We start from the raw sequence: 53125 nt of genomic DNA on the forward strand, positions 1-53125 counted from the left end.
CGGGTGGTGCTACAGAAATTGAAACCCAGCCATGACTGCTTGATACACAGTCCCAACATCTGAGACTGGTGAATTTTGCAGGACTGGTAAAAAATTTGACCAGCCAGTGGAGAGGCGAGATTTTCTACATCTTTCCTACACTGCAGTAATCTATACACAGCCAAGGATTCTTAGATATAATCCAGGTATTTCAAATTTCAGGTGATAGCTAAGTTTCATTCTATTTTGACTGTGCTTCACTCCCTTTATTTCGGCCACCTGAAGTGAGGGTATGAAACAAGTATTAGGCTAACAACCAAGCTTGTATCCCACAACTAACTGCAATATGCTGATGCAGCTGAAACAAACTCACTCACTCACTCACTCACTCACTCACTCAGGATTATTACCAGCTGTGTGATAAACAATGTAAAACTGAGGCTCTTAAAAGTCTTGGAGTATTCTGTTTAAAGAAAATGATTACTCTCACATGATTTTAACCTTGAGTTCTTTGTTTACGTTGAGAGTGTTTGAGATGTGACCATCTCGTGTGTGAAGTGGATGAGTAACTTTGAGAACTTCCCGAATCTGGTCAATATTTGAATTAATGAGGTTCTTTTGTTTGTCTCTTGGTGACTTTCGCTAAACAATAGTGAAAATATTCAACCAGTTTTGAGTTCTGATTAAATAATAGAATTTATGGCTGAAAACCTGTACATCCATGAATTTCATGTACGTCTGGTACTTACACTTTGTACATCGTCCAGTACTGATTTCTTATAATTCCCTTGCTTATAGCCTGTTCATCTGGTACTAAAACTTGCACGTGTGGTCTGGTACCAGCCTGTACATCATTGGGTACAGCCAGTCTGTACATCGTGTAGGTACAAAATGTACATCTGCTACTTAGAGCTTGTAAATCTGCTACTTACTTCAGTACACAGGATTCTTACAGACTGTATGTCCGGTACCTACAGTCTGTAAATTTGGCACTTAGTTTCTGTACATCTGTTAGTGACTATCTGAACATCCGATACTGAAGTACTGTACATCCAGTAGTGACAGCCTCTACATCTGGTACTGACAGCCTAGCTGTACTTCCAGTACTTATATTCAGTGCACAGCATACCTATATGTTATATATATGACAGCATGTCCATCCGGTACTTACCGTCTGTTCATCCCATTCTGACAGACTGTATATCTGGCACTGAAAGCTATTGTGTCTTGTACTAACTGCCATTATATCCAATACTGACAGCCTGTACATCTGGTAGTATCAATCTGTACATCCTGTACTGGGCAAATACTACTTCTGGCACTGAGAAGGTCTGCTTATAGTCCCATCAATTCTACGTCTGGTTCTGACCAATTCAGCTTCCGGTATTCAATAATTCTACGTCCAGTTCTGAGGAATTGTACTTCCGGTTCTGACGAATTCTACTTCCGGTATTGAAGAATTCTACTTCCGGTAGTGGATTCTACTTCTGGTTCTGACGAATTGTACTTTCCGGTATTGAAGAATTCTACTTCCAGTTCTGACGAATTCTACTTCCTGTTCTCACGAATTCTACTTCCGGTATTGAAGAATTCTACTTCCGGTTCTGACGAATTCTACTTCCGGTTCTCACGAATTCTACTTCCGGTTCTGACGAATTCTACTTCCGGTATTCTACTTCCGGTTCTGACGAATTCTACTTCCGGTATTGAAGAATTCTACTTCCGGTTCTGAAGAATTCTACTTCCGGTTCTGAAGAATTCTACTTCCGGTTCCCACGAATTCTACTTCCGGTTCTGACGAATTCTACTTCCGGTATTCTACTTCCTGTTCTGACGAATTCTACTTCCTGTTCTGACGAATTCTACTTCCGGTTCCCACGAATTCTACTTCCTGTTCTGACGAATTCTACTTCCTGTTCTGACGAATTCTACTTCCGGTTCTCACGAATTCTACTTCCGGTTCTCACGAATTCTACTTTCCAGCGCTCACGAATTCTACTTTCCAGCGCTGTTTCCAGGTGTTGCATGCAGTGTTGTACTTAAAGCCTGTACATTCTGACAGGCTCAGTGTATGCTGTGGATGTATGCTGTGGATATATGCTGTGGATGTATGCTGTGGATGTCCAAACAGCAATGAAATGTGCCATGAAGGTAAAGAATAGTTTGATATAAGTTGGTGATATCAGCACATTAGTTGTTACAAGAAGACCACCTGAAAACAAGCTGCTTGTGTGTACCCGAGTATGTAGGTCTGTCAGACACTCAGCTGTCCAAGTAACTAGTATAACTAATACCGTTTTAAATGGCTACTCTGAAATGGCCTGGCCTGGCCAGGCCTGGCTTGGCCTGGCCTGGCCTAGCCGTTAAAGCTTACGATCATCATGCAGAATACCTGAGTTTCCCGACATGGGTGCAATGTGCGAGGCCCATTTCTGGTTCCCCGTTATAATTTTGCTAAGTCGAATAAAACCATACTCACTCACTCACTCACTCACTCACTCACTCACTCACTCACTCATCCACTCATCTGATATACAGAGACCAAGATGTAAGACATGCCCCACTCCACTATTATTTCTCTCTCAGAAGTGAAAACAGTCTCTCAGCTGAAGGCCTGCCGCAGAATTAAAGTGTTCGCGGCGTGACGTCATCTCTGGCGACACTGACGTCATGACTGTGTCCTTACAATGGACTGTCCACCAAGTTGTTGTTGACTTGTTTGCACCATCAGCTGTGAACGAATTTTGACGTAATCAGTGGCCGTTTTCCATACCCTAATAAATCCTCAAAGTATTGCTGTAATTATTATTTTCAAATGTCCATATTCTCCCCCCTCCCAGAAAAAATACCTTGAATGTATCGACAACACATATACATCAGGTTAATTACTAGGTCACCTGACCGTCGCCCTGTCGGTCCAAGGTAAATTGATTGGCGTTTAAATTATAAAAATTACAATCTGTCGACAACAAATCAATGGATTGGTTGTATCAGTGTTTCAAAGTGATTGTTTATTTGTGTAATTGTTTTAACAAAAGAAGTCAGCAGAAATTATATATTCAGTATTTGCAGGTAATACAAACACCATACACTTGACGCAATGCTAGTTTTCAAGAAGCTCAATAACACTTTAACCATCTTCCAATCCGTCCATCTTCCATATTTCAGGTTAAATGTATTAATTATTACTTTCATCGTCACAAATATGCCCACATCAGACGATGGTTCGTAGGTGGGAATGTACAATCGACAAGTCGACAGTAGTCAATATACTTACATACGTATGTCTCCATAACGTTATGCAACGTTGTTACATAGTTGTTTTCGCAAACATGAAACGTTATTTTAAGTTAAAACCAGTTCTGGATATGAGAGTATATCTTTAGCAAACCTATGACATATCTTTGCAAGAAATAAATAAACAGTTCAGATGCTCGAAACAAATAAAGGTTTGCTGTAGTTTAGAGTTTTAACAATATGTAACCGACGGATTACATCAATTTGTATTTTGTTTTTCAGAGAGGGGTGCTGACCAAAGAGAAAATATTGCAAGAGCTCGGGTAATGCCTCTTCATTCTTGATTCTTCATCTGTGTGTGTAGTTAAAGATGAAAATATTAAAACAGTGTCTTAACTGTACAAGATTTTGTTCTTTGTGGTGAACTGTGTGTGATTCTGTGTTTGGTTTGTAAGACCACATACAGCAATGTTCCAGCAATATGACTGCGGTCTGTGGCAGTCCAGGTTATTACTCACATGTTGAACGATTGGGACAGGATGAATGACATGACTGAACCAAACCAGCGAGTCTGACCACACGATCCGGTTAGTCGCCTGTTGCCCGGATCTTCACAGATACCTATCTAGACCAGCAATGGTTTTGGTTTCGTCTGGGAACAGCAAGCTGTTAATTCTGCTGCCTTGTTTTTAACTGAATTTCTCAGTCGGCTTAAATGTATTTATGAACAGAATTGGTACAATAAACTTCAAAATGACAGCAAATCTATGTTCTATTCTTATTTCAAAATGTCACTGTCCAGGGAATTGTATTTAAATGTGATTTACAATAAAAAGTCTAGAGTAGCACTCGCGCAGTTTAGACGTTTTTCACTGTTACGTATTGAAACGAAGGTATTATAGATAGAAATGAAAGGTTACGTTTACAGTGCAATGAAGATTATGTTGAGGATGAGTACCACTTTCTCTTCATGTGTTTCAAATTCAGACAGCTTCGCTTGAACCATGTACGAAAAGCCTTTTATGTCAACCCAAGTAAAGCCAAATACAAACTCCTTATGTCGCCATCAGATTGTAACCTTATAAATAACTTAAAATAGTAAATAGCACGCAATACATCAAATATGTTAAATTATCAATCTATACTGTACACACCATGTGTTGCCATACACAAAGCAAAATTTGTAGTTATGGGCCGATGGATTACACTTCTGTAATAAAAGACCAGAGCAGAGCAGAGCAGAGCAGAGCAGAGCAGAGCAATAGGCCGATGGCAACAAATTCTATCCGCTTAGTGTGTAGTGCTTGTCACCCGTGTGCTATCGAAGATTAGCGGGACACACTATGCTATACTCTCTGGATGGTCCAAGAGGTGAACATAGAATATGTTTTTCTGTGTTCGAATCGGAACTGTTGCACGCTATTCAAAAACGTTCCAAGTGTATTACGTACAGTACTCTATGCCGCGATGCTCAGGGTGCATGTGCACCCGTAATCAGGCGAATCGGAACTACAATAGTTACACATTTTGGACTCTTATTGCTGGTTTGGGTACCGTACCCGGTAATGCTCTGTCTTCTGATTTCGGATAGGATGATATCTGGGGTATATGGTATATGTCTGCATATGTGGTATTTGTGCCCACAAGGACTCCTCCTTTCAGTAGTATTTCAGTGGGGTGTGGACACGACTGCGTTGGTCAAGGGCACGGTTTGTAGTGTAGATTCAATTTGTATTAAGCGTTTAAATATTATCATATTTTAGCCACATTGCCGTTTTCACTTTTGCACGACTTCTACGACATGTCAGCCTCTTGCCATGGGTTCAAATAACGTATGACGTCACACCCGTCGACCGCCTCGCAGCGTGTCAGCTGTAGAAAGAAAGACGTTTATCGTTTGAGTCCTATACGGCGGGGCGGGGCGGGGCATCAGCACGCACCTTGTGCCGTTTTGGAAATTTGTACACTTGCTCAAAAGTTATGCGCCACTATTTTTACAGTGTCTTGATTTCACCACTGAAGAGGATCAGAAATATAAACTATAAATGTTTTTGACTGAATTAGCCTTCCCTAGATTCTTGAACCTAAGATTATAACAAGGGAAACGTTATGCAAGTGCAGCTGCATTTCCCTACACCTACATCTACACCTACACCTGCACCTGCACCTGCACCTGCACCTGCACCTGCACCTGCACCTACACCTTCACCTACACCTACACCATCACCTACACCTACACCTACACCTACACCTACACCTACACCATCACCTGCACCTTCACCTACACCTTCACCTTCATCTACACCTTCACCTACACCTACACCTTCACCTTCACCTACACCTACACCTACACCATCACCTACACCTGCACCTACACCTTCACCTTCACCTACACCTACACCTTCACCTACACCTTCACCTACACCTACACCACCTGCACCTGCACCTTCACCTACACCTTCACCTTCACCTACACCTACACCTACACCTTCACCTTCACCTACACCTACACCTTCACCTACACCTACACCTTCACCTTCACCTTCACCTTCACCTACACCTACACCTACACCTACACCTACACCTACACCTACACCTACATCTTCAAAATCAATCTTGAAAATCAATCTTGAAAATCAAGTTTCACACTCTTGGTTTCACCGGTCTCAGATTCTCCTTTCACGTTAGAGTTAGGAAATCAGTCATGGTGTGGAGAAAGTTGACCACCGCTCAGAGATGTCAGGTGATAGGTGATAGGTCATAGGTCATAGGCGTGAAAAAAATGCTGGCATGTCATGTAGGGCCATTGCAAGGCAAATGGGTCGTCATCACAGCGTCATCTCCCGTTTAGTTGGCAAACATAACCAAACCAATGATGTCATGAACAGGCATAGATCTGATAGTGATGATAGTAACCACTGAGTATCCAAAGCAGCAGATCACAGAAATAGTGGGTGGCCCCTAACTTTTGTGCATGTGCATATATTGAATTACACGTTAATATCTTCCTTTCGTCAATCTGTGTCGGTACTGTCGTATTTCGGACATGTTATTATTATAGAATTAACCATTCCAGGTAGTGTTAGGGCGTTCCACAATAAAACCACTTCGACTATTTCTTCCAGCAATGCGTCGCATTGTCCATACTCCTTAACTAATTCGTTTTATAAAGAGATACAATCAATCAAAAAAATAAGACTGCCTTGTTTTCCATCAAGAAATACCGGTTAATGCTGGAATCGTCCCACCGTGACCTCATCCAGATGTCATAGGCAGTTAACCGCACCATTATGACGAGGGCGCTGTCCTTCCCGTGTGCACTGATGGCCGCCCTACCTTGCAGGTCATGTGTTAGAGACGATAATGTTATTTAATTACTCAAATTACGGCTATACAAATCGATGTTAGCTGATACTCAAAGTACCACAAAAGGTCAAATGTTTGTTAGTGTCTTGCAATGGTGTTTGCATCGTCCGGATGGACTATAAATATCGTATGTTTAAACTACACTAGTTCCGTTCTTATCACTCGCCTGTGAAAATAAGTAATGCTATGATGAATACACGTCTGTTGTGTAGTGTGTCAGGTACTGACGATTAACAATATGTACAGAAACATGGTCTGTATTAGAAAGTGTAGCAAATATTCCAAACCAAACACTAATACATGAATCGTGAAAACATGTTATAGCGGGATATACTCTGGAAAACAATTTAAGCAACTTCACAGTGACCCCGCAAATGCATTTTGAAATAGGTTAGATCCTGAATAAACATAATGTAGTTGCTTTTGTGTTCACTAGTTACAACATAACATGTTTGGAATCTTTTTGCATTTCTTATTGTCGTATGCATACAATCAATTGATGTTTACGAAAAATACCCAGCCACAGAGTACATTAGAATCACCAAGTGCGTGAGAGAATGGTTGATAGTTGAACAGACAGCAAAACGCCGTCAAAGGTGGACAGTGTATCTGTACAGGTTGACTGAAGTTTGTGCACATAACGCGCCTCTGTTTGAAGTCCCAGGACCAAGGCCTGCTCGTTCAGGTACAGACGTAATGACGTCAGGTTTCCACTCGTCTGCTGTCCGTCCAAGCTATCAAGATGAAGACTTCAAATGACTTAATATATTGACTTAAATATCCGCTCGGTTCTCTGGCTGAAAAGAGGAGAACTGAATTGGTCATGGGATGGGAAAAAAATGGAGAGACACTAAAACATTTAGCACTACACTACAGTGTCCCATTTTTCATTGTATGTGGAGAAAGCAAGTCCTATGCACAGTCTATTTCTTTATTGGAATTAGTGTAGATATTCACATGAGATCACTGAATGATTGAATGATTCCCAAAAGCTTGAATTAAAAAAACCTAATAATCAAAGAATATATATGTACTATAACATTTATACAGCACAGCACAGCACAGCACATCACAGCACAGCACAGCATGTTGCATTGCCCATGTCAGGATACAGCTGGCTTGTGAAGGTTGAGGAAAATGCCGGGTTTCCATTGTCAACATGGTTAAAGCCATTCCCAGCGTTCCCCGCCGTGAGATTTGCTGGAATAATGCTAACCACACGTGTAGCTCCTTCACAACAATGGCCCTATTTGTCATATCATTCCCTGCACATATCGGCAGCAACATTTTACCACTGGTCAGAAAGGTTTGATAAAACAAATTCTTCATTTGAGGGCAGAGCCAAAATAAATCATAATACGCCACATGTTTCGCCATTCAACACCAATTTAAACATGATTATGAATATTGTGCACTCTTTGTGAAATTGACTGACGTACATAGAAGCGCGTCCTGATTCATTGATTGATTGATTCATTGATTGAGTTTAGCTTTACGCCGCACCGTAATCTTCCAGCTATATGGCGACAATCTGTAAATATTAGAGTGTGGACCAGACAATCCAGTGACCAACAACATGATCGTCGATCTGCACAACTGGGAACCGATGACATGTGTCAACCAAGTCAGTTATCCTGACCACCCTCACCTCTGACGACAAGCATAGTCGCCTTTTATAGCAAGCATGTGAATCCCATCCTGAACGTCTTGGGTTCGAAACGCTCAAGACATGCTTAAAAAACTGCTTTACAGATATACTATACCACAGAGGAAGTACGTCTATACCTTGATGTAAACACGGTGATGAGTATAGTTTACGTAAAAGGAAATTACCACTTAATTTGGATCAGACTTGAAGGCACGGCGCCAGCATGAGTTTCAGTGAACGGCTGTTTTTTAGATATTTGTAGGCCGCTTCAGTTAGTTAACACTGGCTCTGTTAACCTAGAGGGGGTAATGTAATACTAGATCCAGTCAACCAGATTCGGATCTGCCGAACACACACGTTATTTTCATCAGAAAATATAAATACTCAACGCTCTCCTGGTAGATATGTGTATGTAGCATTCCTTGTAAGAAACAACTTTTACCTTATCAATTTTAATCTCAAAATCACCACCCAAGATCTCTATTTCGATATTGTATGTCTGGCTATAACAGGTCACGGCAGTGTGTAAATGCTAAGTTTTTACACTCCATGTGGCTTGCGTCTGCCTTTATAAGCGTTACGTATTAGTATTTACAACCACGCCACGCCACGCCACGCCACGCCACGCCACGCCACGCCACGTCATATCATAACGCCATATCATAACGCCATGCCATGGCCGGGTGGACCTGGACTCAGTGTATTATTTCCTGGTACCAGAAAGTTCCAAAGTTCCTGAGTCTATCCCGCCTTCAACATTGTTCATTTCAATATTGCTTTCACACCTTCTTTATCAGACCTTTATCCTGAAAGATAGTACGAGCTCACGTAAAATATGAAGACAATTTCAGTTCATGAATAACGCTCAAATGGCTATAATATCATGTATAACATATCCCAAATTGCACACTGTACAACACTAAGTAACATTACTCGGGTCAAACAGCCCTACTGCCTTTCAGCACGTAGTGTATGAGTGTATATTCCTCCCCTCCCCTAACACAGTGTAGGAGGCCAGCAACAATGTCTCAACTTCATTAAGCATCTCCAAGGGCAGATAAAAAGTAAATGTTATTTCAGCTTACGAAAAAAAACGAGAAAAAAATATCTTAATATCATATCATACAGCATAAAGCTGACACTGAAGCGCTGAAATGAACAAGTTAACGTTTCCGAGTCCTTACAGAATAAACATAGCAGGTGAAGTATCAATGCACATGACACTGTGCGTATTATGTCCAACAATGTACACCATTAGATCATCCAAGAATGTACCCCCCTGCCTGCCTGCCTACCTGCCTGCCCGCCCGCCCGCCCGGTCTGTAAATACTTGAGTCTGTATCAAGCAATCCAGTGATCATAGCTTGAACATCGATCTATGCAAGAGGGCATAATGCGACAAGCATGTCTAATGAAAACCTCGGTTGTGCGTGCGCGCGTGCGTGCGTGCGTGCGTGCGTGCGTGCGTGTGCATGTTTCTTTGGATACGGGACCCAGGCAGCAATGCAGCAATGTGTGGCTATTTTCCCCTCATTCATGGTCCGCTTCAATAAGTTTGTGAGTCAACCAAAGCACCTGCTATGGAGCAATACCATCGTTCCGTGGAGTAGACAAGTTCAGGTTCAGGTGTAGGTCAGCACACCACGTCGGACAGCTCCTGTATTTATTTTTTTTATCTATTTCTTATCCAAATTCAAACTCCACCCGTCTCCACAATAGGCTTTCCACATGTCCTAGTAAATGAGCCTGTGTTGTAAAGTCTGTGGTAAATACTGGCCATGTATGACGTAAATATACAGTATATGCACATGGGTCGTATCTCCTTGGCCTCAGCGACAGCTTGCAGCTATACTTCGTCCTCAAACTTACACCTGTCACAACACGCAAAGCAACAGTCGCCATGTATGCTTTTCAGGACCCTGTACCTGGGTATGGTGGTTCTTTTGTTCCCGCCAACTTAGAGATGGTTTGACAAGCTTTCGCGCTCTTCCAATCAGGAGTCGTACTTTCCCTGTCACCATGATTAGCCGAACGGGACTTCTATAATGCCTTCACGTTGTCACATTCACATTTAATCCAAAACACCACTCATATTACAGTAGTTTGTCTAATTTTATTAAAGTATACACTGGCATTTCTTAATTACACTGAGTTAATGCCCCTCGTGTGTTTAAAGTTTCATTCACTCTCATGAATGGTCCTTGGTTGTGGTTGATGAAAAGAACAGATTACGTCATCGTGAAGAACAAAAACAAAAAAAAATATTTTCATTAGTTTTGGGGTTGGATGCATATTTAAAGAACTCTGACCCGGAAGCTATCGTGTTTACCACCGATTCCATGTGTGACTGCGCTTTCCTGGATCATCTTAGGGTCCGAAAATTCCACAGTCTGAAGTCGTGGTCAGAATTCTTGGCCAGCGCGCCAAATCGGCATCCCCGACTAGAGCCATCGACATCGATGCGGGTCTTCCCGTAATCCGTAGCCTTTGGGGATTTCTTGAAGGCACTTTTGGACGCCATACCACGACCTTCCCACGACCTTCCCACGACCTTCCCACTGCTTACGCTATTAATAGCACTGGAAACACCGTCAATTCACCAATCGCCTTCGCCTTCGTCCACAGTTTCGACAAACCCAGAACCTTGCGCCAGGACCATCTTCTTCATCTTGTTCGCAGCCAACAGATACAAACCAAACAACACCCAGCAAAACCTACCACAGGCTACCAACCCAACCCAACCCAACCCAACCCAACCCAACCCAACCCTCACCCTCATGTCCAGCCACACTGCCTCAACTTCATTCATCTCCCATATATGGTCACGTAGTACTATCGCCTCCACTCATCCACATGCGCCCACCTCATTCACGCTTCTTAAGTACATTCCGCCTGTAGCCAGCTCTTCACCCACCAATGGTGCATAATTCCATTTTATTTTCTCTACACAGACCAATAGTTTACAGTATAATTCTTTTTTTTTTCCTCAGAGCCTTCATCCACTCGGCTCCTTCTAGTCTTGACATCAACACGCAGCTGGAGTAATCACTCTCACTGTAACCTGCACCCACCCGCAGGCATTCCCTATCCCGGAAGTGGCAAGCACCAATCAGGCGCCACATCGCACTGTTTACCTCCATCAGCTGATCATGGCTGACTAAACCTGACATGAGTCTCGAGGTAAGTCCATCGATGTTTTTCACTCCACATTTTAGAATTTTATGCACATAGCGTGTTCCTAACAGTGCCATGTTTCCGACAGCCACATGCAAGTCCCTCTTTCATGGAACACAGTGCATGTCACCTGTTTTCGTGCTATATTCTCATGTGCATAGCAATAATTGAGGCGCCTTTCAACGTGTCACCCAATGACTGCCCATCTGTGTTCTCTCATTCCAACAACGTATCTGCTGCTTTCATGATCACAGTGCCCACGTTTTCACAAGCAATTCATTTGTTTATGTTACAATGTTCGCTTTGTTTCTTAGTTTATTTATGTACGAAACGACTGACTCTTTGATCCAGCTAGTATCCACGAGGTAGTTTATGCGACAAGACATACAAGGTCATTTGTGTCGGATGAATATTGTCCACTGTGTTTATAATATGTCATGGATGTCAAAATGGGGTACACAGCTACTGGCCACTTACAAAGTTATTGAATCATAAAATAAGCAACCCCCCCCCCCCAAAAAAAAAAAAGAAGAAGAAAAAACAAAACAAACAAAAAAAACCCCAAAAAACCCCCAAAAAACAAACAAAAAAAAAACAACAACAAAAACTTCGTTTTTAACTTTAAATTTGGGGTGAATTAAAAATGACCGGGTTCTGCTGGTGTTCGAAGGAACCAAACCCAGACATGACTGAAACAGTATCAATCACATCAACCTTTGGTTCTGCAACACATACACAGGCTGAATTTGCCAGTGGTGCATTGAATGGTCAGACATATACATGCAAGTGTACTACGGTTTCCAATGATTTACCAGAACGGTCCAAGTCCACCAGTATACGGGAATCGTAACAGCGTGCTATCAATATACTTTTAGCACAATATGTGTATCGCCTACACTAGTCCTCCTAAGAACTACAGGACTGCTACGTTACGCTGAGATTTGCCACGTTACAGTTTCCGTTGAGCAAATATTTGCGGTTTAGTATTTTTTACAATTTATTGCCTTACTGTGAAATGCTTACACATGTAGAGAATCAAACAGGGTAATGATTTAACTATGTTGATTGAAAGAGGAAGCGAGTCCTACAATTCGTCCTTGCCTGCTGTGAGGAGATTAGGAAGTGCGAGGAGTTAGGATGTCCGCGTCGTGGGGTGACTGGGTTCGGGAGCGTGCAGCGCAGTGGTATGGCCAATACCTCATATATGAGGCCTTATTATGGCATGCTTTGGAAGGTAATTAAGCCTCAACGACCTGATCATCTCGAGGAGAATTTTATTATCTATATCAGCTTAGGGGAACCGTTTTAATGTTCGACGTTCAAATGAGTTAGGTGAAGAATTTGCCTTCGTTAAGCTCTGTTCATATTAATGAGGGGAATGAGCGTGTACTGACTTCTTGTAAGAGGATGCAAGCGCACCGTGAAATAACTTTTGAATATGATGAATATGAATATGTTTTGCATTCCATAAACAAACACTTTAAAGAAAAAACGTCTTTGAACAAATAGTTTCCTTTTACTTTGCAACCAAAGTGATACCTGGCGTTTCCATGGTGATGCAGATGTTATAGACAGCATCATATTTAGCGGTCGCGTGCAGTGAACTTGTGTTTACATTTTAATTTTAGGCAAGCTTTTTCATTCCATGATAACGTATGTCTCATAGATCAATTAAGACTATTTTACCAAATTATCTCCATCAATCTATCAAGAGATATTTAGTCCAACATACGTAGGCATGATGACTAGACCAGATGAACATGGTCCGGAAGTCGTCAAAATTAAACCAGTACCCAGCTCTTCACCTTGCACGTCTCCAGTGCGTGTTTTCTGTGGCACTCCTGAGAGTGAAAGCTTATGAAGTAATAGATTGCATCAATGATCTGTGAATCTCATCTGTGAAAACCAGAATGATTATTTCATTAATTCACGCCCTTTGTTTGGAGCAAAGGCCCACGTACATTTAATATATTATACACTAACATGGATAAACACCTGCATCTCTTGGAAGACAGGGTCGATTGCAGTGAAGTACCTCTAAAACGAACTGATATAACGAACTGTTTTGGTGTTTCTTTTGTTGTTGTTGTTGTTGTTGTTGTTGTTGTTGTTGTTGTCTCGGCCAATGATGTACCTATAAAGAACTATATTCAACAGTAAAAGAAACGCAACATTGTTTTGGTCAAGTTTTTAAATAGACATAAACAAGAACGCTTATTTCTATATGATATCATTTTTTTTCAAAACTTGCGTTTCTTCAGCTGTTCAGTATATAATGTGTCGTTTCTTTCACTTCGTTAAAACTCGTCTGCTGTAACTGCTGCTGAGTGAATTTGAACATTAAGGCCGCATACTATGGATTATATGTACAAGTACAGCGGTGGTCACATGTGTTGAAATACCACATGGGCAGTGAGATAGCACAGTGGTTGAAGCGTTCCTCCTCACGGTGAAGACCCTGGTTGGATATCCCACATGGATGTGTCAAACCCTTTTCCGGTGTGCCTTGTCGTTATACAGTTTGCATATCCCAAACCAGGACTCACTCACTCACTCACCTCACTCACTCACTCACTCACTCAGACCGTGCTGACCACACGGACTTAGTACAACGGTAATATTGTGTACAGGTCAGCTTGTGTGCACTGTAATATTACTGACCACGCATCTGTGTGGCACGACTGTCATATTTCTGACCACAAACAGTTGTGGACAGCTGGTGTGCTGCTGGACGGTGTGACATAACGGTATTATTTCTCACTGTAATTACAGGTTGGCACATCTGTAATAGTGGTGGCTGGTGTAAGCGTGGTTTATACGTATCGGTGTGGCAGAACTGTAATACTGACGATCACACATCGGTGTGTTATTACTTACATATTGCCCGCCTCAAATTGGCGTGGTATGTCTGTAATATTGCCCTCAACAAGTCGATGTGATATCAATGTAATATTGTCGACTACAGGCGGGAGAGATATATGAGAGAAACAATGCTGATTACATTGCGGCATGGTTTTAATGTACACGTCGGTATGGTATAACTCTTGTATTGCTCTAACTGTGATATTTCTGGTACAAGTGTCATATTGCTGATAACAGGCTCGTGTGGTTTAACCATAGTACTGCTGACGACATGGTATAACAGTCATATTGATAACATGTTGGTATGGTTTAACCATAGTACTGCTGACGACATGTCGACGTAGTATACATTCATACTGCTGATCACAGGTTGGGCTGATTTAGCAATGATACTGCTGATTATATGAAATATGAAAACAATATTGTTGGACATTGGTCAGCTGTAACTTCAGTGACTACAGATCGGTGTGGTAACGTTTCCATCAAGCATTAACGTCATAACAGATCCGCCATGCCTGTATATGTACACGATATACGGAACATGCATTCACCTAGATTCACCTAGATTCACCCACTGCGACAACAGCTACATCATCTTCCTGTGTAATACCTTCAGCTTTACAAGGACTAAAGGATGTAAGGCCTGTCCATCTCGTGTATGTCTATGGGAGTGAGTGAGTTTAGTTTTACGCCGCACTCAGCAATATTACAGCTATATGGCGGCGGTCTGTAAATAATCGAGTCTGGACCAGACAATCCAGTGATCAACAACATGAGCATCGATCAACACAATTGGGAACCGATGACATGTGTCAACCAAGTCAGCGAGCCTGACCACCCGATCCCGTTAGTCGCCTCTTACGACAAGCTAAGTCGCCTTCTATGGGATGCTGAAGGCCTATTCTACCCCGGGACCTTCACGGGTCGGTATGTCTATGTATATATATACGCTATGTTTAGACGAAGTGCTACAGATTTCCATGCTTTTACATTTGATAGAATATCACAGAAAGTGCTCATTTACCTTAAACACTCTAGCAGCATATTCTTGTGTGCATACAAGGAGCTAGCTGGCTATTGTCTCTCATAACACATTACAACTCAAGTGACCAGGGGACCAGCATTGTGTGTGATTATTGTTGGGCTGTGCAACATAACCGCTTTACCGTTATTTGCCGTTTCAGACATCAAAACAACACACATTGCGATTTACTCACCGACAACCGGTATTTTACCTTGCGTTCGGAAAACTTCGTAACATCCGGAGATTTCCATGTTTCATTTGTGCCAAATATTATTTACATTTTTATGATATTTTTGTCGTGATCAAAACTGATCAAGCATTGTGATTTTGCTGTGTTTTTGTCCTATAAATCAAACATTAACATGATTATAAGTAGTTTGTTGTTTAAAAATTACTTCATGCAGTTCTGCAACATATATCGCAATATAGACTTCAACATCGCAATATGTCGCATTAGGAAACTTCTCTTCAGTTTCTACCCCTAGTGATGATCATGCCCTGAGTAGCCCTAGATGCATGTTTGACTATTGTTGGTGGGTGAATAATACTCTCATTGTTTCTATTGCTCTAATGTACTGACAAAAATAGTCAGGGATATTTGTAAATTTCGAATTTATGAATGATGATGCTTTTCTTCATTGGCATACTGATGAAATGTCAGTCATAAAAATTCCAATATCCCTAACTTATTTTGTCCAGTATAATTACCCTTGCATTGTACCTCCTCAGAGGCTTACTCCCATATACCTCTGATTTTCCAACATAGTATGTTTATCTTCTTCTTGGAAGTGTGTGCATTTCGCATTCAACGACTCCACGACGGGAGACTTCATTAAATCTACAATACAACACATTCATGCCACATTACACTTCCAGTGATAGCATGGCAGGCGCAAGGGTGACCTATGAAGCTATGGACTAGGAACCCTATTTCAGTCATTTTCTCAGTGCTGACTACAACTGACGTTTGGTCAAGTTCATTTTGCACAGATAGAATACGTCAGCACATTAACTTTACTACCTCTTCACTGGATTATATCAGTATTGGTTCCCCCATGTTCGTGGAGAAATTCATCTTCGATACATATAATTGCAACTTCAAACCTTATGCAGATGATCATGCGTCTAACTCATGAAAAGCATGTGCAAATATCGTGCATGTGAACAGCTGCGTTTTGGTATAAAATGTTGTTAATTCGCCCATTTTCATCGAGTTTTATCATTTATTGAACTCATGACAATAATCTTTTCAATGTTGCAAACTTGTTTCACAATACATCAGTTCAGGTGAAAACAGACCTTGAAACAGGATGGAATATTTTGCAAAATCTAGTTTTATATCAGTTGACTTGAATACATGACACGTGTTGTGGATAACACACTTTTCATTCTTTACACGACGTTTCAGAGGTAACTCTTGCTCCTACATCAGGCAATTATGACAACATAATTACAAGAATGTGCAAAGATAACAATATATTTACAATAATGTGCAAAGATAACAATATAATTACAATAATACACAAAGATGATAACAATATAATTTCAATAATATACAAAGATAACAATATAATTACAAAGTCAATAACACTGGATTTATGTACAAAGAAAACACACTGTATCATAAGGACAAAGCCAAGAGAGGGAACGGGGTGCGTTGATGGTCAAAGTAAACACCATAATGGAAACCAATAAGATGAGATTAATGTACAATGATAACAAAATAATGTAAGACAAAGCTGACAATTATAGGACAATAGAGTGTACACTGGGAAGGTAAATGCCTTGGTCCCGGTTCATGACTGGCTTTTTTCTCTGGATTTCGATGCTTTCTTGAAGTTTCCTCTTTTGGCGGTGATTGATGTCGGTGTGTAGAATCTTGGTTTTTTGCCAGGAAATATGGTGGCGGGGATTATTCATGAGATGTTCCGAAAGAGCAGATTTCATGTCAGACTGTCTCCATAGGTCTTGTCTCCTTTTGTCTTAGTGGTTATGGGGCGTGAGGTCTCTCCTAAGTACGTGTCTGCGTTGGCTTGTTAGCTTAGCTAATCTTTGAATACAATCGTTAATTACATCACATAGTTTTATCACAGTGACATTTCAACATGCATCAGTATGCGTAAAATAATTGTTTGCGTATGTATGTGGTTATACATTATGCACAATTTAATGTTCAGCCAAATGACCCGTGCAGATCATCTCTTCAGCAAGCCATTACGGGATAGTGTCTTAAAGATCTTTACCTTGGTTGATGCTTGTCATTTGCACATATCAATACTCATGATATCAATCACTGGATTGCCTGGTGCACACTCGGTTAATTAGATACCGACATCGAGTAGCTGGGAATTGCAGACTATGGCGTCAAACCACAACAAACGAGTACATCTGAGATTAGAGTCTGTATTAGTCCTTTTTATGCACCATACATAGTAATTACTGATATCAACCCAGCCACTCTCCTCCCGCCCATTCCAGACACAAGTACGCTCTGTGGGAGAAAATATGACGGGACGTGAGGATGGTCAAGTTTCATACAGCTCTAAACTTGAGGTCCTGCTACTGTGTCTCTGTTTATTCGTTACTATGCATATGCATGTCTGGAGGGGAGGTGTGGTCCATCTGCAGTAGAAAGCTGAGGAAACAACACAAGCATATACAGAAATATTTGTGATAATATATCGAATGTCGATCAAAAAACAAATACGGGTTGAACCACCTCACCCTGCTTGTGTATACATACGGATCCAAAAACGAGCCACGTCAGGTTCGCACGTGCAGCATGTTTCTCGAGACTTCACAGCTATTTGTAAATCAAAAGTAGAAACGTCCTTCAGATGCAGTTCCACAACCCAGGCTTCTTTTAAGGTAGGCACTGAGCATGCACCCACCACCACCACCCCGGCCTCACCACGAAAAGCAAATTATTTCATAACAGTTACGTTTATTACACATTCCAAATATCACCTCTATACCAATATCTGGAGACATAGGCCTAGATGTGAGTGAGACGCTACACAGTGATAATATTTTCCACCAGCATCACGTCAAAATCGTCTACTCCCATTCGGTGGCCGAATCGAACACAGTGCATGGAAAACAGTAATTGACTACAAGAATTACTAACCTGTTTTCATGCAGGACAAGCTATTTCATAAATGAAAAATGATTTTTGGTACGAGAGGTGAAACGGGCCATAGCATTGTTTGTAAAATTGTATTTAGTATGTGAGCACACGTGTGTACCATGATATCGTGGGAAAATAAATACAAAATAGAGTAAATCATCACGCTCAAGACTAGGGTGTAATTCTTCATAAGGGTACAATGTAAACAGATCAGACACAAAGACCATTTCTGTCACCCCCAGTTCTAGCATTTCTGGAATATTGCTAAAAGTGTAAGACGATATTCATTGATTTACATGCTGATGAGCAGAGGTCACACATACCACTGGACGAATATCATAAACCTCCGAAAACAATGTATGAGGTTACAAGAGGTTTGTAACGTGATGCAACCTCGGATTCCATGGCATGTTCTGGTATGTCATCACACAATTACAGTCTGACTGGCGGGTTGCTGTACGTTCATTAATTATTGCTATGAAGGTTTGTTTCCACAGACCACATGGCGCAAATATTTGACGGGTGATGATGCATGGAACAAATGTGCCCCAACAACAACAAGCAAACAGGCCCTTGATTGAGGAGCATACTCTTTGCAGGTATCTAGGTTATATAGAGAATGTGTCCAAATCAGAGATCGTATATATGGTCTCTGGTGTCAATGATTTTCACTCATCTGAGAGAAGAAAAGGGGAGGAAACATACATACAACTCTAGCTGTGACGTGTGGGATGTTACACAACCGGAGCTCAAGATGTGAAATGTTACCCCACTGAAGACACAGGTCTAGATGTGAGATACTACATCACTGAAGACACAGGTCTAGATGTGAGATGTTACACCAATGTCGACACAGGTCTAGCTGTGCGGTATTACACCACTGTAGACACAGGCCTAGATGTGAGATATTACATCACTGTAGACACAGGCCTAGATATGAGACGTTACACCACTGAAGACACAGGTACAGATGTGAGAAACCAATGTAGACATAGATTCGTGACGTTTTTTCCTTAAGAAAATGTTTTTATTGGTTCCCGAGATTATAATATGGCCGATATACAACGCCGTGATGCTTACGGCTTTAAGTCATACAACTACATGATGCACGGGTGAGATATCAGTATATTAGTATATTCATGAACATGCATAATTCATTGAATAGATAATGTATAGGTAATGTCAGGTACAAATCAATACAGTTTGAGTCATCTAAGTACCTGGAAGAGAAGGTTCCATTTAAGATGAAAATGATTTATTTTAATTTTTTTTGTGTGAGTGAGCGAGTTTAGTTTTACGCCGCACTATACGGCGGCGGTCTGTAAATAATCGAGTCTGGACCAGACAATCCAGTGATCAACAACATGAGCATCGATCTGCGCAACTGGGAACCAATGACATGTGTCAACCAAGTCAGCGAGTCTTATCACCCGATCCCGTTAGTCGCCTCTTACGACAAGCACAGTCACCTTTTATGGAAAGCATGGGTTGCAGAAGGCCTATTCTACCCCGGGACCTTCACGGGTCTTTTTGTGTGTGTGTGTGTGTGTGTGTTTATGTTATATGATTTTCCATAATCAACGTTTATTTTAGAGGTTTTATATATAACGTTACATTTGGAAGCATATTTTTATAATGCGATGTGAGACCTTACACTAATATAGATAATGTCCATGTGCCAGACGCTACACCGCAGATACATCCCCTAGTGTTGAAGGCGGTGAAGGGGAAGGCGAACGTCGAGGACGATTCCCTACATAGGTGTAGCAGAATCACAATGAGTGAGTGAGTTTAGTTTTACGTCGCACACAGCAATATTCCCGCCATATGACGGCGGTCTGTAAAATTAATAATCAAGTCTGGACCAGACAATCCAGTGACCAACAGCATGAGCACCGATCTGCGATTGCAACCGATGACATATGTCAACCAAGTCAGCGAGCCTGACCAGCAGACGATGGACTAACGTACGGTGTACACTGGAAATAAGATAGATTATGAAAACGACCAAGACGATTGGGTGCAAACTATCCGTACAGACGTAATGCTAAGCATGGAAAAATATTTCATACACTATAAAACCTTAGATTGAGATACTTTTTGCCATTATTTGTGCAAAATAAGATAATCATACTTGGACAACATTTATATTCAAAGCATACTCACAATGCCTCGTTTTGTAGTTATTTAATGTGATATTTGTTTCAAAGGGAATATATGTATATAGATGAACTTTCCGTTTACCAGCTTACTATACATACTTGCTACCCTGACAGCATTAGTTACTAGTGACTTATTTAATATATGTTATGTGTTTTAAATTAATTATTTTATGGCTACACTAGATGTGATTAGAGACCGTTTAAGATAGTTTACTAACCTGATGAAAATTTAGTAGATGGCTAGGCTTTGTCTGTCACACAAGTTTTGCCAGTCGTGTCTGGTGACTATATGACGTGTCGGGGTGCGGGATGTTCATGCATAGAAAAAAGCATGCAGGTTTGAACGGGCCAATTGTATCGTGTTGTCATGGTTAAACACTATTGATTTTATTATTGAAACCAAGCAATTAAACTCTATGAACTCTGTGAACTGCTGATATGATCTGAAATCAAGAATGTGTTTAAAATACATAAATTATTATCTATTTTAGTTAGCCACTGTAGTAAGCTGAAATGAAAGTAATATATTAAGACATATTTGCATTTTCATGTTTCAGCGTCTGTTGGATGCTGAAATAAATATGGAGAATTAACGGTTATTTACGATTCTTCAAATTAATAAAGCTATCTAATTATACCTACAGACATACAAATGCACAGACATACAGACGCGCAGACATACAAAGTATGCCCCTGTCACACAGGTACAGTATGTGAAGCCTATTTCCATTATGATATTGCTGGAGTATTGCTACAAGCGGCATAAAACGAAACTCACTCACCCTTCCGATGAGTAATGTGTAATCACTATACATGTACATAGAAGAACGTCCCTCACAGCTATCATCATGAAAGTTTTTCCAATTGCGTGACAATATTGTTCATGGGCGTCCTCTGGCATCAAGGCAACGGGAGTGACCTCCCTTAAAGGAATAGGAGGAGGTGGAACTTTTACGGCCGCATTCGTTCGTACTGACAGACTTGAGGACGAAGCAGTGTGTGTGTGTGTGTGTGCGCGTGCGAGCGTGCGTGTCTGTCTGTGTGTCTGCTTGCACAAATAAGAACAGTAGTTCAGTCCAGAGATCCTTGAAAGAACCATTCAACATACTGCGAGAGAGGCCCTAACCAATACTTTGTCATTGGCCATCACAGCAAACGCCCAACTGAGATAGTCGGCACGATATTGTACTCGTCCAAGTGTCACTGCACGCGTGGAACCGGTGGTCAAACACACACATCTGGATATACTGTAAACGGTATCACACACCATACCGACGTGTACATTAAAACCATGCCGCAATGTAATCAGCATTGTTTCTCTCATATATCTCTCCCGCCTGTAGTCGACAATATTACATTGATATCACATCGACTTGTTGAGGACCCGTGAAGGTCCCGGGGTAGAATAGGCCTTCAGCAACCCATGCTTGCCACAAAAGGCGACTACGCTTGTCGTAAGAGGCGACTAAAGGAATCGGGTGGTCAGGCTCTATGGCGTCAGCCTGTAATTAATCGAGTCTGGGCCAGACAATCCAGTGATTAACATCATGAGGATCGGCCTGACCAACTGGGAACAGATGACATATGGCAAGCAAGTCAGTGAGCCTGACCACCCGATCCCGTTCTTACAAAGGCACTATATCGTCCCAGAAGGGAAAAAAATAACATTTCAGCTCAGTAAGAAAGAAGACCAACCCACCAAGAAAGAACAGTATACTGATGCATCAAGAAATACAGCAACAAGCCCGCAACAACTGGGTCACCTTTTCTTTGTGTAAAACTAGTTTATTGAAATATGTTACAAAGGAATGTATAAACCAAATTACATTCATGCGTTCCACATCCCTGGCTCAGTTAAACGTATACTTAACAAAACAAGTGTGTTATTCCAAACATGAGTTTATGCCTGTATAAGCATTTTGACGCCGTGGAGAGGTTTGATCGGTTGGACATAAACAGATCTTTTACAGGTCAATTTATACCTCACAGAATATCACAATATAATCAACATCTATACGTACATCCGTCAACCAATGTCTTGTTGCATAAAGTTGTATCAGATACATATATACTCTTCAAAAAAAGATACTTAACATTCGAACAATATGAATTTAGGAACGCGTTTTTACACAAACCAATCAATGATGAATACCATGTCTCCACATGTTGGGATTCAGCAAGGACTGGTTTGTGTAAGAATGGTATGGTAAATTAACTCAAACACACCAAGAGAAGTTTCTTATCCTAAGAGTATATCTATGATAGATCACTTCAGTAATGCATGTTAGCATTCCATTTTTTTCAGTACAGGCGAGGCATGAATCACTGCCTGAAAGAACGCTGAAAACAGCTTTGAGATCTGGCGTTACACATCAGGCGCTTCCGATAATGAGGACATCACTGATTGGCTGACGTTTGCCGGAAGTGAATCACTCGTCTATCTGACTGGCTGCTACGTCCACGTGATAGTGTGGTTGCTAGTGAGGGTCATGTTCAGGTTCAGTAACGAAGTAATCTGTGGATAGACATTCTGGATCAAATTCCTGTATCATCTGAGAATGAGGTTATAGTTGCAAACTGTTTACCAATGTCTTGATTTATTTTGTATGCCATGTTATGCCAACCAGTATTAACTTTAAAATTTGTAGTGACAAAGTTGATTTCAGAAGTTAATAAAATATTGTGTATTTGTGATCAAATAAATCAAAATACCATGTCGTTTTTGGTCCGTTTCCAGCCAAAACCATCCATTAGTGTACACATTACCTTCGTGCAGTTTATATTTAGCTCCCTTTAGAGCTCCTTCCGCTCCAGATGTTGGAACCAGATTTTTTCAAAACCGTTACAGCACTAAATTTGGTGTGTGTTTTCCAGACATAAATGCCTTCATGCGTGTCGAACACGGAAACGGTGCTACAATTTGTTACAGATTTATGGCCCTTGTATGCAGTATGTATTTTCAGGTCATAAATACCTTGATGGAGTTACTTACAGAGTTAAAGCCCCTGCCATGCAGTTCTTGACAGTGCTTGTTGTCCCCAATGGAAACAGTTTTTCTCAGTAATCATTACTGATAGTGAAACCAAATGTATGTGTTTTTTGGACACGAATGTCGTGGTGACATTTAGAAAACAACAGGAACCAAATAGAAACAGAACGCTGTGGCGAGGGATATTGATGACCATGCTTTTTTGTTTATATTTGATCTGGCTTAATTAAAACTAGCAACATACTAACATTTACCCTCATAGTTTACTATATGGGTAGTATAAATAACTTGCGTGGGACTCACCGCGTAGGACTGCCGTATGTTGTCGACGGGCACCACGTGCCCGTCCAGACTGACGGACAGTGGAATGGTCTGGAGGCCGTAGATGTCCAGCTGGTTTAACGGCGGAGGCGGCGGGAACACTGACACAGACCCTGTCTGAACCACGTGTAGCTCACCGTACTGCAGAAACAAACAGGCTTGGATTGAGTCTGGGCTCAAACACATACTCAAAGCTAAATAGTTCTACTGTTGACTCGAATACAATGTGTTTTGGGTAAATCTTAATTGACAATAGTTACCGCACTTAAGATTATGCAAGACAGAAAAGAATCTGGACCAGACAGTCTGGTGAATATTATAATTAGCATCACTCTGAGAGAATCAAATGAATCAATACGAATCAAATCAACGAGGCTATCAGTTACTACCCTAAAAGTACCGTTGGGAATAGGAAAAAACCTGTTTTTTGCTGCTACTCTGTATCCCTAAATTTTACACAATTGCAAATAGCATATGTCGAAATAATCCACATCGGCCTAACTGGCATCAAACTGTAGATGGCACTTAGGTCTCTCAGCCAGGTATGCCGAAGGTCTGTCGACTCAACTGGCATCAAATGCACGTGCTACCTACGGACACATGAGTCCATTGGAAAGCTTAATTTAGCCATCTTATTAAATGCCTTAAAATAAATAGATGTCCTGTGTGCCTCCTTCGCACTCTATTTTACATAAAGTCATGGCACGATCTAAATAAATCTCTTTGGGAAAAACAAACAAACAATAAAGAAAAAAAGAACCAGCATTGCTCATTTCTGCAGTACTCTCACCTCAGTAAAATCCTTTTTCTACGTTCACTCTTCCCCTACCACTCAGACTATAGTTAGGCCGAACGAACAGATAGTTCACACTTTCACATATTAACTACACCAAATGAATTCCGACAGTACTTTAAGTTGCTCGATAATCATAAGTTTCTCAAAATCAGTTCTAACCCAGAACTATTTTGTTGATGAGTCAGGCGGTGGCATAGTTCAACAAAGACTGGCCAGACGTAGGATTTACTTGATGTAGAGGTTGTTGATTGAAGTTGAACTATCACAAATGTAAGAAAATATACAGCGCCAATAGATGGTATATAGCATAAATAAAAATGTACTCTTGATGTTCAGCTATTTTAATGAGTTATCAAAGTTTTCTGCCGTGAACAATGGATTAAGCCATCAAGCAAAGACTCTTTTTGTTTTGAAAACATGCTAGAAATGTGATGCCCGTTTAATAAAAAAAATACAGATATAACAAAAATAGAATGTCTAAATTATTCAAAGTAATACTTATACAATGTTTCCAAGCGACATCATATGTTCACATTGTTCTATACTCCTAAAAAAAGTAGGGGAACTGTACTTTCAATGCACGATTGTCGAAACTGGGAGATATATGGGATTGAATCAGTGCTGATACAATAATGGGTGTTTTGAGATTGCATCACCTCATGGATTTCAGTCAAGGCAAAGCTGTTCGTTCAGTTATCCCCCTTGTTAGGTGACTGGAGTATGACATGAAAGTTTCAGGTTTACAATTTTCAGTAAGTAGTGTGTGATGTCACCCTGAAAACCCTGACCATGCACAGATGCAAGAAAATTATCGGAAAAATGGCCTGCAGTGATTTATCCACCTACCTGAAAAACGCCAAGATTCATAATGACACCCCATGCCCGTGAATGAGGCTCCCACGTTGTGCACGTGCTTCTCATGCATTGTGTTTGCGTGTGGCGATAACGTGAAATGATGAATGTCATTGTCACGTTCCTCAATGGGTTTTCTTTCTACCAGACTTCAAAGTTCAGGTTGCCCTACTTTTTCTGAATAGTATATATATATGATACCGTCACCTGATCGAGTTATGTGTGAATTACGTTCCAAGTTGTCAGCAAAGATGTCCAGCTCCGAGATTTTATTGGAGCTTCGCAAATTATGTTTCTTTGAATTGTTAATGGTCCTCGGTAGATGTATTTCCAAGCTGTTGATGTCATTGTACTGTGTTCGAAAACTCATTTGGCTCTCCATGTCACTCACAGTGCAGAGTGTTGGGGTAGTCCAGTGGTGAACACCACGCCAAACACCCGGGTTCGATTCTCACTCACTCATTCACAGTGCCCAGCTATACACTTATGACTCCGTATCCATGAGCAGAGATTTTATGTTCTATCTCAGATCCGCTGACAAATAATATTATTGTTAAATGCAGAGCTTACCTTGGGCATGCGGAACTTGATCAATAAATACTGGTCTGTTTCGTAGGTATCTGGAAAAGTAAATACATGGTCTGGTTGCATGGATCCTGATCACGAAGTGTTTCATAAATTCTTTGTTTAGACGTACTCACGTAATGTAGACAATTTATAGCATGGTCGGTACTACAAGTTAAACTTGGAGTGAGAGACCTTACAAAGTATGTCCCTGAAGTATCAGGACAATCGGTATAGCCCAGTGATTAAATCCACTTTCGACGCTACGACATTAATTAATTAACATTAACTTACGACTATCTTAGCGCCATGAGAGCTTCGAAATGTAGCCCCCAGGATTTCATTTCCCGCACGGGCAAAATGAGTACGGATTGTGGCATAATTCAATGTGCAGAGTTCTGTCTCGGTGACGCGGAATTTCCGCGTTTGAATCCTAGATTCGCACTGATGATGATATATAGTATGCTCCTACCAGCCGGATGCCTGTTATTTTTTTCGAAGTGGTATAGACAGCTTATATATACAACAATTTGGACATTTCTGACGTTCTGCGATTAACCTAAATTCATTAACCCAAAAGTCATTATGTTCTGTCATTTGATTGGCTGAGAAACATGATCAAATGGTATTAGAATCCCGGAATATTCCTAAAAGCGGCGTAAAATCAAACTCACTCACTTCCCGATCATCCCATAATGGCCTCACCTATTGCTTCCCGATCATCCCACGATGACCTCACCTATTGCTTCAGTATCAGACAACAATGACCTCACCTATTGATTCCCCATCATCCCAGAACAGCTCGCCCTCTGCTCGACCCTCTTTATCCAGGGCAACAATGGCACCCATCTTGTTCTTTCGACTACAATACAGAATGAAGTTACGAACAGCACAAATAAATTGGTAGATAAGACAGTGATGCAGGTTATCCTAAGCATTCAGTTATTCACGCCTGTCTGCCCAAATGTGCATGTTTGCGCGCCATATGTGTACAACCTATCGACCATTTCTTCGCTTTGCGTTGCACCCTTTTTGATAGCTTGTATATTTCAGCACTGCAAAAAAGTTATCTATTTGCTGCAGATATAACGTAACGCTCTGTAATTGTCTTGTAATCTGTACCTATGTGTATCTGTTACTCTCTGTTCACTCACTTTGTTTATCTATATCTAAAACATGCATCCCGACACATTTGTTGCTATAATCCGGCGAGCTGGTCCTGAAGACCTACCTACCTTGAGTTAGTTGTGCTAGCCGGCACCTGCCATGGAATCACGTGACCACCCCTGACGTGAAGGTTGAACTTCTCCAAAGGCGTGTCAAGGTCAAGGTAATCCTTGTTTACCGCAACCGTTTCACCCTTTTACATGCAACAATAGGGATGCAGCATTAAACCCCTTTCCCGGGAGGGCATGCATACTTTAATCTTCAACCAACTTGTACCGTTACCATTATAATGAACATACTTCAACAATGGAACAGCGAACGCTCAATGAGTAAGCGACCATCCCAAGGCACATGTGTACAAGACCTACGTGTTCGAGAAGCCTGAACGTGGGATAATGGTTTCGACGGTATACCAGTTTGGGAATATTGGCATATTCCATGCTCAAAAGCTTACGGAAATGAACGAAAAGGGACGGAACGATGACGGACACACAGGGACGTTTCAGGTACCCATATGGTTGAGTGACTGCAGCTGGAGGAGATCGCGCATCAGCACACATTTTATAGAAAGTTGTCAGGAAGTTGTCAGATGACAAAAGGTCACCAGAAGATATGCTGACTCACCTGGAAGTAGTCATACCAACGGCCTTCTGGGAAATATGCTTTCACGGTTGTCTGCCCCTGGAGAAATGACAAGTCAGCTTTCTCTATTATATGCTTTGAAAACATATTGCGTTTGGGTATTTTTCTAAAATATGCTTAAACAATCGCGGGAAACAAATGTGTGTTTTAGCAGGATCATGGCTAATATTTCGTTTTTAGGTGAATATAACTGAAATGTTAACTGGTCTCTACAGAAAGTCAGAGAGCACTATTTTCAGTGTACACTGTATATGTTATTGGTTAATTGATCAGGTACAGGACAGGTTGGCGTTACATGAAGTCACCTTGTTTAGGACTGGAGACACCAGCAGTGCAGGTCCCAGTAGGAATTGTTCATCAACACTCAGACAGACAGGGTCGTTAGGGAACCTGTGGCAAATACAACACTCAGACAGACAGGGTCGTTAGGAAACCTGTGGCAAATACAACACTCAGACAGACAGGGTCGTTAGGGAACCTGTCTAAGTGAGTGAGTTTGAATGAATAAAACGTGTTACATTTATACTTACTTTGCCACACTGTGTCATTGCAGACATTCATTTTTCAATGATTCATAGATCTTTGAAGCGAAATTAGGAGCGCCTTCACCGTCCAGTTGTCTAGGCAGGCAAGTATCAAAGTATGTCAGGGACCCGCTGCTCTTTGGACATGGACAGTCGTAAGTCGATGTTAAGGTATGGGGGTTAAGATTACATTACCTATACGACAGCTTTCATAAGCGGACCCATGGTAGTTGAAATCCTTTCGTACTGGCGCGGGTAGTTACAATATTCATCTGTAGGCGTCCGTTTCAGCGCTACGGTTGTCGTAATTTCAAGTCTTGGCGTTACGATAGTGGCAGTGCAACAATCACATATGAGTATCTGGTTCATGATCCATAAAACGTCCATAGCGCTACGACATTCGTAAGATAATATGTTCAGTTACAAGTCATAACATTACGAACGCTTTGTGGATCGTGACCATGTCTAAAGGCTGTAAACAGGAATAAACTAGGGATACCACCACTCACTCGAGAGAGTGAGTGAGTTTAGTTTTGCGCCGCGCTCAGCAATAACCACTCACTCGAAAAGGAGGGGCCTCATGACAGTGTCTCCCCGCGCATGCGCATTGTGCATGAGGGTGTACAGGTAGGGTAGCAGCTTGTAGCGGGTGATAAGTGCCTCTTTGGCAAGACGGACGAATCGGGCGTCCCAGGCAGCGGGGTCTTGTGGCTGGAGAACAGAGAACCATTCCAGTCTGTCATAATTTGTCGTTGAGCAAATCTTGACGCAAAATATTAGCTTTGTCCCGTGATGTACATAATTATGTGTGTCTCACGAGGACAGAACACCTGTGTAATCGACCGTTTTGTGTCTATCACATCATCACAAAAATGTAGAAAAACGCGACACCTACAGAATACATGTCCGATAACTATGGTCATAAGAAAGTTGATGTACTCTCCAAACATCCATTATTATCATCTCAACACCGATTGACACCAACATGACCAAATTTTTCAAAAGTAAATTAAAAATGAAGTTTTACAGACTATTTCATGTTTCTTAAACATTTTAAAAAATACACGAAATCTTGACAATGTCTCGCAATACCTATGTTCCTGAATCTTCTGGAAGGAATACAGGAAGACAGTCCCTGACCAATACCCACCTTGAAGAAGTCAGGAGCGTCCCCCAGAGCGTTGTGGTTGCGGGCGAATGGGTAGAAAGCGCCCAGCTGATGCCACCTGACGCACATCTCGTACTCCGCCTCGTACCAAAACCCGCAGATGTCGGCGCCGTTCTGTAAAAACAAGGGGAGATAACTCACGTGGAGAAAATCTGAATGGCCGGATTCCTGATACTTATTCATGTCACTTGCTGCGGTGAGTAAATAAGTTGGTATAGGCCTCTCCGGCGTCCGTGCAAAACGCCCATCCCGAAGGTCACTTCAGACGCCAGAACATCGACGTTAGTGAATGAGTGAGTATGGTTTAAAGCAATATTTCACAATATCTCGACAGGGACACCAGAAATGGACCTCACACACTGTACCAATGTGGGGAATCGAAAACGTTGACTAGGTATCTTTTACGTTGAACAGGTAAACGTGTGAACGTATGGAAGAAGACATGAAAGTTCAAACCAAAGGTACTCACCAAGGAAAACCCGAAAAGACCGAACTCTAGGATTCCTGAAAATCATAACAGGGCATCAAGTACAAGAATCCGGTACTGGTAAGGACTGGCAGAGAAAGGATGGGGAGTGTGCCCATCAATTACGTACATCTAATACTGTAAACATCGGTACGTTTCATCCTACAAGTTAGGGCTGAATCAGCTTGTGATGTACAACCAGCCTATCTAAAGTGGACCCGTGAAGATTCGGGTTAGAACTGGTATTCAGCAGCCCATGCTTGTCGTAGGAAGCGACTTTTGGTATATGGTGGTCAGACTTGTTGATTTGATTGACACATGTCAGCGCATCCCAGTTGTTCAGATCGATGCTGATGCTGTTGACCACTGACCACTGGACTGTCTGGTCCAGACTCGATTATTTACAGACCGCCCCCACATAGCTGGAATATTGCTGAGTGCGGCGTAAAGCTCAACTCAATCACACACTGTCTGGTGTCAAGTTTAATAAATACATCGTTGATATTTAAATCTTTGATGCCGAGGCAACCTCTCCGATTTCACGTATAACAGATCGTTGGTGGTTATATTTGCGACGTGCGACTAGTTCATCAATGTCACGTATAACAGATCGTTGGTGGTTATATTTGCGACGTGCGACTAGTTCATCAATGTCACGTATAACAGATCGTTGGTGGTTATATTTGCGACGTGCGACTAGTTCATCAATGTCACGTATAACAGATCGTTAATGAAACAACCGATGATGTACAGCCCATACCATCCCATAACTCACGGCTACCCGCTTGAACTGGTAGCATTTGATTTACCATTAAATACTTAAACCTCTGTCATTCGACTGGTCACGGATATGTCAACCTGTGACTTACCACCAGCGAGTTTAAATCCCCAGTACGTATGTGTATCCCGACATATTTCACAGATTGAAATATTGGGTTGCGACTTGTTGGGTTGTGACGTACCCACAATGGACCACTTCATCTGTTCCCAGCGAGACTGGTTGTCCCCCATCCACTTTGTAGCATACTTCCCTGTCCCCGCATAGGATGAACGGGTCATCGTCCAAGGCCGCTTGCCGGGGAATATGTTCTTCAGAGCACTGCAGGAAACATCACACACGTACTGGAGGACGGACGTACTTGACGGTTACGGATGTTTAGACTGTGAGCTGTTTGCATCTACATCGAATCTACATTGTACGAGTGAGCGAGCGAGTGAGTTTCGTTTTACGCCATATAGCAATGTTCGAGCTATATGGCTGCGGTCTGTAAATAATCGAGTGTGGACCAGATAACCCAGTGATCAACAACATCAGCATCGATCTGCGCATTTGGGAACTGATGACATGTGACAAAGAAGTCAGCGAGCCTGACCACCCGTTCCCGTTAATCGCCTCTTACGACAAGCATAGTTATCTTTAATGGCAAGCATGCGTTGCTGAAGGCCTATTCTACCCCTGATCCTTCATGGGTTACATTGTAGGAAGACCTTACATATCCGGTCACATAAGCCTGGATGAATTATTAGTGTTTGGAACATAGTACTGACCGTCAGTCTCGTTACGTGAAGTCCATTTCTGGTTTCCCTTGCCGTGATATTGCTGGATTATAGCTAGAGGGACGTAAAACTAAACTCATTCACACTCAGTCTGATTATGTATAACGCCAGCCTCTGTGTTTATATCTCTGTATATTGGCGTGCCCTGTGAACTCATGTATATGTATGGATGGATGGATGGATGGATGGATGTGTGTGTGTGTGTGTGTATGTATGTATGTATGTATGTATGTATGTATGTATGTATGTATGTATGTATGTATGTATGTATGTATGTATGTCCCGTGTACTCACTTGTATGTCTGTATGGCCTGTGTGTGGGCATACAAACTGTGTACGTCGTAGTGGCTGCCGAGATGTTGTATGGCATCCATACAGAGAGTCTTGTCATACATGCGCCCGTCCTCCCCTCGACCCAGGATATCTGGAATGGCACATTATTACCGTGTCACCGAGAACAAATAATACGTCATACACAATTGCTAACATCGCCATTCGCCCTAATATTTTTGGGTGCTGCTAGACGACTTCTTTCATCTATATGGGGAGTATGACGCGTTGTTCCTCTTATTTGGAATGAATGGCGGGTTGGTCCTCTTTCTTGGGATGCATTCTGGGGTTTTCCACTTACTTATAGTCGATATATGGAGGGTTGCTCAACTTACTTGTGGTGTATGGCGGGTTGTTCTACTCAGATGTATGGCGAAATGTCCCACTTACATGGGGTGTATGGCGGGTTGTACCACTTACATGGGGTGTATGGCCGATGGTCTATTTACCTTGCGGTATGTGGCGGGTTGTACCACTTACTTGGGGTGTATGGCCGGTGGTCTATTTACCTTGCGGTATGTGGCGGGTTGTACCACTTACTTGGGGTGTATGGCCGGTGGTCTATTTACCTTGCGGTATGTGGCGGGTTGTACCACTTACTTGGGGTGTATGGCCGGTGGTCTATTTACCTTGAGGTGTGTGGCGGGTTGTACCACTTACTTGGGGTGTATGGCGGGTAGTTCCACTTGTTGTTCTCACAGCCGTCTACAGATCCGGGGACAAAACTTGCAGGTTCGTTCATGTCCTGAAGAAGACATGGGCATATCAGTCTCCAGGGCACAATCATAATTCAAGTAACCGACTCATCTAAAGGTAGGAGATCAGATGGTGGACACACAAACACTTGCAGACTCCTCGTTGCAGACATATACTGAGTCAAAAAAGAAACTTCACAAAATGTAATTTTTAAAAATGATGAATAATGTTTCTATGATGGATGATACATCTATGTATCCGAAATGGGATACCTATCTTTCGACTCATGGAAAACGTTAACAAAACCCACTCAAACCCATCTATTCGTCGTGCAAATGACGTTAGTGCCAAATCAGGTTTTGCACGTTCGGTCGATCACGTTATTTTCGCCTCGAAGTTTTCTTCATTGGCACGTGTTTGCATTGGCCTCAAGAATTGACATAAACACTCTTAAACCACAGTTCTAATGGTACTTTAAATGTCACGATTGTCAAATGTGCAATGTGAACGCGCTGTTGACATGTTGCAAGCGGGAAGATCAGTTATTGACATCGCAAGAGCAATGGATGCAGCCGTCGTACTGTGTATTACTTGCGAGGTCGTCTACAAGAAACTGGCACCACTTCTGATCGCCTAAGGTAGGGACGTCCACGTGTGACGTCACGAGCAGAAGACCGCCAAATCGTCCTACGTCACCTACGTGACAGATTGCCGGCTACACGAACCAGGACTGAGATGTTTAGAGGTCGACTGTCCTTACATACCATTCGTAATCGGTTGCGGGCTGCCAATCTCCATTCTCGACGTCCATATCGTGGGCCAATATTGACGCCGTTTCATCAACGTCAACGTCTGCTGTGGGCCCAACGTCACCTCCGATGGACCCCGAGAGAAGAGACTGGAATCGATCTAACGTGCATTGTCACTGAACAAAGTACTGTGTCGACCCAGTTCACTCAGCAGCAAATGTGTACCTTCTAACGATGTGTCGGTGTGACAGCGGTGCTTAACATGAGTTGTATATACCCCAGGGAGCTGATTTGTTAAAATAATCCATGAAAGAAAGACATCCGTTGATGAGGGGACGCTCAAACGCATTCAGCATGCATTGCGTGGAAATGAGCTCTACACCAATGCCCTGCCCTGCCCTTATCTTATCATATCCACCACCAACAACAACTGACGCCAAATGAAGCTTCAGGAAGCCCGAGACATACAGAGACAACACCATGATCACCATGCACGTTTAGCGTATCACTGGCCTCCTCATATTGTCTTTTCAGCATCATTGCATTCTTTACCCCATCATTGCCATGTTATGTTAGTGCATCACTGGCCCCCTGATGTTGTCTTAGTGTATCACTGGCCTCTTCGTATAATTGTGCTATAGTCCATGAAGCCGATTACCTTACCGTTTCAGTACATTGCTGGCCTCAAGTCTGTATTATATACCCTTTAGTCTTCAACGTTGGTAAACATGTTTTCTTTGCAGCGCCTCGGTATATATACCCCGCTTGGTACTCCCACTATTCACCTGATGAAGAAGCAAGCATACCAACCCACCCACCACCCACCCCCACAACTTTGTTTTTTCCACAATAAAGAAGTTATAAATCTGGCTTTTCGTAGGCTACGATCGTTTAATTTGTGGAACGCTGTCCATTGTCCCGTTTCTCAACGTGATCGTAAGTCCTAAGTTGTTCGTAACTCCCATACTTTAACATAGACTTACGACTATCGTAGCGCTAAGTTGTTCGTAACCCCCATACTTTAACATAGACTTACGACTGTCGTAGCGCTAAGTTGTTCGTACCCCCCATACTTTAAAATAGACTTACGACTATCGTAGCGCTAAGTTGTTCGTAACTCCAATACTTTAACATAGACTTACGACTATCGTAGCGCTAAGTTGTTCGTAACCCCCATACTTTAACATACACTTACGACTATCGTAGCGCTAAGTTGTTCGTAACCCCCATACTTTAATAAGACTTACGACTATCGTAGAGCTACCATTGTTTTGAGGAACAGGAGTTTTCTTTGAGGATACAAGAGATTTCTTTATGATCTGTGTCAGGACGATGGCCCTACATAGTACCTGCTACGTGGGCAGTATCTATGTTGATATGATCAGATCTTTGGATGGTTTCTTTGAAGTCTCTACCTTCAACGAGTCTCAACGGAAAGAAATACGACAAAACCAACACACGTGGAGTAATGGTTGACGTCTGTAGTCTTCAAACCGTTTTGCGCTGCGACCAGTTCAAAACCGGCGCAAAACAATGTACTGGTCGCTTCCAACATACTTTCTTTGAGAAGATGACTTATACTCCCAGAACATATAGAGATCAAACAAATAATTACCACTTGAAGGAGTGAACGAGTGAACGAGTAACTTTGTAATTTTCATATATGAAGCATTACAAATATCTGTATGTATCTACCTTCTTGAGCTATCATTCGGCAGGTAGGACACATCTGAAGGTCAAGTAAGGTCACTGACCCTGTTATGAACTAAATTACTCACGATCCAGAGGGAATCAAACTCGATACTCTCGTTGTCATGGAAATACCGCGCCCACTTCTCCCACCAAGCCTCTGTATCCGGGTTTGTGAAATCGGGGTACCCGGTAGTGCCTGGCCACACCTGAAACAACCTCACACAAGTGTTCACCAGGTATTACTAAGGTCGGTAAATAATGACCAGACAGGAGAGATTTGTGGTTGCTATTGTGAACATCGTCCCTCCTCATCTCACGTTGACGTACCAGCAACTGTCACTGGTAACACCAGTGAAAATTCGGGTTAGAATTGATTTTTCAGCGCTACATGTTTGTCGTAAGTGGCAACTAAGGGGATTGGATGCTCAAGCACGCTGACTTGGTTGACACAAGTCTCCGTATCCCAACTGCGTATATGGATGCTCATGATGTTGATCACTGGATTGTCGCACCGACGCCATGCAGCTGGAGTAGCGTCAAACAACAAACAAACACATGGCATTCTGGTCCATTATTGTCGCCTCTCACGACAAAATGTAATTTGGACCAGGGTTGCATCGCACAATGCAGCTTCGGGGCTAAGGAAATCGTTCGTAGCGTCAAAGGGGTGCAACCGGGGTGGTACGCCCAGCTGTGAAACCGTTTGCTCGTCACGACGAAGGTCACGGTTCTATGAGTCAGATGGATACAGTATGTAAAGGCCATTTCTGTATTTTTGCAAGCAGTGGTTTTGCTGGAACATTGGTAAATGCGGCATAAAACACAACTCACCTACCTCTAACCTGAACGTTATCCTCACCTAACATGGCTGAAAGGGTGTTCGACTATGCCTGTCGAGAAAGATAGGGATCAAAATCGGGACAATTGTTGCTCTCAACCACAAGTAATTGACCTTTCCAAACACTTACTTCGGCTACGATGGGACCGGAGTTGTTCGGATTCATCACCAGCACTCCCTCTCTGGAACCATCGTCGAATACGTCGTAACCTGGACTGTTGTGTTTTATGAGGCTGCTGATGTTTGGGTCGTTGCCCAAACCTGGATCCTGTATTGCAATTGCAGGATATTTAGTGTGGCCCATGATGATCCAGGTTAGAATAACTGTTGATCCTCAGCAACCCATATTTGTCGTAAGCGGCGACCTAATGGCCTGGCTCGCTGACTTAGTTGACGCATGTCGTATCCCAGTTGATATCCTATGACGGGTCGATCAAGTCGTCGAGCCTGACCACAAGATTCCTATAGTCGACTCACGACTAGCATGGGTGACTGAAAAACATTTCTTACCAAGATCTTCACCTGTCAACTCACAAAGACAAAACTTTCACTCAGGAAGGTCACAAGCCTACTCATTACCACACGTGTACTCACTGCGTCAACACTTGAGCTCACAAAATCTACACGTATTCCCATCACAACTGCTCGTCCACTCCCAATCATGCCAAACTACACGACTACTCACCTCAACGACACGTGCACTCACATCCTCCACACGACTGCTCATCACGGTTACACATGCACTCACATCCTCCACACGACTGCTCATCACGGTTACACGTGCACTCACAACCTAGACACAATTACCCAGTAGGACGCTACGTGCACTCATTTCTCCACATGACTATTCATCATGATGACGCGTGCACCCACAACAAGCTCAACACGACTTCTCACCTCAGAGACAAGTGCACTCGCAACCTCTACACGAATACTCATAACAATGTCACGTACTCACACCCTCCACACAATTACTCACCAGGGCGGTAGGTGCACTCGCAACCTCCACACAATTACTCACCAGGACGGTAGGTGCACTTGCAACCTCCACACAATTACTCACCAGGACGATACGTGCACTCACACCCTCCACACCATTACTCACCAGGACGATACGTGCACTCACACCCTCCACACCATTACTCACCAGGACGATACGTGCACTCACACCCTCCACACCATTACTCACCAGGACGATACGTACACTCACACCCTCCACACAATTACTCACCAGGACGATACGTGCACTCACACCCTCCACACCATTACTCACCAGGACGATACGTGCACTCACACCCTCCACACCATTACTCACCAGGACGATACGTGCACTCACACCCTCCACACCATTACTCACCAGGACGATACGTGCACTCACACCCTCCACACCATTACTCACCAGGACGATACGTGCACTCACACCCTCCACACAATTACTCACCAGGACGATACGTACACTCACATCCTCCACACAATTACTCACCAGGACGATACGTGCACTCACATCCTCAACATGACAACTGACCACATGACTACTCACAACAATGACACGTGTCCCCACATTGTCCACCATATTATTCACCACGGTGACACGTGCTCTCACATCCTGCACGCAACAATTCATCACGATGACACGTCCTCTGACAACCTCCACACGACAACTCATCTGGACGACACGTGCACTCACATTCTCCTCACGACAACTCACCAGCATGATACGTGCACCCACATCCTCCACACAACTACTCACCACGATGACAACAAACTTCTGGTCGTGGTCATGAAGGTCACGCACAAGATCGGGGAGTCCCGGGAAGGTCTCGCGGTTGTAGCTGAAGACGAACTTGTTAAACATATATTCCAGGTCGGCCCACTGAGCGTCCTGAAGGAACACAGATTGTTTAAGCAATTTGTGACATTTTCACATATGGATCGAACAGATATCAAACCATTCACGTTGATATACCTTCTAATAATAACCACTTTACACAGTAATACCCGTGAAGATCAGGGTTAGAATTGATCTTCAGTAACCCATGCTTGTCGTAAAAGGCGACTAATGATATCTGGTGGTCAGACTCGCTGATTTGGTTGACACATGTCATCACATCCCATTAACGTCAATTGATGCTCATGCTGTTGATCACTCAATTGTCTGTTCCAGACGCGACTGCCATATAGCTGGAATATTGCTGAGTGCGGTGTTTAGCAGCAAACTTGCGAACACACACCAACACCTGTTGAGGTCACAATGTCTTCATCATCCGAATGGTAGTTTTACACCGCATTCGCCAATATTCCTTAACAACCCCATTATCAGTAGCATCACTATCACGAATCCATTAATGATGATCATTTATATAAACATTGTTTTTATCAATAGAAACAACAACAGCACTACTTCTATCATTTATATATTATTATTGTTATCGTCGTTGTTGTTATCATCGTTATCACTATGGTCACTCACATATGGTATCCCGATTTCCCTGTTCCGGTCGATGACCATCCTCAGGTCGCTGATGTTGGTGTAGCCCCAGCGGCAGAGGTGGAAGCCCAGCGTCCAGTAAGGGGGCATAACAGGCCTACCGATAGCCTGTGGACATGGAAACATCATATTGTACAGCGAAGCAAGCAGTTATATACAATGAAACACTTATGTGAATCCATGCAGCCTCATCATACACTGAGCATATTTAGTTGTACGCCTCTAGTAGCTATATTCCAGTAATATCAAGCCCGGGGAAGCAAGAAATGGGCGTCACACATTGTAACCATGTAGGTCTTCAACGAACCTAGGTGTTAGGCGTGGTGAGCGATGTTTTAATCACTAGACAGGCCACGCGCTCCCCTCCCTGTGGAATATTACAGAGTGTGGTGTAACACTCACTCACTCACACATTTCAAAAGCAATATTCGGAGATCGAATCACACATCTGATGATTGTGAAGATTTGAATTGGTGTTTTCTGGATGACAACCCGTGAGGACGATTGGAATGTATCTTCAGGTCCATGATTGTCGTAAATGGTGTCTAATTGGATCGGGTATCGGGTGGTCAGACGCGCTGGCATGTCATCGGTTCCCAAGTGCGCAGATTGATGCTGATGATGTTGATCACTGGATTGTCTGGTCCAGACTCGAATATTTACTGACCGCCGCCATATAGCCGAAATATTGCCGAGTGCGGCATAAAACTCACTCACTCACTCACGAGACTGTTTTGTGTAATCGGATTAAAAACACATTTAGGCTTAGTTACCGCCGTGTACTGTTGAACCGCCTCCCCGGGGGAGGACCCGAGGAAGATGTAGAAGTCGAGGACGCCGCCGATGGTTCTAAAAGTGATGGCTGGATGTGGAGATGGCTGCAGGAACACCTCTGTTTATAAGGAAGTCAGACATTGTACTGTTAAACAAAGAATAGGTAAGTAATTCCACCTGATATACAGTTTTCGACATGTGGAATTGTACCTGTGATCGATAGTATGAGCACATACGTTGGATCAGTCATGATAGTACTAGCAAAAGTAGATGTAATAGGGGATATATGGAGCATATATTCTTCTTTTCCAACACATCTGAACATTTTTTCATGACAAAATGTTATTTTCTTTGAACATAAACTAATATTTGGTACTACCACACGTATATCGTGTTTATCATAATGACGAATGCGTCGTTTTTCTCAGTAGAGATGTCTCATTAACAAAACATGTCACAGTACAAACTACTTATATCCTGATATCAGAAGCACTTTGGGGCTTCAGAAGACTTCTATTTGCAGGGCGTAATCATATCTATCACTGGTTGAAAATGTGTCTCACCCATGGCGTTGCTGTTCTTGAGGAAGACCATGTGGGCACTACCGTCGTCCTCCACGTTCATGTAGGTGGGGTGAGCGCCGTACAGGTTCCACTCGTCCTGGAAGTAACTTGTTACATTGTATTACTACACGCATGTATTATATCGAGTCAAGCGAGTGAGTGATTGAGCTTAGTTTTACGCAGCACTCGGCAATATTCCAGGTATGTGTACATGATCGAATCTAGACCAAACAATCCAGTGATCATCAGCTTGAGCATATAATTAAGCAACTGGGAACCGATGGCATGTGTCAACCGACTCAGGGAGCCTGACCACCCGACTTACAACAGGCGCCACATCTCGGGTGAAGATGCTCCACGTCTTCCAGGACAGGTCATGACGGAGTTGGCGATGGTTGTGTTCACCGAAGCCGTATACGTTGCTGGACGCCAGTCTCGTAGTCAGCTGCAGGTACTGGCCGGAGTAGATAAACCCTGGCAGGGAGGTGTTGAATCTGAAGAGCGAGTGAGAGTGGTTTTACGCCGCATTTAGGAACACTCCAGTAACATCACTGCGGGCAACACCAGAAATATAACTCACGCATATGGCAAGTCGAACCCAGGTGCTCATCGTAAGGACGAACGCTTTACCCGTTAGGCTATCCCAATGCCTGACATTAATATATTTCCATTGTGTAGTGCGGCAGACATGTTCATTAACCTGTGGGTGTATAGAAACTGTCACAATGACATTTAAATACCCACAGTTAACGCTGGGTGTTTGCCATTAATACCTCAGTTTAAATGGAATCAAGTTGGGACGTGTTGTGAAAAGAACATGGACTGAGTGAGTTTAGTTTTACGCCGCACTCAGCAATATTTCAGCTTAATGGCGGTCTGTAAATAATCGAGACATATCAGACAATCTAGAGATCAACAGCATGAGCATCGATCTACGCAATTACGATACGATGACATAAGTCAGTCAGGTCAGAGAGCCTGACCACCCGATCCTGTTAGTCGTTTCATGCGACGAAAATGGGTTACTGAAGGTCAGATCTAACGCTGATCTTCATGGGGCGAAAATAACAGCGTTTGTATGACACGTAATCAAACAACACAAACACGTGTACAGGATATGTATAGGTTAATCACCCTTTCAGGGTAGTTATTTAAATAAAATCTGCGACGGTGGTAAAATGACTTACACCATGAGAACTTACTTCTCCAATACGTCTATAACGTATTAGGCATGATGTAGATTATGAAAATAGATGCATTTCGGTGGGTTTTTTGTCTAAATAGAAATGATTGCCTTGTGTCAGCTAAACAGTGCCCTTAGTCAGTCAAGAACTTTTCCTAGTGGTGTAACCCAGGTTGACCTACATTGTCTGGTTGTTGGACACCCGGGTGATGATAACGCCAAACACTGGAGTATCCACGATGGTTACATTGTACAGCCGTGTCGTCTCGCTGGCCTTGCTGGGAGACGTTATGTTCAGGACGCTATCGGGTATCTCCCATCTGGAGTCGTTCTTGGGATAGAACTGGGGAAAATCACAAGTACATAATACTTGTAATGGGAGTACGCGATGTACTTTTAACATGTCTGGTGCAGGTGGTGAGCTCTCGAAATGGTTGGTTTCGTGGTGTACTCTTGAAATGGTTGGTTTACGTGGTGTACTCTTGAAACAGTTGGTTTAAGTGGTGCACTCTTGAACGGAGTGGTTCACGGGACGAACTCTTGAAAAGGTTGGTTTACGTGGTGTACTCTTAAAAGGGTTGGTTTACTTGGTGTATTTTTTAAATGGAGTATTTACGTGGTGTACTCTTGAAATGGCTGGTTTACGCGGTGCACTCTTGAAATGGCTGGTTTACAGGACGTACTCTTGAAAAGGTTGGTTTACGAGCTTAACAATTGAAATGGTTGCTTTACACTGTTTACTTTTGAAATGGCTGGTTTACATGGCAGAAAAGAGCTTTACTGCATGTATATATTTATAACCTTTCAAAGACGGTTTCACTATGCAATTTATGTTATGCACAGTTACTTTTTTCCGTTAGTATATATGTATGTCACCAATGCGTGCTAACGATGTTCACGGCCATTGATAACTAATTAGAAGTGTGACTGACGAAACCGTCAACATACCCTTAATCTAAGGCGGGAGTCGGTGTGGAAGTCCACGTCGAGGTATATATTATCGAAAGACGCCGAGCGGGTGAGATACTGAGGATGCGATGTGCGCTCCAGTTCCACGCGCATGCCCATTGGTGTGTCCATCACGTCACCCACCATTCTGTAGCCATATCCGGCGGGGAATTTACACCAGGGGGCGCCCTTGTCAGATACCGGAGACCATAAGCAGCTGTACCAAAGCAGAGCTCATTTTGATTATGTGTGTTTATAGATGAATGAATGAAATTTCCTTCAGTAATTTTACAATTTTACTGATAATATAGCACCATATGCCCCATCGTCTACAAATAGTAAAAACAGTCATCTTCTAACGCATATATGTTTAGTGTGTTTCAGAAAGTGATGTACCTGTTCAGTATTTTCTCTCTGCATATCCCCCTATTCTATTTTTCTCATGTCCTCATACCCACCTTCCTTTGCACTTCTCTCTGCATGCCACTTGTTCCACGCACTTACTCTGTACATAACAAGTTTTCCTTTTTATTTACTTCTACATAGCAGTTTCATTGCAATTCTACTCTCAACATACCCATGTTTTTACGCTTCTCTCAACATACATATACCCACCCTTCTTTGCACTGCTTCTCTTTACATATCCTCTTTCATTGCAATTCTACCCTCTACATGCCTTTTCAATGCGCTTCCTTCTTCATACTCCGTTCTTTGCAATTCTCCAGTCTACATACCACTTTCTAGTTGTACATCTCCATTCTACATACATGTACATCTGTCTACCTCCCTTCCTTGCACTTCTCCAGTCTACATACCACCTTCTAGTTGTACATCTCCATTCTACATACCTCCCTTCCTTGCGCTTCTCTTAGCTACATACCACCATCTAGTTGTACAGCTCCATTCTACATACCCCCTGTCCTTGCACTTCTCCTCTGTACCGTCAGACTCTGGGTGACAATCAACGATGACATCAGAGCGCTCGCCTAAGCTGGAACTAAACAGCGAAATACACACATTGTGGAAGTCATCTTTCCCGAAATATTTTAAGGAGTTAATGAGAGAGATAGACAGAGAGAGAGAGAGAGAGAGAGAGAGAGAGAGAGAGAGAAGGGGGGAGAGAGAGAGAGAGAGTAGGGGGTCGAAATAGGACGGATACGGGGAGGGAGTGTATATACTGGAAACACCGCGAAACACACTACTGTAATGCACGCACACTGGTGAATTTTCCTTTTCCTTGTTGAAATGCAAGACGAGCCCCACAGTCAGCGAGATAGCCAAACACACAATCAAGAAAAAGGCAAAGGCAATTTTCCTCTTGGCCGTGGAACTCCCAGTAACAGCATCGGCAGTCATATCTCAGTCTGAAATATAAAACAGTGAAAAGTTGAGGTTGTAGTTAGATATGGAGAAGTATCATTTGTACTCAAAAACGACCAGCCATACAATTCCATCAGCAATTTACAAGGAAGACCAGTGATACATTTCCATCGGTAAAATATAGGAAAAAACAACTGTATGAGTTCATTAGCAATATGCAAGAAAGAACAGTTATGTAAAAGTAAGAGCAGTTGTACAATTCCATCTGTAATACATAAGGAAGACCAGTTATGCAATCCCATCAGTGATATACAAAAAAGGCTCAGATGTGCAATCCCATCAGTAATATATAAGAAAGGTCATTTGCAATATTCCATCAAAAAAGACAAGTTGTGAAATCCCATCAGTAATATACAAGAAAGACTAGTTGTACAATCCCAACAGTAATATACAAGAAAAGTCATTTGTAATATTCCACCAAGAAAGACCAGTTGCAAGACCAGTCATGTCACACATACTTTAAATGTATTTGGGTCAGATATACGTCGGATCTGTATGTTCAGATTGGGGTTGATACACACCCGTGGTGAAGTGAATAAAGCGTCTGCCCGAAAAACATAAGGCCGTCGATCGATCCCCTTTTGCCCCTTGTCACAAGATGTTGGAAGGCATCTTGGAAGTGGGGGGGTTAGTGCTTAATAACATGAATAAGTACTGAAGGATTCAGGGATCCATATTAAACTGCAGCATTGTATTTCCTTGGACAATCACAATGAAACACACACACAAATACAAAATCAGATGGACTCTCAGCCTCCTTATTGTCCAACCTCACCTCACGGTTGTAGTAACGTCGCTTCACCTAGGGGTGGATGTGTGTTCGGAGAGCACCGTTACAACCGCATTTGTGTTAAGGTGGCGGGAGACATTACTCATCTCGAGAGACTTAACTTCAAATATAAAAGTCAGTGGCGTAACCTAGTTTCAGAGTTAGTTCGTCACGACAAAATATATCTCTCGCCGTACATGAGCATTGCGCCATTAGCTATGCCATTGCTAGGATATTGTGAAACGCGGTACACAGTCATCATACTCACTGACGTACAGTCGGATCACAGTATCTCGAACTTGGCTCCAACAAATAAAGAAAATATATGTTACACCACACACGAAACCATATGATTGTTCTTTGTAATATATTGTGTATTATTTGAAGGAATTTACTTTTGTGTCGTTGACAAACTGTGCCCGGTTGCGATTTGATTTGATTTCTGTTCAATGTAAACAGATAATTACACACTATAAAAACAGAAAGAAAAAAACACTAAATCACTTGACTCCAACTGTTAGTAACTCGAAGATGTCAGGACGTTTGAGATAGCTCACAACGTGCATAGCTTTAAAAATATTAAAATAGCTTTAAAAATATTAAAATTCAAAACTTCGAGGACAAAGTACAAGATTCCACATTCGCCCTTCTGCTATGGATGACTCAAATCAAAAGCCTTATTTTCGCTTTTCAGTTCAACAAAGCTCAAGTGCAGTGGAAAATGTCTTTCATACTCTGTCCTTGAGCCTAGCTGCGTCACAATGAAAACACCAACACGAAATGTGCATACAGTAGACCAGTATAATATACAGTGTCCAAACTTAGGGTTTAATGTCGCCATTAATCTTAGCGTCTACAGGCAACAGCATGTGTTTGACGACTTTTGTTTTTGTAAAAAAAAACCCGAATATTGTGTCTCATTTTAACTATTTACTATATCTTATTTTAAACCGAAACTTGCACAAAGATACGATAGAGATCATATTGTGTCATGAACCGTGACTAACTGAGTGAGTGCCCCTGAGTACCGCTTTGGCTGTGTTATATTTCATGTAATTTGCATGTCCTTTTGTCTATAACTTCTATCATTATGTGACACTTAAACGAGATTAAAATAGCATGTGATATTAGAGGAAAATGTGTTATATGCGCTAACGACGAATTGACAGTTATAACGCAATATTTACTGTTCCGTATCTGAAAGTCGAAATACGACGGGTACATTATGTGCGATTAGGGGAAAGAGTAAACATGTGTTATTGAAAATACTTAAAAATATGCAAACACAAGTGTAGATTCAGTTAATAGTGTATTACTCAGATGTAGGTGAGTCAGCATAGCTTTGCTGACATGCATACAGTTATCTCAGTCTTGTCAAGCAGTGAGATCGACATTATTTACAGTCGCTCATTTTTTATACGGGTGAAGTGGCTCTAGTTATCTGTGTCAAGGCCGTTGACGTGGAGGTTGTGTGTGTACAGAGACGACGTGCCTGAAGAAAGACATGGGGATCGTATACCTAGCACTCGTGGTGCCAGCAAGTGAGAAACAGGTTTCCGCGCACCTGTGCCACATTTTTATGCTTCAAATACGTATTACGTGGGTAAAATAAATCTTCGACTTGATGACAATCGACAAGATGAATGGATGTTGCTATGACAAAAGAGAGTTCTCATATCAGCACGTCTAGTCTTCTTTAGTACAGGTCTCGGTCCCGAGTGAGTGTCTCTGAGTCCGTGGTTGTATGCGCATGCGACGTGGATGCGTCCAGTTCTAAATGCAGATCCGGATCCAGAGTGAATGCATGCACGTGCGTACGTGCGTACGTGCATGCATTCAGTCCACAAGCTCGGATCTCCCAACAACTTTAGTCACAGTGATAGCGGATCGTGATATATTTTCATGACCGACAGGAGGTCAACATTGTTTTCTCACAATTGATCAACTAGCCCATAATTGAACTGCAACAACAGAGGTGTCTAAATAACAACTAAGAAAAACTTGTATGAAGAATATCAACACGAGCCAGTTACAACACTGATCAGATCCATAGTCCATTCGCTCATTTCTCCGATTCGTCACTAGGATTTGTCACTAGGATGTGTCACTAGGATTTGTCACTAGGATTTGTCACTAGGGTGTGTCACTTTTTTATTTTGATTTTTGAATGGGCGTGCTAATAAACTATCGAACTTATACCCTTAAAGCGTTACGGTGTTGACCGGTCAAACTGACCACACAGCACTTCAGAGATGATTCATGCATGGAAATTTCCAAGGGGTTTTCTCAGGAAAGTGGAATTAATCCGTCAGTGTTAAAGTCACATCAAGAATTCGTGACGTCAACATCAGTCTTACGTTCATGTGACTGAATGTGACTGACCTATCACCTGATGGAAGAGATAATTATCGCGCAAACCTCGCTCCAAAAATATTTGCTTTTAAATGCCAGTTGTTTCGTTTAATTTAATTTAGTTTAGTTTAACTCCTTTTCTGAAAGTATGCATGCATTTGTTAACAATCCACCGAGAGGTGTGTGTGGTGGAACGGTCCTTCTGAATCGCGTGATTGAATGTAACACTTGGGATTGCGCTCTCGTAGTAAATTACAGATTCTTGTACATTTTGGGGTTGAGTCCCATACGGGGATTTGGATTTGCCCCCTTGGAGTCAACGATCTAACCCACTCAGCCACTGTGTGCGGACAACTGGTGGACTAAATCACATATTTTGTGTACCCTTCTGACAAGCTGAAATGGGCATGGCTCCAAAGTGGTTGGCAATGTCATATTTGGGATTTCACTTCATTAAGGCATTGTGTAATCTGCTTGGTTGAAGAACTATTATTTTACTTGAAATTTCATAGAGTGAAATAAAGTTCATGTTTAGCCTCAAAATTGGTTTTCCGTGTTGGAATGACACTCCATATTCATAACTAGAGTGACATGAGCTAATACTAATAAATCACAGTGATATATTGGATTTTGACATGTGCCAGTTATGAAATAATAGGACAGTTTATTGTAGCATAGTATAAACATGTGTCATTAGATATCGCAATGATATATTGGAGATTTTCATGTGCCAGTTATGGGATAATAAGGAGAGCTTAACGTAGCATAGTATAAACAAGTGATATTATATATCAAAGTGATATATCAGAGATTGACATGTGTCAGTTCTCTACACATTCGATGTGTTATCGTGACATTAGAACATTGTGAAAACCTGTCGTGTTTGATGGCTTGCATATCTGAATGGTGCAACATATGTCATATTTGGGATTTCACTTTCTTAGTAAAGTACAAATTCCACTGTCGGAAGTCGCAGTGGCTGAGCGGGCTAGGCGGCTGACTTTGTGTGCTGGCGATTAGGTGCCTGACTCTGAGGGTGCGGGTTCGAATCCCGGATGGGACTCAACCGAAAAAAGTACTAGAATTTGTACTTTACTAAGAAAGTGAAATCCCAAATATGACATATGTTGCATTTGACCACTTTCTAAATGGCATCGTGTAATCATATCTGAATGGTGAACATAACTATGTATGTTGTAGCGATGTGGTGATCAAACAGTCGTCCTGTGTCCTTTCTGGTATTTGCAGAAGCCTGAGGTCTTTCTTTAACTGCGAAGGGAGGCAGCTGACAAGACCGAGGGCTCCTACAAATGATAATGCCCTGAAAAGCAGCCTTACTGTCGTTATAGCTAAATGCATGGAATGTGTAATTAAATTGTAATAAAAACAACGGTTGTCAGACTAGTCACGTACCTGAGTGTTAATCTGCCTCCTATGAACACAGACCAACTAGTTGTATCAGATTAGTCACTTACCTTGGTATAACGGCTGTATTTATCGGGGGTGAAGAGACCGGACGGAATACCTTTCTAACTCCGTTTTGTAGCCTGCGTGATATAGCGGTGCGAGACAGTGCACTTACTCCCAAACCCAGCGTGTTTGTCGGTAAACATGGCTTGACACTCGGCCCTTTAGCTTCTGCTATGGGAGTGGCGGTGTACATCTATATTTATGCAATACTGCTGTAAGATACATTGTATCTGCAGCTGTTACCCATGTGCCAAATGATATGGAAAAATGTGGATGATTTTAATTATATTTGCTGCATTTAATACGTTCGTGTTGTGTGTAGAAAGCCGACCAATGCGTCACAGTTTGGTATATTCACGTTGGCATGAAGAAAGCTGTGGTATCTCCTCGATCCGCAGCAGGCAGGAGGTCTGCTTTAGTAGGAGATACACATATTGGATTTGACGACAATAATATGAGTCTCAATCAGTACGCTGTTCTACAACATGTATGTCACGTGCTCCTTTTGTCATGTATCAGGATCCGGCTTGACGTAAGAGGCGACTAACGGGATTGGGTGACCATTCTCACTGACTTGGTTGACGCATGTATCCTTGAAGCGTTGTCAGTTTTTGTTTTTTTGTTTGTTGTTTTTGGGGTTTTTTTAATCTGTTTGAAAATATCTTCACCATGTGAAGAGGAACATAACTATACACATAAAAGTGAATTAGTGTAGTTTTTGATCACATACGACCTCAGTTGGAGAGGGTTATAAATGTGTTTGACACATCTTGAGATTGTTGACATTATGGCCGTAGAGATGGATTACCGACCACAACCTACTTAGAGTTCGCATACATAAACAATTACTTGATCCCTCTTCTGACCTAGTGCATGCTATGTGGGATCGGGTACTCCCAGTACCCAAAGTGCTCACGGGAATAGAAATACAACGGTTTTGGTGTGTTTTTTTCCACGTAGTTTCGAACACGACTAAAGTTCTCTTGCCGAAAATGTACTATTTATTTTTTTAACGGTTCATTCATAGTTTTGATTGTCTAATGCACAATCTCTTTTGCGTTAGACGTGTAAATGCTATTTCCCACTGACACATGTCATCGGCTTCCCATTGTGTAGATCGATGCGCATGCTGTTGATCAGTGGATTGTCTGGTCGATTATTCACAGACCCCCGCTACATAGCTGGAATATTGCTGAGTGAGGCGTAAAACTAAACTCACTTACTCACTCAGTAGTATACTCTCATACCCAGTGTATGTTTATGTGAGTGCGTGAGTTTAGTGTTATGCCACAGTCAGCAATGTTCCAGCTATAAAGCGGCCGTCTCTAAATCATCGTGTTTGGAACAGTCAGTCCAGTGATGAATAGCTTGAGCATCGATCAGTGCAGTGAGGCACCGATGAAATCTGTCGACCAAGTCAACGAGCCTGACCACCGGATCCCGTTAGCTGCCTCTTACGACAAGCATAGTCACCTTTTTGGGGCATTTATTTGCGTAATGAACAAAAGACGATTTCGAGGTCTTGGTAGCAAATGTAAAACCCGCGGAGGAAGGAATTTGAACACTCTTCTCCAACGTTAAGTCAAATACATATAAGAGCGGGAATTATCAGCTAAGATACAAAAACAAACATCGATCATAGGGTTAACTGATAACACGCTGATTGATTAATTCCTTTTGTTTTGCTCACTGGATTTCTCAAAAGGTAGTGTTTATATGTGTAGATTTACTGTTGTATACCGATCAAACCCTGTCGTAAAGTACTTGTGTAAAAACAACATCCTTTCTCAAAGGATTAACCACAGACAGACAACGTGCACTAGATCGTGCTTAGAGCGTGTGTGAAAAATGATTCACATAAGCAATCCTATAAAATGTCTAAATATTACAGTCATGTTCACTACAAATATAAGCAGGTTGTCTGCTTTTCATGAAGTTTCAAAATGCATACAAAAAGGGTAATAAACTGTTTAGGATTATAAGACAAAATATTAACACGTGCATTTATTTTCATTCCTAACATTTTCTACCACTGGCAGATGGTTCAATATCCAAATGTTTTTGTGTGTTATCATAAAAGATCAAGATGGAAATATTATCAAGTGAAAAGATTTCATTTTAGGTGATGAATCTATACCTACGCTGTCAATTGCGAATCCGTGGGCGCCACAAAAGTCAAGAACCAAACGAGAATTCGGTTGATATCATTCTAGACAAAAAAAAGAAAGAAAACCCCCCAAAACGGGGCGGTGGGATAGCTTAGTGGTTAAAGCGTTCGTTCGTCCCTCCGAAGACTCGGGTTCGATTCCCCACATGGGTACAATGTGTGAGGTCCATTTTCTGGTATCCCCCGCCGTGATATTGTTAGAATATTGCTAAAAGCGGCGTAAAACCAAACTCACTCACTCACTCACTAGAAAAAAAAACAATAGCAATATTTTTTCTTAGAAGAGAGTGATGCCGAATTTGCAATTTACACTAAATTTATCGTCCCATGATGAACTCTCTGGGTGGATTTGTACACAAGAATAGAGCAAAATCATATTCTGTTCTGCAAATTGATTTGTTACATAAATTGAAAGCAGCATTTTCTGAAATGTGAGTCCATCTAACAAAATTAATGTAAGTAGTTCTTTCCTAACCAAGACTGATATGCCTCCAGACAGTCTACCATGTGATGACAATTTATCTGCATCTTTGTTTACAAATTTAAAATCATGAAAAACATGGTATAAATCAAGATCTTAACATCAAGATTCTGAGATTCCAATAACGTCAAATGCATGTATATAATTAACAACGTCAGTGGCGGTTAACTTACATTAAACTCAGGAATGTTGTCACCTGAGGCTGAGTAATCCTGATGAAGCGTCCTACAAATCATTTCAATTAGTGTCACTCACTCGGCCCTGGTCATACTTCGCCCGTATATCCCACGCCTGCTCTCTATAGTTCTTAATATATTTTGTTGTCAACCAGCAGAAATTAAATAACCTTTTGCTATCAGTGATTTATAACAATCAAATCCATCCATATCATCACCGCGTACCATCTGTCACTAAACACTTATCGCATCAAACATATCTTCCAATATACCCGAGTACTCAACCCGTATACCCCACACATTGTGCTGTCATCCCAGTCGCAAGTCCGAACTACGTACCCTACTGCACAATGACAGGGTGTTTAGGTTATTGTGACATGCATTTTAATCAAGAAATACCCTGTCGAACCTGTTGCGTAATTACACGGATCGTGCACAACTCACTACAGGGTATGACATCTGAAGTTGGATTGACAACGATAGGATTAATTGTAAAGTTTGATTTGTTGCTCGACTGTTTTGTGACTACGTTCTTCGCGTGCATATTTCTCTGATTTCCACTGTAACTATGCCATAATCAAGACAGTTTTGCTGGAATGTGTTGAGACGGGACAGGACACACCTACCTGGAGGTTCGACTTCCTTGTTATACATGTCACTTAAGAGTCACATGTTTCTGTGCGAGTTGTATCGCAAAAATATCCACCGAGGCATGCATTCTGTAACTATGACACAACACAATGTACACGGTTGGAAATGCATTAAGCAACACTAAATTCTAAGACCTATAAATCGGAAAATTTAGAAAGAAGACAATTTGCCCTAAGCGATACATGAAATTGACATAACTCAGTGTGCCGCACGAGGTTTAAGCATGTAAATCAATAGCAGACAGATCGTATGAAACGTCCCACCTAGCTCATCATCAGTGTCCTGGCACGTCATAAAATGTCCGAGGCTTTGAAATGGCAGATTATTGGCATGGGGAATGGTATGTCCCTTCGACAAATTGGACAGCAAGTTGGGTGCCGCCATTCAATCATTTCACGACTCATCAGCAAGCACAGGGCCATTGCTGTTGTTAAAGATCGCCCAAGACCAGACAGACCCCGTAAGACGGCAGCAAGAGAGGATAGAACACTATCGAGACTTGATTCTAGCTCCTTCTTACGATAATGGTTAGCGGGCAGAATCCTCTTTGATAGAACTGCCAGGAATTGCTTTAAAGCAGCTTGATACAGGGCCAGAAGACCAATAAAGCGCATCTAACTGTCTCCAGCTCATAAAGCAGCACGTCTTGAATGGTGTAATCACCGTGTACGCTGGAATTTTGAATCATGGCGGAGGGTCCATTTATCCGATGATATCTTATTGCATATGGTGGATGGTAGGACACGCATGTGGAGAAAAGGGGCACAGCTATGGTTCCACGATACATCCAAGAGACGGCTCCTTTTGGTGGACATTCGGTCATGGTGTGGGAATGCATTTCCTAAGCTGTACCTTATGAAGGTTCGTGGTACCCTTTCTGGGCCTCGGTATCAACAAGACGTCCTTGAGACCATCCTCTTGCGTCAAGGTCCATCTTTAAGGATGACAACGTGAGGGGCACGTGCTGTAACCGAGTTCTTTAAGCCATTCCATGGCCATCTATGACTCCAGATCTCAATCTTATTGAGCATTTGCGGGACATTTCGAGCCTCCGCGTGCGACAAAGAGACCCCCCCCCCCCCCCCAAATATCTACATACGATGCTGGCACCTGTAGCTTCAAACTCGCAACTTCTCCAGCTGTTAGTGCGTGCGAATACTACTGTGGTCCCTTTGAACAAACGTGACAACACGTGAAGTATGGGTTGCCTCTCCCTCGCTGTGATGGGGTTGGAATATATGTAAAACAGAACACACAGTCATTTCTCTTTCTCTGTCTTTCTCTGTGTCCCTCTCTGTCTCTCCGTCTCTCTCTGCCTCTCCCTCGCTGTGATGGGGTTGGAATATATGTAAAACAGAACACACAGCCATTTCTCTTTCTCTGTCTCTCTCTGTGTCCCTCTCTGTCTCTCTCTGTCTCTCTCCGTCTCTCCCCTCCCTCCAAATATCTACATACGATGCTGGCACCTGTAGCTTCAGTCTCGCAACTTCTCCAGCTGTTAGTGCGTCCGAATACTACTGTGGTCCCTTTGAACAAACGTGACAACACGTGAAGTATGGGTTGCCTCTCCCTCGCTGTGATGGGGTTGGAATATATGTAAAACAGAACACACAGCCATTTCTCTTTCTCTGTCTCTCTCTGTGTCCCTCTCTGTCTCTCTGTCTCTCTCTCTGTCTGTCTCTCTGTCTCTCCCTCGCTGTGATGGGGTTGGAATATATGCAAAACAGAGCACACAGCCATTTCTCTGTCTTTGTCTCTCTCTGCCTCTCCCTCGCTGTGATGGGGTTGGAATA

General features: G+C 42.2%; 1 protein-coding gene across 3 annotated transcripts; it reads right to left on the minus strand.

The window, feature by feature from the left end:
- Positions 1–22338: 22338 nt before the first annotated feature.
- On the minus strand, positions 22339–48038 carry LOC137269844 (sucrase-isomaltase, intestinal-like). 3 transcript variants are annotated; one of them, XM_067803684.1, is made up of 25 exons: positions 47863–48038; positions 43103–43250; positions 42800–42883; positions 41887–42103; positions 41121–41281; positions 40081–40249; positions 39756–39852; positions 39192–39310; positions 38401–38526; positions 37681–37812; positions 36061–36198; positions 35179–35298; positions 32616–32700; positions 31920–32049; positions 31031–31167; positions 30072–30106; positions 29585–29716; positions 28997–29145; positions 28216–28300; positions 27893–27949; positions 27337–27461; positions 26875–26963; positions 26108–26157; positions 23872–24030; positions 22339–23094 (listed from the first exon to the last, which is right to left on the minus strand). In XM_067803684.1, the coding sequence occupies exons 2-25, from the start codon at positions 43240–43242 to the stop codon at positions 23032–23034; spliced, it is 2799 nt and encodes a 932-aa protein (XP_067659785.1). In that variant the 5' UTR covers positions 43243–43250; positions 47863–48038; the 3' UTR covers positions 22339–23031. The 3 variants fall into 3 exon arrangements, with proteins under 3 accessions (XP_067659785.1, XP_067659784.1, XP_067659786.1); XM_067803683.1 differs by lacking the exon at positions 47863–48038 and adding an exon at positions 47801–47856; XM_067803685.1 differs by lacking the exon at positions 47863–48038 and adding an exon at positions 44042–44206.
- Positions 48039–53125: the final 5087 nt, after the last annotated feature.

This window comes from Haliotis asinina, unplaced genomic scaffold (assembly GCF_037392515.1).
Source record: "Haliotis asinina isolate JCU_RB_2024 unplaced genomic scaffold, JCU_Hal_asi_v2 scaffold_17, whole genome shotgun sequence".
Lineage (NCBI taxonomy): Eukaryota > Metazoa > Mollusca > Gastropoda > Lepetellida > Haliotidae > Haliotis > Haliotis asinina.

What these genes read in the sequence shown, in the direction of transcription:
- LOC137269844 (XM_067803684.1), bottom strand. Translation starts at nt 43,242, where the DNA reads ATGACTGCCGATGCTGTTACTGGGAGTTCCACGGCCAAGAGGAAAATT. An exon ending in CAAGAACAGCAACGCCATGG is followed by an intron (nt 39,311 to 39,755) that starts GTGAGACACATT and finishes CCTTATAAACAG; the next exon opens with AGGTGTTCCTGCAGCCATCT. An exon ending in GGATGATGGGGAATCAATAG is followed by an intron (nt 26,158 to 26,874) that starts GTGAGGTCATTG and finishes TTACTTTTCCAG; the next exon opens with ATACCTACGAAACAGACCAG.